Raw genomic sequence first — 72,089 nt, 5'->3', positions numbered from 1 at the left:
GGGTGGAGTAGTGAACCAGAGGGTGGCAGTGATGAACCAGAGGGTGGCAGTGGTGAACCAGAGGGTGGCAGTGGTGTACCAGAGGCTGACAGTGGTGAACCAGAGGGTGGCAGTGGTGAACCAGAGGGTGGCTGTGATGAACCAGAGGGTGGCATTGGTGAATCAGAGGGTGGCAGTGATGAACCAGAGGGTGGCAGTGATGAACCAGATGGTGGCAGGGGTGAACCAGAGGGTGGCAGCGGTGAACCAGAGGGTGCTGTGATGAACCAGAGTGTGGCAGTGGTGAACCAGAGGGTGACAGTGGTGAACCAGTGGGTGGCAGTGATGAACCAGTGGGTGGCAGTGATGAACCGGAGGGTGGCATGGGTGAACCAGAGGGTGGCAGAGGTGAACCAGAGGGTGGCAGTGATGAACCAGATGGTGGCAGTGATGAACCAGAGGGTGACAGTGGTGAACCAGAGGGTGACAGTGGTGAACCAGAGGCTGCTGTGATGAACCAGATGGTGGCAGGGGTGAACTAGAGGGTGACAGTGGTGAACCAGAGGGTGGCAGTGGTGAACCAGAGGGTGACAGTGGTGAACCAGAGGGTGGCAGTGGTGAACCAGAGGGTGGCTGTGATGAACGAGAGGGTGGCAGTGGTGAACCAGAGGGAGGCAGTGATGAACCAGAGGGTGGCAGGGGTGAACCGGAGGGTGGCAGTGGTGAACCAGAGGGTGGCAGTGGTGAACTAGAGGGTGGCAGTGGTGAACCAGTGGGTGGCAGTGATGAACCAGAGGGTGGTAGTGATGTACCAGAGGGTGGCAGGGGTGAACCAGAGGATGGCATTGGTGAACCAGAGGGTGGCAGTGATAAACCAGAGGGTGGCAGTGATGAACCTGAGGGTGACAGTGGTGAACCAGAGGGTGCTCTGATGAACCAGAGGGTGGCAGTGGTGAACAAGAGGGTGCTGTGATGAACCAGAGGATGGCAGTGATGAACCAGAGGGCGGCAGTGGTGAGCCAGAGGGTGGCAGTTATGAACCAGAGGGTGACAGTGATGATCCAGAGTGTGGCAGTGGTGAACCAGAGGGTGGCAGTCATGAACTAGAGGGTTGCAGTGATGAACCAGAGGGTGGCAGTGGTGAACCAGTGGGTGCTGTGATGAACCAGAGGGTGGCAGTGATGAATCAGAGGGTGGCAGTGGTGAACCAGAGGGAGCTGTGATGAACCAGAGGGTGGCAGGGGTGAACCAGAGGGTAGAAGTGAGGAAACAGAGGGTGGCAGTTATGAACCAGAGGATGGCAGTGATGAACCAGAGGGTGACAGTGGTGAACCAGAGGGTGACAGTGGTGAACCAGAGGTTCACCACTGTCACCAGAGGATGGCATTGGTGAACCAGAGGGTGGCAGTGATAAACCAGAGGGTGGCAGTGATGAACCTGAGGGTGACAGTGGTGAACCAGAGGGTGACAGTGGTGAACCACAGCACCCTCTGGTTCAGTGGTGAACCAGAGGGTGCTGTGATGAACCAGAGGGTGGCAGTGATGAATCAGAGGGTAGCAGCGATGAACCAGAGGGTGACAGTGATGAACCAGAGGGTGGCGGTGGTGAACCAGAGGGTGGAAGTGATGAACCAGAGGGTGTCAGTGGTGAACCAGAGGGTGGCAGTGGTGAAACAGAGGGTGGCAGTGGTGAAACAGAGGGTGCTGTGATGAACCAGAGGGTGGCAGTGATGAACCAGAGGTGGGCAGTGGTGAACCAGATGGTGGCAGTGATGGACCAGAGGGTGGCAGAGGTGAACCAGAGGGTGACTGTGATGAACCAGAGGGTGGCAGTGGTGAACCAGAGGGTGGCAGTGGTGTACCAGAGGCTGACAGTGGTGAACCAGAGGGTGGCAGTGGTGAACCAGAGGGTGGCTGTGATGAACCAGAGGGTGGCATTGGTGAATCAGAGGGTGGCAGTGATGAACCAGAGGGTGGCAGTGATGAACCAGATGGTGGCAGGGGTGAACCAGAGGGTGGCAGCGGTGACAGCGGCAGGGTGGCAGCGGCAGTGATGAACCAGAGGATGGCAGTGATGAACCAGAGGGTGGCAGTGGTGAACCAGAGGGTGGCAGTGGTGTACCAGAGGCTGACAGTGGTGAACCAGAGGGTGGCAGTGGTGAACCAGAGGGTGGCTGTGATGAACCAGAGGGTGGCATTGGTGAATCAGAGGGTGGCAGTGATGAACCAGAGGGTGGCAGTGATGAACCAGATGGTGGCAGGGGTGAACCAGAGGGTGGCAGCGGTGACAGCGGCAGGGTGGCAGCGGCAGTGATGAACCAGAGGATGGCAGTGATGAACCAGAGGGTGCTATGATGAACCAGAGGATGGCAGTGGTCTACCAGAGGGTGGCAGTGGTAAACCAGAGGGTGGCAGTGATGTACCAGAGGGTGGCACTGATGAAGAAGGGTGTGGCACTGGTGAACCAGAGGGTGCTCTGATGAACCAGAGGGTGACAGTGATGAACCAGAGGGTGACAGTGATGATCCAGTGGGTGGCAGTGGCAAACCAGATGGTGGCAGTGATGAACCAGAGGGTGGCAGTGGTGAACCAGAGGGTGCTGTGATGAACCAGAGGGTGGCAGTGATGAATCAGAGGGTGGCAGTGGTGAACCAGAGGGAGCTGTGATGAACCAGAGGGTGGCAGGGGTGAACCAGAGGGTAGATGTGGGGAACCAGAGGGTGGCAGTGATGAACCACAGGATGGCAGTGATGAACCAGAGGGTGACAGTGGTGAACCAGAGGGTGACAGTGGTGAACCAGAGGGTGCTATGATGAACCAGAGGATGGCAGTGGTCTACCAGAGGGTGGCAATGGTAAACCAGAGGGTGGCAGTGATGTACCAGAGGGTGGCACTGATGAACCAGGGTGTGGCACTGGTGAACCAGAGGATGGCATTGGTGAACCAGAGGGTGGCAGTGATAAACCAGAGGGTGGCAGTGATGAACCTGAGGGTGACAGTGGTGAACCAGAGGGTGCTCTGATGAACCAGAGGGTGGCAGTGGTGAACCAGAGGGTGCTGTGATGAACCAGAGGATGGCAGTGATGAACCAGAGAGCGGCAGTGGTGAGCCAGAGGGTGGCAGTTATGAACCAGAGGGTGACAGTGATGATACAGAGGGTGGCAGTGGTGAACCAGAGGGTGGCAGTCATGAACTAGAGGGTTGCAGTGATGAACCAGAGGGTGGCAGTGGTGAACCAGAGGGTGCTGTGATGAACCAGAGGGTGGCAGTGATGAATCAGAGGGTGGCAGTGCTGAACCAGAGGGAGCTGTGATGAACCAGAGGGTGGCAGGGGTGAACCAGAGGGTAGAAGTGGGGAACCAGAGGGTGGCAGTGATGAACCAGAGGATGGCAGTGATGAACCAGAGGGTGACAGTGGTGAACCAGAGGGTGCTATGATGAACCAGAGGATGGCAGTGGTCTACCAGAGGGTGGCAGTGGTAAACCAGAGGGTGGCAGTGATGTACCAGAGGGTGGCACTGATGAACCAGGGTGTGGCACTGGTGAACCAGAGGGTGCTCTGATGAACCAGAGGGTGGCAGTGATGAACCAGAGGGTGACAGTGATGATCCAGTGGGTGGCAGTGGCAAACCAGAGGGTGGCAGTGATGAACCAGAGGGTGGCAGTGATGATCCAGAGGGTGGCAGTGGTGAACCAGAGGGTGGCAGTGATGAACCAGACAGTGGCAGTGATGAACCAGAGGGTGGCAGTGGTGAACCATAGGGGGATGTGATGAACCAGACGGTGACAGTGATGAACCAGAGGGTGACAGTGATGATCCAGAGGGTGGCAGTGGCAAACCAGAGGGTGGCAGTGATGAACCATAGGGTGGCAGTGATGAACCAAAGGGTGGCAGTGATGATCGTCCAGAGGGTGGCAGTGGCGAACCAGAGGGTGGCAGTGATGAACCAGAGGGTGGCAGTGATGAACCAGAGGGTGACAGTGATGATCAAGAGGGTGGCAGTGGCACACAGAGGGTGGCAGTGATGAACCGGAGGGTGGCAGTGGTGAACCAGAGGGTGGCAGTGGTGAACCAGAGGGTGGCAGTGATGAACCAGAGGGTGGCAGTGATGAACCAGAGGGTGGCAGTGGCGAACCAGAGGGTGGCAGTTGTGAACCAGAGGGTGGCAGTGATGAACCGGAGGGTGACAGTGATGAACCAGAGGGTGGCAGTGGTGAACCAGAGGGTGGCAGTGATAAACCAGAGGGTGGCATTGGAGAACCAGAGGGTGGCAGTGATCAACCAGAGGGCGACAGTGATCAACCAGAGGGTGGCAGTGATGAACCAGAGGGTGGCAGTGGTGAACCAGAGGGTGCTGTGATTAACCAGAGGGTGGCAGTGATGAACCAGAGGGTGACAGTGATGATCCAGAGGGTGGCAGTTGTGAACCAGAGGGTGCTGTGATGAACCAGAGGGTGGCAGTGATGAACCAGTGGGTGACAGTGATGAACCAGAGGGTGACAGTGATGATCCAGAGGGTGGCAGTGGCAAACCAGAGGGTGGCAGTGATGAACCAGAGGGTGGCAGTGATGATCATCCAGAGGGTGGCAGTGGCGAACCAGAGGGTGGCAGTGATGAACCAGAGGGTTGCAGTGATGATCATCCAGAGGGTGGCAGTGGTGAACCAGAGGGTGGCAGTGATGAACCAGAGAGTGGCAGTGATGAACCAGAGGGTGACAGTGATGATCCAGAGGGTGGCAGTGGCGAACCAGAGGCTGGCAGTTGTGAACCCGAGGGTGGCAGTGATGAACCAGAGGGTGACAGTGATGAACCAGAGGGTGGCAGTGGTGAACCAGAGGGTGGCAGTGATGAACCAGAGGGTGGCATTGGAGAACCGGAGGGTGGCAGTGATCAACCAGAGGGTGACAGTGATGAACCAGAGGGTGGCAGTGATGAACCAGAGGGTGGCAGTGGTAAACCAGAGGGTGCTGTGATGAACCAGAGGGGGGCAGTGATGAACCAGAGGGTTGCAGTGATGATCCAGAGGGTGGCAGTGGTGAACCAGAGGGTGGCAGTGATGAACCAGAGGGTGGCAGTGATGAACCAGAGGGTGGCAGTGGCGAACCAGAGGGTGGCAGTTGTGAACCAGAGGGTGGCAGTGATGAACCAGAGGGTGACAGTGATGAACCAGAGGGTGGCAGTGGTGAACCAGAGGGTGGCAGTGATGAACCAGAGGGTGGCATTGGAGAACCGGAGGGTGGCAGTGATCAACCAGAGGGTGACAGTGATGAACCAGAGGGTGGCAGTGATCAACCAGAGGGTGGCAGTGGTAAACCAGAGGGTGCTGTGATGAACCAGAGGGTGGCAGTGATGAACCAGAGAGTGACAGTGATGAACCAGAGGGAGGCAGTGGTGAACCAGAGGCTGCTGTGATGAACCAGAGGGTGGCAGTGATGAACCAGTGGGTGACAGTGTTGAACTAGAGGGTGACAGTGGTGAACCAGAGGGTGGCAGTGGTGAACCAGAGGGTGGCAGTGATGAACCAGAGGGTGGCAGTGGTGAACCAGAGGGTGGCAGTGATGAACCAGAGGGTGGCAGTGATGAACGAGAGGGTGGCGCTGCTAAACTGCCCGGGAGCCCTGTGGGTGTGAGCCCCCGGGCTGCTGAGCTGCCCATGGGTTTTGAGCCCACACGCTACTGAACTGCCCTGGGGCTCAGTGGGTGTGAGCCCCCATGCTGCTGAACTGCCCCGGAGCCCTCTCAGTGTGAAAATCATTTGTTCTCAATTGCCTGGAAGCCCTCTGGGTGTGAGCACACATTGTGCTACGTGCTCCCCTGCCCCCAGTACATATATACCCATACCGCACAGCACCATTATGCTCTTGCACCATGAAGTCTGGTTCTGGATGCTCCTGATCCGTGTAGGTGGTACCACCGTCTGGTGCAGTCAAAATGTAAAGTCATAACTTGCTACAAGGCACCAATAAACACGTATCCCCCCTGGCACCGGTATGCGCATGTACCAGGCGTGGAGCACCCGCATGCCACTGCACCCTACTGCCCAGCGCCAGCATATGCCTGTACGGGGCAGTTTAGTATGAGATGGGACATTGTCCAGCAGCAGCAGCTGCATGCGCCTGAACCCACTGAGCAGGATCAGAATGGCTTTGTACCAGCACGCGCAGCAGAGCTATCTTGGACATCTGAAGGATTCTGGGGTCCTGTGCCAAATGTATTTTGCATCCATGAGTTTCCCGAGCGCCTTCCCCGTGTAGCTCTTGTGACCAGGAGGCTGCTTTCTCCTCATCTGCTGCTCTGCTCGGTCTCTGACCCTTTATAAACAAGATGCATGTGAACTCGCATAGAAGCCCCGCCCTTTTGGCCCGTCCGCCACACACTAGTGGTATGAAACGTCTTCCCGCCCGTCCCCACTATAATGGCCAGCTCACTCAATGGACCTCTGCGCCTTTTGGCGCGCTGGCAAAGTTACAGGCACACCTGGTCACATATTTGTGCAAATGGCACAAAAATCCGCAAGTTCGCGGGAAATTCGCAAATTCGCGGACTTTTTTTGCAATTTCGCACGAATTCGCGGACCGCGAATTCACAAATTTCGCCCATACTTAGTTACTAATCTGTCCAAATCCGACTTCGGTAGAGGCCCAGCACCGGCATATAAAGCCTACATGTTTTAGAGATAATCTTTGCTCTGCAAAAATTTTAATTGAGTTTTGTAAATCACCACTTGATAAATTTACTTGCTATAATCTGTATACATTTTCTAAAAAGTTTTTAAAAATGGTTTTAATGTTTGAATAATATAACTGTTTTATCACCTTTTAGTCATGTATTTGTTGACCTCAGGTGAGGTCTAAATCAAATCTAATAGATCTATTCACAAGTTGGGATGAGTGTGGTGGTCGTACTGACACAAGACTGCTGGTTCTGCTGGGATCAACGATCCCGCTGTACTGGCAGTCTGGAAATAGGCAGAAAAAATGCTGGTTGTGCTGCTGCGGCACCAATGAGCATATTCCAACTTTAATTTTCACTACCCCTTTCAGAGAGGTGAGCCGCCATGACAAGGGTGGTAGACATGATAGTAAGGGGGTCTTAACAGGGACCCCTGCAGCTTCAGGACCAGGGGTGCACACAGGGGGGGCACATGTTGTGCCTCCCTGTAATTGCACCCCCATTTCTGCATGGTGTGGCATGCATGCCACACCATGCAGGAACATGCTGAAGGTGCTGTCAGGGTTGCAGTCTGCTGTTAAGGTTCTCCTATGACCCTAACAGTACTTGCCATGACAACACTGCAGCCCCGCCCGTCCACCATGGATTATACTCGTAATCCGGCGGGCGGTTGGATGGGGAGGGGGGCGGTTAGGATTCTTCTTTGCACATGCAGATATGTTGTTGATATGGGGAACATGGGGTGGGCTGTTTGAAAGCGGTTTTGAGCGTACAGTTGAGTGGAGTATGTGGTTGCTCATTCCTCTCTTATTTTTTCTGATGGGATTGCTGCCCCACTATGGTGCTTGCTACTACCTGTTGATTTATGATGGTTGGGGACTGTAAGCTTACATGTGTTACTTGGAACGTCCGAGGACTTATCAATCCAAAAAAAACTAGACAGGTGCTGGCTTATTTAGATCGCCATGGTGTTCAGGTTGCATTCATTTCTTGCAAGAAATGCACCTGACTGATCGTTCTGCATCCTGTGTGGCTACGAAGTGGGCTGGGGTGCGGATTGCATCATCTTACTCCTCGTATGCAAAGGGGGTCATGGTGTTGATTAAAAAAGGTGTTCCGTTTGTGAGTACCTATGAGGATGTTGATGCAGGTGGAAGATATATTATAGTGCAGGGGAAACTCTGTGGCACACTCATCACCATGGTCAACGTATATGGCCCTAACATAGACGACCCGGAATTTTACAAAGTATTGTGGAATAGAGTGTATGCTTTGCCTGTCTCTGCGATTATTTGTGGGGGGGACTATAATGTTGTCTTAGACCTGGGTATGGATAGACACTCCCAATCTGGGGCTTCTGTCAAAAAGGGATGCAGACTGTGAGAGATGGTATGAGTGACTTGGGGCTGGTCGATGTGTGGAGGTTGCAGCATCCAGGGGTAAAAGAGGGCACATGCTACACATACATGCATAACACGTGGTCTCGCCTGGATTACTGGCTGACAATGAGAGATGTTACTGCTTGGGTGTTGCGAGTTCTACATCTCCCGAGTACACTGTCGGACCATGCCCCTGTGCTCCTTGACATACACATTCCCACTTATGCCCCGGCCCCCTTCCGGTGGCGGTTGCAATCCTCAGCCCTGCTGGATCCCGTGTTTAAGGAAGGTGTTAGGGAGGCTATAGAGCATTACTTTGAAGAAAATGCTGGGTCTGTGCAGAGTACGGGGGTTATGTGGGAGGCGTTTAAGGTGACCATAATAGGAGCCTGTATAGGTCTGCAAGCAGGGGTCCTCAAGTCGCTCCGTGAGTCTATGGTACAATTGGAGCGCGAGCTGTCCCAACTTGAGTGGCAATACGAGGAAGTGCCTGCGGCTGCCACTTTGGCTGACATACGGCTGCATGTGACCGAGTATAATGAGTTGGCTGAGCAAGAAGTACGGCATTTAACTCGCAGAAGCGGAGCTAGATACTATGGAGAGGGATGCAGGCCAGGGCGGGCATTGGCAGAGCGAATTAAAGAACCATGGGCCAGGTACTGCAACGTGCAAGTACTCACAGAGGATGACAGATCTATAATGGGTGCTACTGACATCTTAGAGCACTTTGTTCAATACTACAAGACAATGTATGGGAGTAGGGCAACGGCTGGTGAAGATGATATTGCACAATATCTAGATGATGTGGCCCTGGTCTGGTTATCGAAAGCGCAACAAGAGTTCCTGATGCACCACATAACTGCGGAAGAACTCAGAGAGGCCAATGCAGCATTGCCAAATGGAAAGGCAGCGGGAACAGACGGCCTGCCGTCTGAATTTTATAAGGAATACATAGATTTATAATTGCCACACCTAGCAGCTATGTACACGGAGGTCTTTAAACAGCAACTATTGCCTGATACACTCCGGGAGGTGTTACTGGTTGCATTGTTGAAGCCGGGCAAGCCACCAGACAAATGTGAGTCCTACAGGCCATTATCGTTAATGAACACTGATGTAAAAATACTCGCAAAAGTGCTGGCAACGCGGCTGCGTCTATTACTCACTGTCATGGTCCTCCCAGACCAGTCGGGATTTATCCCTACACGTTCCACAACACACAATCTGAGGGCTTTATTTGCGGTGCTCCATCTTCTGAAACCTGATCTTCCTGCGGTGGCGCTCTTACTAGACGCCGCAAAGGCTTTTGATTCGATTGCATGGCCATATATGTTTGCTGTCCTACATCGTATGGGGGAGCCTTATTTTTTTACCAGCTGGATAAGACTGCTATATACAGACCCAATGGCCCGAGTACGGGTTAACGGACATGTTTCGGAGTGCTTTCCGATCTGTAGGGGGATACGACAGGGGTGCCCACTTTCATCCCTGCTGTTTGTGCTTGTACTAGAGCCCCTGGCGTGCATTATACGACAGAGACATGCGGAATCAGCGTTGCAGTTTTATTAAAGACCGCTGTCTGTATCAATGTATGCGGACGACATGGTCTTGTACGTCAGGGAGCCAGAGCAACGCCTTGAGCAGGTCATACGAGAATACGTCTGTTTTGAGTGGTACTCAGGCTTGACCATCAATTGGGGCAATTGTGATCCTCCCGCTCACGCGTTGCACAGTGCAGTTTATGCTGAACTACCCCTTAGAATGGGCCACTGAACCTGTAGGCTATCTCGGCATTTGGATGCATCAAGATCCGCAGGAAGTGATTAGGGCCAACTATGGTGTGGCAGTGTCTAAACTTGAGGATCAAGTGGCTCGTTGGATACGGCTCCCACTGACATTCGCAGACAGGGTTGCCTTAATTAAAATGGTGGTGCTGCCAAAATTCCTATATTTGTTTGTTAACGTTCCTATCCCTCTGACACAACATTTTTTTATGACGCTGCACTCCTTACCGATCACGCTAGCCTGGGGGGGAAAGAAATCACGTGTAGGGTGGGAGACCTTGACAAAACCCTATGCGCTGGGAGGCTTCTCAGTGCCGGACATGTCTTTGTACTACCTTCGCGCGCAGGCGCAGTTCTCCCGTTATTGGCAGAATGCACCTCCATACACGCCACATGTCGCTGTCAAGGCGGGTGCGGTACACCCTATTCCGCTCAAAGGGATGAATGTGAACCCATATACGGTGTATGAGCGGGGCGAGGTAGATACGGTGCGGTGCACGACAGAGGCTAGGGTGGAACTTGGAAACAAAGCACAGCGGCTACCATTGTATGCTCCCGCTATGCCTTTGTTGCATCATGGCAATCAGTCTGTGATGAGTGAGGCTGGGGCGCTGAAGGTACTGCATGCTGCCGGGCTGCATGCAGGGCCGGACTGGCTACCGGGCAGTTGTGTGTGTTGCCGTGCTGGGGGCTAATTTCGTTGATGGGGACCTGCGTGTGCAAAACGAAATTCGTTTTGCTTTTTTTATTTCAAATCGCACGCAGGTCCCCATCTACGAAATAAGCCCCCACCACAGAGAAATTAGCCCCTAGCTCGGCAGCACAAACAACTGCCTGGTAGCCAGTCCGGCCCTGGCTGCATGTCATGGGAGACATTTTTCCGGATGGAAGGTTCCTATCATTGCCCGCCTTTTTAGGTCCTGAAACTAATGTAACTATGCCAACGTTTATATATGCTAGGCTGTGGACGGCGGTGCGTAGCCACTATCCGAGTTTTCCAGAGGAGCCTGCTACGCTGGGGGCACTACAGCTTCTGTATACAGCGACCACCACAACGAAATTAGTGTCTCGCCTGTATCATACCTCGCAGATGGAGGAGGGCACCCCAGTGAACAGTTCCAGGGTCAAGTGGGATGGGTGCCTACCACAGCCGTTGACTGATGAGGAGTGGGAAGAAGGTTGCTGTATGACTGGGAACTTTGCTGTTAATGGTAATTTTAAACTTATTCATTATAAGTTTCTGCATCAGATGTACTATACACCATCACAGTTACATAAGTATGGATTGAGAGCCTCTCATTGTTGCAAGCGCTGTGGCGCAGATAAAGCTAACTTTATACACCTGGTGTGGGAATGCCCGAGAATTCTTGGATTCTGGGATGCTGTGACGACTGCCCTGATGAGCATGACTGGTATACAGATTGAGTGTGAAGTGCGGATATGTCTGTTAGGTATTGTCTCAAAAACCTTGTCTGGCGTTCGTAAGCTAGTGGTGCTTTCTTTACAGGTGGCCAAGCGTAGGGTGGCCATGTGCTGGGATGGTAGACCTGCACCTCAACTCAAACAATGCTTACTAGATATGGCATACTGCCGTGATCAGCTAGTTTGCTATGCAGAGAGTTTGCCGGCTAAGCCGTGCCCAAGGGATATATGGGGACCATATACTGAATACATGCTTACACACTCGGCTGGTGACTAAATATGTTTTGTTGATATGATATGTCCTTAAGGCTTTATAGCTCCACTGAATGCATCCCCGCCACATGCACCTATGTATACCTGGAAGAGGTAACTGCAGTATATCTATGGAATGGTCCTGAACACTGTGATTAGATTTATTAATAAGTATATAGTATTGCAAGCCCTGATGGATATTTTTTATGTTTTTGGATGACCTACGAACAAATGGACATTGCACCTACATCTTCTTATATGTAAACTGTATTGTGCTAGAGAGGAATGTACATTTCTGTCACAAAAAAATAAAACAAATAAAAATTAACAACATTCCTTTTTCTCTCTTATATACATGTGGTCCAGCTGGTATTGATATCCCTTTTTGGGGATTCTTGTCAAGAAAGTTAATGTCATGTTCTGCCAAAAAGTGCTTTTTGGACAGCAATTGTAATCAAATCTAGGACCTCTTTCAGGATAGGAAATCTATCAAGAAGTGTATTCCAATTAAAATGCAGAAGATGTTTCAGCAGTCCATGTCTGATAGGGGCTAGTAGATGCTTGGAGGTGATTGAACCCCAATCTCTTGGAATTTACTTTTACTCATCTGTACAGCAATCGTATCTAAGATTGATTCTTTTTTTCTCAGTAAAAATATGGCTAAATCTTTGTTAACTGCTGAGAATTGAGTGTTCCTGAATATATCTCAAATCATGCTCCAGTTACTACTGGTTTAGAACTCTGATATCGGATCCCATTATCAAACAGATGGTGCTTAAATACTACATTGTTATTTGATAAAACTTTCATTAAAGAGTTTGAAAAGTTGATGATAATTTTTTTATTTCAACTAATGACTCCCCCATAGATAATATCTGGGGCTCATTAAAAGTGACAGCTAGCATTTTTGGGGATAAATCATGTATCTGTTAAAATAAAACAAGACTTTTAAGGAATCTGAAGAGCTTCTACAACAAATCGAAAAAAACTGGTACATGAATATTACATGTCCAAACATAAAGGGCCTGATTATGAGTTTGGCTGTGCTGAAGCGGTACCACCCCACTCCCGCACCACCAAACCGATGGTTAAACCGACTGCCAGATTAGGAGTTTCTCCCGGTCTGTCCGGAAGTTCTTTGACGTTCCCATGGCTGTGCCTATGAAATAGGGATTCCATGAGAACGTCAAATTCATTACCTGCATAGCATCAACTGCGGCAGTCCATGCTGTGCAGGTAACAGAGTGCATGCACACAGGGGTGCAAAACATGTGTACCCTTGCATGCATCTACCAGGACCAGAAGCACAAGGGGGCCCTGTTACCTCTCCACCACAGTTTTCATGACTACAACAGTGGAGAGGAAACACAGTATAATTGATTGGCAGTACCGCGATGGTACTGCTAAGCATATTGTGGCCTCAAGAACTGCTGTGCCACTGCCAGGGATCTCTGATCCCTGGCAGTTGCAATGGTCCCAGGGAAGCGTAACCACCCTAGTTGTATTAGGGTGGTCATAAGATTGCGGCCACAGCACCCCCGTGAATCTGGCAGACCATGGAACGCCAGACTCGTAATTAGTCTTCAAAGTTTCATTAATCTCACTCACAAGTGCAGCACTTGAATTTAATATAAAATCTAAACAATAAGCGTGCTATACTTTGCTTGGATTTAATAAAAAAAGAAAATAGCATTGCATAGGCTATAACCCATCCTCCCCTTCAATACATTTCAAAGGTGTAGAATAAAATGATGTGGCATAAGAAGCAACAAGTTGGCAGACTGAAATAACCCCCTTACACACCCACTGGCCAGATAGGCATGGAAGAAGGCGAGACACAGCACAACAAGAACCGGTTGCCTTACATCCAACCACACAAAGTAACATAGGAACTTTCCCCTATTTTTTATAGAAAAATATATTCACAATACAATGTGGGAACAACTATAGACAACGAATGTCCAAACACCTAGTAAAGTCCAGAATCCAAGGATTCAAAGAAAATATAGGATCACAAGGAGAACTGAACAAGCACGAAAACAGGGAAGATGAATAAAAATACAAAAAGTATAACTCATCCTCCCCCATTTCCATGTTAAGATGTAAAACAAAAATAGGCTGATGCAGCATGTTAGGAATAGGGATCCCTAACTATTGCTGGAGCTGTGTTGTGCTTGCGATCGACTCCAGCAATGCACTGCCTGTACGCCAAATGATGCGTCACACTTCTGTCTATCCTTGCTCCACGGTGCACCGCATTGTAAATGCAATGCATCCATGGTGGCGCAAGGGTTTTTTTACGGGACGCAAATGAACTGACGCATCTCTGCTAATATGTAGAGATGCACCAGTTCTTGCAAATCAGCCCCTACACTTCTTGGAATTCTTTCCTTATCCCTAATGATGCGTAGCTGGCACATTCTCTGGCGTCTCTAAAAACCTCTAATCACATCAGCAATCCTCTTCCCGCTAAGCTTTTCAAAGATTTCTATTCAGCCATTCCTCTCCTTTGGGCCAGAATCATTCAATAATCTCTGTTACAGGGGAGGATTCCTGACTGCTTCAAGATGGGGCAAGTCACTCCCATCCCTAAGAAGCCTAATGCAACTTAGCGTAGGACAAATATAGAAAAAAGTACTAGAGAAATGCGTCCACATACAGCTCTTTAACCACATCAAGAAATTTCAGCTCCTTGACCTTTACCAGTCAGGTTTCAGAGCAGGGAGCAGTACTGAAACAGCACTAACTCACATAGTTGATGACACATTGAGATCCCTTGATCAAAATGTCCTGTGTCTTTTTGACTTGTACTCAGCATTTGACACTATTAAACATGAACACCTGATTGCTATTCCTCAACATAGGGTGGGGTTATCAGGTCCTGCCTTAAATTGGTTTTCTTCTTTCTTGCATAACCGTACCCAAAGAATCAAAGTTAACCAATCACTTGCTGCTAGTACCCCGGACACTATTGGAGTACCTCATGGTTCTGCACTTTTCGCCCATGCTCTTCAACCTTTTCATGGAACCTCTCTCCGATATTCTGAACTGCTCTAACATTCAATACCATATGTATGCTGATGACACTCAACTGTATTTCAAGATCCCCACTCCAGAATACATAAAAACTCTAAATGATGCACTTCTGAAAAATCAACAATGGCTAACACATAATCATCTGCCGTTAAATACCCTCAAAACTGATTTTTTTTTCTGATTGTCCCCCACAAACACTCGGCTCCTACCCAAGACTGGATCAAACACAACCCTCTGCACTCAACTGCACCCCTCATGTTGTTGACTCTGCTAGATCTTCAGGTATCTCCATGGAAAAATACCTAAATATGCAAGCTCACATCAGTGCCACTATTAAGGGGGGCTATTCATCAGCTCAACACCCTAAGGGAAATCAAGTCATTCTTATCACCTGAGGTCATCCAGTCAGCAGTCCAATCCCTAGTTATCTCACGCTTGTAATATGGTTTGGTGACCTTAGCTGTGCTACCTAAAGCTAGATTGGCGCAGCTGAGTGCCACTCTTAACACTTCGGCCAGACTAATCATGAGCTCCAGAAAACATGACCATATCACTCCGGACTTAATTCAGCTTAACTGGCTATCCATTAAAGCAAGGCTCCGTTTCAAGATAGCTTGCCTGATGCACAAAACTATTCATCACAACACCTCCGTCTACCTGTCAAAAATACCTGAGCTATCTGGCTCGAGCCGGAACTTAAGAAGGTCTAATACTCTACTTTTGAAACCACCTAAATTCATTAGGAAAAGAACATAGAACTATGCTTTCCCTGGTCTTGCTCTAAACATTCAGAACGCTTTTCCTCTCAAGATAAGATCCAACCTAAACACTACCTCATTCAAAAAACATGTAAAGTGGCTACTCCTGAATAATCATCTACAGCAATATCCCTGATGCAATCTTCAATCCACTTCCATCGCCAGCTTGACAGTTTTTTAAGCATTTTGCTCAAAATTTGTTATGTTTCTCATCACAGGTCCTTTTTGATGTACTGCATGCTGTAACTTTTCTTAGGTACTTCTTATGTTCTATTTTGTTCTGCACTCATGTTTTGACCTCTTGCCTTGTATCCTCCTTTTTACAGCGCTCTGATACCCTTTTTGGGTGATGTTTGCGCTTTATAAAACTTTTCAAATATAATAAATAAATAAAATAAACACTTTAACCTTAGGAATGGGTGGAATGTTCCATTCTGCCTGCAGAATTTTGGCTACTCCAAATTACTCTTTAACAGAGTGTTCTGGCTAAATTCCACCATCCGCCACATGGAGGAATTTTTTCCTCCAGGAGGCTCCTTAATATGTGAGCTGGCAAGCGCAAGTGAGATTTGGCATTCCCAAGTGCAATTTATAAATGTGTGTGCTGGATCGCGGTCTCAAGAGTCCGCAGTCAGACAGCTTCCATACAAAATCATGTGCTGCCTCTCGAGTAGATTTTCTACTCAAACGGCAGCAAAATCAATTCAAACAGCTATGCACACTTGTGCATTGCATGGTGCTGTTTGCGCTGATTTTCAGCAGTGTCCGTGCTACTGGCGCTAAATTGTAGCTCAAGATGCATATTCTCCGCCCATTGGCAGAATTCCAAAGAATCTCGCAGTTTTTCTGTAACTTTAGCAGAATTCTGAGTAGTAAAACTCGACGAGTTCCACCCACTCCTATTCACCACTGGTTAGCAGGGGTAAAGTGTACAGGGATCACTGACATAATATTGATTCATACAATATCAAAACACAAACATATCAGAAAGGAAATATCAATCACAATAATATCGACTTCCTATACTTAACTAGTAAAACCACAAATATCGAGAACAAAAAATAATGTTGTTAAATATATCAATTTGTAACAATATTGAAATGAAAATATTGGATACACAAATATCACTAACTTTAAAAAACAATTGATGTATAAAAATATCAATACACACAATATTGATAACCATAATATCACCTAAATAATTTATTAAGATTAAACTAAAAACATATAAACTACAACCTAAATGTTAATATTTAATATATGTATACATATGGCGGGATGCAACCCCAGGGCCCGGCACTCTAGGCTAAGAACAGAGATCCTATAGGCAAGGATGTACTTGAAGTGAGTAGCTTTTATTTTTCCAATTTAACTCTTGGCAAAGCTTTAAGTCCCCAGTCTGCTTTGTTGCCACAATTGAGGATCCGGCCAGGCTACTCGGCGTTTTCCCCCATAGTACCAGAAGGGTATAGGGAAAGAAAAGGAAACAACAAAAGTAAAAAAGAAGCCACAATCAGTGGTTTGGCCGGATTGCTTAGTCTGGGGATGGGGTTAGTGAGGGATCACCATGTTCCGCCTCCAGGTGCAGTCTTGTTGAGTAAAAATGTTTGGATCCATTAAGAAATATATTAATCACAATTGATTCTTTTTTTAATGGACTGATGATAATTAAGGAATAAACATTCTTTGAAGACAAATCAAGAATGGACATTTAGGGGTGGAGCCAAGATGGCGATCGGAACAGTCGCATAAACGCTTCGCTCCGAGATCCCTTCCTCCCCGCCGCCTATCCTGTCTTTAATCCTGATCAGGGTGTTCCGAATTTGGTTACCTGGGAAGAGCCTTCACTTACCGTCTTCTTCCGGGGCTCTGGCGTGCAGTGGTTTCTGCGTTCTGCCCTTGTGACCTTGCTGGCCTTCCCGGCCCTGACGCCGGGGCCTCGAGTGCTGTGTCTGCCCGGAGGTGTTCGGAGTGCCGGTGGCCCGGAACCGCTGAAGAGACCCGCTGGTGGGAGCCTGAGAGCCGCGAGCCGGAAACGCCGGAGCGGACCCACCCCCGATGGTGAGCCGCCCCGCATGCCTGATTGCCTGCCGGCCCGAAGAAGAGAAGCCGCGTTGTCCGGCACCCCTCGGGTGAGAAGCCCACTCCTGTTGATCGTCCCGCCTGGGATCCGGTGCAGGGCTCCCCCGAGTGTTGTGGGGGGCACGCCCGTTCTTCTGGTGACTCTCCTTTTTGCACGGAGCGCCATCCGCCGTGGTTCGGCTGTGTGTCCTGGGGCCTCCGACACTCCTGATGGGCTTGGAGGCGGATGCGACAATGGCGGCGGGCGATATGCACAAGATGGCGGATGGCCCCTCGGAGTGTCTTCCTCCTGGAGACAGGGACGTTGCTGCATTTGCTCTCCCCAGATCTAGTTTGATTCGGGCGGCCCCTACACGGAGTGCTGTCTTGTTCGCCCTGGGTGCTCTGCGGATCGACCTGTCCTTGCACTGCCGGGACTTGGAGTTGCGGATCGCCGCCATGGTTGTTCAGCCATTTTGTGACGCGGTGTCGTCTCCCCGAGTTGGTATTGTTGAGACTTCTCCAGCTGCTGTGCTGGGATATCCAGCTGGGTGTTCGATTCCATGGGATCAAGTGGACCCGGTGCCGATGCAGCAGTATTTCCTACATCCTGATTTCTTTGCTTTGTGCTGGACAGCCCGGACTTTGTGCTTGGCCACGTGGATCTTTGGGTTACTTTTGCATTCTGACTGCTGCCGAGTTTTCCTGGCTGCTTCTTGTTCGCCGAGACGGTGTTCCGTGAAGATCCCACTTGCTTTCCCTGACTGGTATGGACCCACTGTGTCGTGCTGTTTCCTGGCCGTGGCGGGGTCTGGCAGCTCTGCTTTTCATAGAAGTGGACAGGGGTGATCGTGCCTGGGTGCCTGCGGGACTTTTGTTTTCTTTATTGGCATCTCCGTGCCTCATCATTTGGACAGTTCTGTTTTCCTCCTTCATGTAGGCTTTTCTCGGTATCCCTTTTTTGACCTCGACTAGTGGTCCGTTATTGCGGGTGGGGTGGTGTTCTGTCTTTCGATCGCTGGCTCCCCTCCTCTCTTCTCTCCTTCTCTTCCCTCTTTTTCCTCTCCTTTTACCCCTTTCTCCTTTTTCCCTTTGTTATTATTCCCTTTCTCTTTCTTCTATATTTCGGGTGATTCGGGGCGACAGGCACGCTGTTTAGTGGGATAGGCCATAGCCATTACAGTGATGTAGGGTGGGGGGGGGGTGTTTGTTATTTTAGTTTGTTTTCTTCTATGGTCCCTTCTTTGCTTTCTTTCTAGGGGGTGGGCTATGTCCCTTTGTTCTTTCTCCTTCGTTTCGTAAGTGTCTGCACATTCTCCTTTTTCGGGGCGGGAGGGCGGTTTATGCGGTGACCCATTTACTTGTTTGCTACGATTTGTCCTTTATTTTTGAACCTTTGATGGGCATTGGATGTCTCTGGGCTTTGCTCTACTGTGGTTATTTGATTGCGTAGGGGGCTGCATCCCTCTCGTCCCCCCCCTCTTTTTCTGAGTATGTTGCATGACACATGGGTAGATATGGCTTTGACCTCCTCTATACATTATAAAATGTAACCTTTCTTATCCTGGCGCTTACTGTGTAACGATTTCATTGCACGTCTATCCTGTATTCATCCTACCGTACGCATTGATGTTGTTCCCTTTTGACTCTCCTGATTTTGCGGCCGGCCCTTGTGGTTGTAGGCCTGCGCTTGTACTTATACTTGTTTCTCAATAAAGGTTTTTAAAAAAAAAAAAAAAAAGAATGGACATTTACACGCTCCTTTTCTTCTAAAATTGGATTTTGCATGAATGTGGCCCCGGGACGTGTGACCACTTAAAGTTGAGCATGAGAGTATGCTAATGGAATTGTCCCGATATTACACTAGTGTGCCCTTTTTCTTAGCCCACACTGCCAGTTGCAAAATATTGGGCTAGCTCCCAGGAACCCATCACCAAAATCCTTAAAGATAATTACCTAAAGTCCCCGAGAACACATCATACCAAGTACCACCTATCCCCATAAGTTTAATTGTAAAAACTAAAAGAACCACCAGTGATACCCCATCTGCCTCTAGAAGGAACACATAAATACACATACCTGAACAATTAACAATGGCTCATAATGAGGCACCTTTACTTTTACATGACAACCTAAATAAAACAACCCCAAACATTCTGTACAGGAGACATCTTACTAAAACTGAAACAATGTGAAACATGGATAATAGATGGGACCTTCAAAAATGTGTCCCAAACCATTGACTTCAGAAATGCATCATACATGGCGAATATCAAAACACAAATTTCCCTTTTATATATGCTCTTATACCAAATAAACAAGGCAGCACTTACTAAGGGCTTCAAAACCTTATCAAACACAAAACAAATAATTACTACCCCCAAAACATAATCATAGACTTTGAGCAAGCTATGATTCAAACCATTCTAAAACTCTACCCTCACACAGCAACACGAAGCTGTTACTATCATTTCAATCTAAGTATTTGGCGGCACCTCCAAAAATCTGCACTAAGGGCCCAATTACTATGTCGGATGGACCGGAGTCTTTCTGACATCGTTCTGGAACTGGAACCGAATAACCTCCTGTTATCAGTTCCAGCTCTGCAAGGAGGATGCGACTGAACCCTGTACGGTCTCAATCCTATATTTTACAATGGGAGCATGCATGATGAACGGCATGCATGCTCTTATTACAAAGAGCAGAGGTGCAGTTCATCCCTGCAACTGGTGGCAGCCACCTTGAGGTGCTTGCCATGGGACGCAGGGATGAACAGGGCTGCTATTCAGTGGGTTACATCCATGGAAGCCCTACAGGGGGCTCCCAAAGACAGATTCCCAATGCCTTTCTGTATTGGAAAGGCCAGCACAGAAAGGCAGTGGGAATCTGCCATCATAATCCCTTAGCCGGAAAGATCCGGGCGAGGGATTACTGAAGGATTTATGAATGGCAAATGGGGTCTCAGAGCCCATTGTATAACATTCAGAATTCCGATTCAGATTCCCTTCCGACAGACACCATCAAAATGGGTCAGTGGGAAAGGAATCTGACCAGCCGATTACGATGCAGGCTGAAGGGCTCTGACGAACGGTTGGAGCCATTTCGGCCCACATCGTAAACGGGCCCTAAGTGTTGAATATTCTACAAACAGCCAATTTGGATTTGAAATATGCATTTGAAATAAAACGAAATGATAGCACTAGCCCCATGTCCCTGTCACAGAGTGAGCCAACCACTACAATTTACTTATAGACAATCCTTACCACCAACAAACTGATGGCAAACTTAGCCCTTTAAATGACTATTTCAAAGACATTTAGGTTGGCAGACTGCCTAGATCTGGACACCAACAAAACCTAAATAAATTCCAATTACCATTGTAGAATGTTTATGACAGCACCCTCATACAGGAAGCCAAAACAAACAACACAGTGGAAGGATGGCACAATGCCTTCCAATTGACATTTGCAAAAACAACAGTTGATGGACATAATGCAGAACAATGTCATACATTCACCCCAGTACAGAGATCTGGGCCTAAATCCATCGTTTTTTTGCACTCCACACCACCCCAGTTCAGACATGGCCATATGCAAATCAGCCTTGACCCTGTGCCTCATGGGAACAGTCCAGTCCGAACTGCCAAGCCATGTCTTTCCTGGACCAGAATCAAGCATCCTAGGACCGGTTTCTGGCTGTCAGCCGTCATCAGCCAGGATAGCTTGACTCGAGTGGTGTGGAGAGCATGGGACCCACTTCTGAGCATTCCCATCCCACTCGGGGTGACAGATGCAAAAACAACAGTTGATGGACAGAATGCAGAACAATGTCATACATTCACCCCAGTACAGAGATCTGGGCCTAAATCCATCGTTTTTTTGCACTCCACACCACCCCAGTTCAGACATGGCCATATGCAAATCAGCTTTGACCATGTGCCTCATGGGAACAGTCCAGCCCGAACTGCCAAGCCATGTCTTTCCTGGACCAGAATCAAGCATCCTAGGACCGGTTTCTGGCTATCAGCCGTCATCATCCAGGATAGCTTGACTCCAGTGGTGTGGAGAGCATGGGACTCACGTCTGAGCATACCCATCCCACTCGGGGTGACAAATGCAAAAACAACAGTTGATGCACAGAATGCAGAACAATGTCGTACATTCACCCCAGTACAGAGACCCGGGCCTAAATCCATCATTTTTTGCACTCCACACCACCCCAGTTCAGACATGGCCATATGCAAATCAGCCTTGACCCTGTGCCTCATGGAACAGTCCAGCCCGAACTGCCAAACCATGTCTTCCCTGGACCAGAATCAAGCATCCTAGGACCGGTTTCTGGCTATCAGCCGTCATCAGCCAGGATAGCTTGACTCCAGTGGTGTGGAGAGCATGAGACTCACGTCTGAGCATACCCATCGCACTCGGGGGGACAAATGCAAATACAACAGTTGATGGACAGAATGCAGAACAATGTCATACATTCACCCCAGTACAGAGATCTGGGCCTAAATCCACCGTTTATTTGCACTCCACACCACCCCAGTTTAGACATTGCCATGTGCAAATTAGCCTTGCCCCGGTGCCTCATGGGAACAGTCCAGCCCGAACTGCCAAGCCATGTCTTTCCTGGACCGGAATCTAGCATCGTAGGACCGGTTTCTGGCTATCAGCCGTCATCTGCCAGGATAGCTTGACTCCAGTGGTGTGGAGAGCATGGGACTCACGTCTGAGCATACTCATCCCACTCGGGGTGACAAATGCAAAAACAACAGTTGATGGACAGAATGCAGAACAATGTCATACATTCACCCCAGTACAGAGATCTGGGCCTAAATCCATCGTTTTTTTGCACTCCACATGACCCCAGTTCAGACATGGCCATATGCAAATCAGCCTTGACCCTATGCCTCATGGGAACAGTCCAGCCCGAACTGCCAAGCCATGTCTTATCTGGACCGGAATCGAGCATCCTAGGACCGGTTTCTGGCTATCAGCCGTCATCAGCCAGGATAGCTTGACTCAAGTGGTGTGGAGAGCATGAGACTCCAGTCTGAGCATACCCACCCCACTCGGGGTCACAAATGCAAAAACAACAGTTGATGGACAGAATGCAGAACAATGTCATACATTCAGCCCAGTACAGAGATCTGGGCCTAAATCCATCGTTTTTTTGCACTCCACACCACCCCAGTTTAGACATGGCCATATGCAAATCGTCCTTGACCCTGTGCCTCATGGGAACAGCCCAGCCCGAACTGCCAAGCCACGTCTTTCCTGGACCAGAATCAAGCATCCTAGGACCGGTTTCTGGCTATCAGCCTTCATCAGCCAGGATTGCTTGACTCCAGTGGTGTGGAGAGCATGGGACTCACTTCTGAGCATACCCACCCCCCTCGGGGTGACAAATGCAAAAACAACAGTTGATGGACAGAATGCAGAACAATGTCATACATTCACCCCAGTAAAGAGATCCGGCCTAAATCCATCGTTTTTTTGCACTCCACACCACCCCAGTTCAGACATGGCCATATGCAAATCAGCCTTGACCCTGTGCCTCACGGGAACAATACAGCCCGAACTGCCAAGCCATGTCTTTCCTGGACCGGAATCAAGCATCCTAGGACCGGTTTCTGGCTATCAGCCGTCATCATCCAGGATAGCTTGACTCCAGTGGTGTGGAGAGCATGGGACTCACGTCTGAGCATACCCATCGCACTCGGGGGGACAAATGCAAATACAACAGTTGATGGACAGAATGCAGAACAATGTCATACATTCACCCCAGTAAAGAGATCTGGGCCTAAATCCATCGTTTTTTGCACTCCACATGACCCCAGTTCAGACATGGCCATATGCAAATCAGCCTTGACCCTGTGCCTCATTGACATTAGGCAGAACCCAACCTATATAGTACACATTTATAGAAGCATTAGAAAAAGAGCAAAGCTACAAGCAACTAAGAATGGAGTAATCTTTTACCCAAACTGGCCCTAAACACATAAACCAGTGTATGTACCGTATGCTGCAATTTAAAGTTAAACTCTTCATAAATAACAACGGTCTAAATTACTTCAAAATGATAGCCAAAAGCATAGCATAAAAGAATTATTAACCTACTAAAGTCCTCAAAAACTCTGACAATTTCTTAACCAGCATACCAACCCCTGCATTTTGTAAATAATGAATATAATATTTTAGTACATCAGTCAAAGATTTGATTAAAATTAAAATGTTAATGAAGATTGATATAATAAAATTATATATAAATTATTTAACATGAAATGTTATCGTCACCAAAAATGTGATCCAGATCAAAAGTTTGTGAAACCACCAAATCACAATAGACAGGTGGCCATGTTGGGTGTGGCTCCAATTTAAGCAGTGCTCACAACTTTCTAGAATCTGCTTGGTATTGCGGATGCCACCTGAAGAGCACCTGCGTGACTCTGTGTCTTCTCGCCGGATATCTCTGACCTTCCTGCCAGAACCTTCTTCGCTGGCATTGAGGTTCATCCTTACAACAACAAAATTAGACAACTCAGATCTTAAAGGCGGTTACACGCTTGCACCTAAAATGCTCAGAGTTTTGAGCCGAAACGCAGTAAAGAAAAGGAATACTTTATAATCACCAACTAACTTAGACCATTGCCTTTTAGTTTGGTCACTAACAATTGTTTAACAGTGGCACCACATTTGTGAAACTGTTTTTTTTTCTGATTTTTTATTTTATTTAGTTTTTGCAATTTTAAAAGAACATATACAATCAGTTAAGCTGTAGCAGTTGATTGGACACATACAGTTCTTACAATTTAGATGGCAGGATACATCGACCATAAAATATATGACTTTAAAGACAGACAACCTCTTGATAGTAATCAAACATGTAATCAATTGTTGCACCGAAGAAATACATTACATCAATGACATGGGCAATCAGATATCATTTACAGTCATTTGCGGATATGCAGTAAGTGAGCCCCAGATATCACGGGGTTTGGAGGAGCTAGGCAATTCTTCAGCATAGCATGTGAATTGATCTCGGCAATATACCTGGTCTTGTAGCCATTGTTTAGTTGTTGGTGCTGGTATGCCACCCCAGCATATCGAAACTCTCCATTTAGCAATCAACAGCGCCACTGCTACTAACTTCCTATGAGAGTCTTTAATGACATTAACATTGCACAACAAACATAATTGGGTGGTACATGATATAGGTAAACCTACCATCAATTGTATGGTGCTTATGACTCATTTCCAGAATGAAAAAACCCTTGGACATGCCTAGGCTTAATGGTGGAAGTCGGCATTGGATGAACTGCATCGTTTGCAATCGGCAGTGGATCATAAACCGTACTTATTGAGTTAGGCTGCTGTGTAGTACATTAAAATGCACTAGTCCTAAGTTCCCATTCGCTGTGAGTTGCCTTGATATTTGGCAGCAGCTAACCCAGTCCTCTTCCGGGAGAGGATAAGATAGGACTGCGTACCATTTGACCCTTGCCATTGTCCCCACAGTAGCCCTTCTTTCTGTGAAGCATGATATAGACGCCTGACCAGCCTGGCTCATGAAGGAGCAGTGTATAGGAGTTGCAGCACTTCTAATGTTGATGGTGTTGAAGCTCACTGTGAAACTGTGAAAATAAAGGATAAATAACAACACTGAAATAAACAATTCGCTCTCAGCACACAAGTTTGCAAGGTTCATTGGGAACCCAATCAGAATATAATCAGAATGCAAATATACGTGCGGCACGGAGACCTCAGCAAAGCTTACTGAGTGCCCAAGTGGTATGACAGTGCAGAGACATTTTATAGGTACAAGCCCTACAGGATGGGCATCATAGCATACATAACCTAGATCAGACTATGTCCTGCTGGACCAATCAATGAAGGGCAATTGTGGTGTGATACCCTTTTAATGCTCAAAATATGTCTATACCCTAGCGTTGCTGCCCACGTGCCATCTACAAGAGCAGATTTGGGCTTTCCCCTAAAGGTGAAATCTGTGCCTCTGGTATACGTGGACTTGGCACGGACGTGACCGTCCAGGTCATGTCGACATGATTACTGCAATGTAAGGTTTTGCAATAGCTAGCTGGAAGCTGGCGTGTTTGTTCTCGGAAAGCCTTGCGTTGCTTTGCACGTTGCGCTGATTGACACACAAAATGGAGCGTGCCACCATTTTGTGAATTCTTATTGGTGTCAATTCTTTAGTAGCTCAAAGAAGACTATAGGCCTTGAAACAAATGTATTTGGTATCATAGAAATATCCGCTTCATCAATGGTTCTGCCGGGAAGTGAGGGTATATCGCCCGAATACAAACATTCGCATTGCAATATTAGTCCCTTCAGTAAGCTTAGTTTTCGCTTCCATAAATCTGCCCCCAGAAAATACGTCTCCCATGGTGGACATGTCCATTTCCTAAGAGTTTTCAATGCACCTGTTCCCTGGTGACCCAGAGATCAGTGTGGTGTAATAGTGGCATTTTTGGTGCATATAGCGGCAGTTTTTGCATGCGTCTTCCGAGCTCTTGCTATGCCCTAGTAGTAGCTTGCACCGTGTCTATCTCCCCTTTTTCACAAACAGTATGCTTGTTTACTATCATGAAAAACAAAACATTAAGGGAGGTCTCAGGGAGTTATTTAAAGACCTGCAAGGTGTATATCCCCTATCAAACGTACGAGTAACACAAAACACCTTGGGTCTAAACAGCTAGGTGAAACATGAGTGATGGAAGAGGATGAAAATATGTCAACATGTAAAGGTAGCAGCCACCTCAGTTAGAGAGGAGAAAGTCTCTTGTCAGTACCCATCATTCACAAATCTTGAGATTTCATCATTTGGGTCTGGCCTCCTCTCGCTCAGACATTCAGTCTTGGTGATTGGCTGAGATATCTTAAGCTGGTTGAAGAACTAGAGGATGGCTGTTGACTCAGCAGAGTCTACCATAAAGCCCATAGGCACAGATTCATGCTGTGTGAAGAGGGTTCCTAACACGAAAATCAAAAATGTGCAGCGCTAAATTATACAGACAAAAGTGTGTTAAAAATAACTAAGGGGACTCAATTCCCATTTTATTCTTAGAGAGCCCTTGTCATGTTTAAAAAGCAGTCTATTAACATTCGAAGTTGTCAAATGTTAAACAGTATTATTGATCGACATGTTTCTGCCCTCACAAGGATCTGAACGTATTGGGGCATTCCTCAGGACCAGAAAGGCAAGAAATTTCAAGAGCTGCTGCCAATAACCAAAATTGTGAAAAAATGATAATACAGTGAAAATTGTCAAAAGTAACAATTCTTATACTTCACCGGTAATGTCTAATCTAAGTAGTAGTAGAGGAAATTATCGGTTACCTGTGAAGACAATATTTATATGTTAGAATAATACTACACACCACTCACAGTTACACCAAAACGCAAGCCTATAATAAGTATTCGGCTGGAAACCTTAAATTGTTTCCAAGTAGTCTATACAGTGCATATAGTACATACACTTACCCATAGTGATTGGGTGTCACCCTCACCTCAACCTGGTAATTACTCAGGGAAGGGGTTTACTATCATGCCCTTCAGCGGTATCGGATATACGGCCCCTGCTTTTACCACTACATGGGGAATGTGGGCTGGCTCTTGTTTCCAATAATAAGCATAATCGGTCTGCGCGCAGAGATAATATAAATGGAAGTCAGGGGCTGTGAAGCCCCCCTGTTCGTAAGGCAACGTTAGTGTTTCTCATTTAAGTCGTGGCTTTTTCCCCGCCCCATGCAAGTGTGACTAGCATAGACCGAAGAGTGTGAAAATAGTGGCGCGTTAGGTGTACAGGGATGTTCAGGAATAAATATAAAAATCATGGAAGAACCACTGTTTTCATTAGTGCTATCATATCCGCGAATGACAACAGTAGTTTTATCCAGCGGGTTATTTGTTCTTTGAGGCGCGTGATGGCTTTACCATAATTGGATTGGACCTTCACCTGTGCGTCTCGATGGAGCCACACTCCCAGGTATTTCATGAGTCTGTGCACCATGCCAGTGGGTAATCCAAGTTCACCTTGGGTGTACTATCCGTGAGGGGCAAGATGACGGATTTCAACCAGTTTATCCCAAGTTCTGAGAACCATTCAAACCTGATATATGCCCTAATGAGCTGCGCTAAATGTGTATTGGGATAACGCACATACAACACCATGTCATCAGCATACATGGTGACTGCCAGGGGTCGCTGGTAAATTCGTAGTGCTGCTTGCGCATGGCGCTGTTGCAGAATACCTGCTAATGGTTCAAGCACCAAAGCAAACAACAAGGGTGATAGCTGACATCCTTGCCGTGTGCCCCGCTGTATCCGAAAAACAGCCGATAGATGACCATTGACTCTCACGCGTGGCACTGGGTCTGTATAAAGCAATTTAATCCAATTTGTAAAAATGAAAGGCACACCCATGCGATGCAAAATAGCGAACACAAATGTCCAGGAAATAGAGTCGAAGGCCTTAGCAGCGTCAAGGATTGACTGCCACTGCCGGAGGGTGGGTTCAAGGACGTGTAATACTGCAAATAGTGTGCACAGATTATGGGACATGGAGCGGGTGGGGATGAACCCCGATATATCAGGGAGTACCATAAGTGGAAGAAGTAGTTTCAGCCTATTCGCCAGTACCTTCACCAAAATTTTTACGTCAGTATTTATCAAAGACACAGGTCTATCTGAATCACACCCGTCTGGGGCTTCATCGGATTTTATTACAAGTGCTACCCGCAGAGTGGGAGGCAAACTTTGGGTCTTGTATGCCTCCATATACATCTCAAGAAGGCAGAGGGCCAGAATGTTGATATCTTCTTTATAAAACTCAGCCAGTAGGCCATCTGTACCCGCTGCTTTCCCATTTGGCAATGCAGCAATGGCTTCACGAATTTCATCTAGATTTAATGGATGCATTAAAAAGTCTTGCTGATGGCGCGAAAGCCACGCTAGTGCAATGTCATCTAGGTACTGTGCTATTTCTGCCTCATCTGCCGACTGCCGATTCTCATAGATCCTGGTGTAGTATTGCGCAAAGGTTTTAAGTATGTTAGGTGTATCACAGTGTGTGGTATCCTCATCTGTGATGGATTTAACCATATAATTCTTCCCCCAAGGGTCTGCTATTCTGACAGGCTATGCTCCTCCCGGCCTGCCTCCCTCCCCGTAGTATCTGGCTTTGCTTCTGCGTGACATGTGGTGTATTTCCTTGTCAGCCACATCATTATATTCTGTAATCTTTATTTTAATAGTTGCTAGTATGGCAGGGTTAGCCGTGGTGCTATATTCACACTCAAGATCACCCAGCTCCTGTTCCAACCTAGTCATATTGCCTAGTAAGGATTTTAAAACCCTGACTGTAAACCCATACATGCACCCCCAAAGGCCTCCCAGAGTGTCTCTATAGTTTGCACTGATCCAGTATTATGCAGAAAATAATACAATATAGCCTCGCGAATCCCCTCGCAAAACACCGGATCAAGTAGGGAGGAAGCTTGCAGGCACCATTGAAATTGGGAGGAGGTATGTGTTGGTAATGGCATGCTTTAAATTACCGGGGCATGATCAGATAGGGTCCTGGGTAGGTGCTTTATCTGTACAGTCCACGTATTAACATCTTTTGTGACCAGCCAATAGTCAATACGGGACCAGGATTGACGTGCATATGAGTGTTATGGGCCCTCACGCGTGTCCGAATGTTGCAGTCGCCAAATATCAAGCAGCCCCAGATTTAGCATACCGTGATGTATGACGGCTGTTGCTTTTTTCAGTGTGGGTTGGGCTAGTGAACATCTATCTATTGCTGGGTCTAACACAGCATTAAAGTCCCCTCCACATATAATGGCAGACGGGGCAGCTGGCATATTTTCCCCCATAGCGTTTATTAAAAAGCAGGGTTGTCAATGTTGGGACCATATATATTGACGATGAGTATCGTCTTGCCATACAGTGTACCTTGTACCAGTATATACCGACCAATCTTATCTTCCTCCACATGAACTGGTTGGAAGGGGATACCTTTCTTTATTAATATCATAGCCCCCTGTGCATAACAGGAATATGAGGCTGCTAGATGCACTCCCGCCCATCTGGTAGCCACGGTGGAGGCTGCACATTCAGTAAGGTGGGTTTCCTACAACAGGGCTATCTGGATGTTAGGACGGTCCAAGTAAGAAAGCACTCGTCTCACCTTCTTGGGGTTATTTAGGCTCATAATGTTCCAAGTCACTCTTGAGATTGTGGGTTCTTTAGCCCTTGTCATGATTTTTGTTGACAAATATTATAGCGTGCCATCGTACAAAATCTGCTGTTAAACCTGACATGGTCTGTTGCTGTCTAGTCCCCAACACTACAATAATACAACATAACTCCCCAACAGTTCCCCCCACCCACTTCAGCATCTAAAACACGCCGAAGGTACCATCCCGCAGAACAAAATCACCAACATGCAACCGCATGTTGTAGTTAGAAACCAATAAAAACACCAGGATGGTGCTGTAGCACAATAGAAAACTGTTGTGGGGTATTCCCTTTCTGATGGTCGCTAGTAGCCGTTGGCCCCCGGCTAGTAAAGGGGGGGTCGAGGTGAAGATTATCAGGCGTAACACCCGCTGGCATAAAGGGCTAACAATAAACATAAATTCTCAGGAACCCACATTTTCCAACAGTATATAGATAGTACCAGAAGAAGAAAAGTAATTGTCAATAGTGTACATTATGCATTATGACGTGTTTAACATACATGGAAATGCAGTCATTGTAGGCCAATTGATGGATACTGGACATTACAGATGAAACACTAATAATGTGTAGTGTTTATACCAGCAGTCTGCAAACAAGGTTTTATCTCATACATGCCAGTCAGTACAGTCCTCACATGTTCAGCCCTCTGCATCAGCATCTGCGTCTGTCTCCGCCTCCTGTGCCGATTCCTTCTGCACGATCTGCTGCACATATTGCAGGGCTTATTTAGGTGTCGAGAAGATGCAGGCTTTTCCTGTGTGCTGTATTCTCAATCGTGCAGGATATAACATTGCATACTGTATGTGCAGTGCTTCTAGCTTTTTCTTTACGGAGTGGCATTCCCACCATGCCTGCTGCACAGCCATTGTGAAATCAGGGAACAGCTCTATTCTCATGCCTTTATAGGTTGTGGTCCCTTTTTCCCGAGCCAAACGCAGCGCTGTGTCTCGATCTTTATAGTTCAGAAGTCGAGCTATAATGGGGCGTGGAGGTGCCCTGGTATAGGTCTGGCTGCTAAGGATCGATGAGCTCTCTCCATGATTAGCACATTAGAGAATTGTTCAGCTCCCAGCATGTCTTTGAGCAGAGTTTCTACATACGTTTTCATGGCTCCCGTGTTGGTTGATTCGGGGATGCCCGTAATTCGTAGATTGTTCCTGCGTGAGCGGGCCTGGAGATCCTCGTTCTTCGCTTGGAGCACTTCAAGTATTTTTTCCATGCTGGAGCACAATGCTCGAATGACCTCCATTTTGTCTTCTGTTGTGGAGATACGTTGTTCAGCTTCAGCTATCTTTGCACCCTGCTTGTTAATTTTTGCCACCATGTTGTCCATGCGCAAGTTAAGATGGTCGATTTTCGCATCAATAGTGTGCAGACTTTGTTGCATACTGAGCATCAGGCGTTCCAGCTTAGTATTTGCACCTGCTTCCAGTTCTGGCTAATTGTCCGAAGCAGCTGGGGCTTGAGACTTCGTGAGTCGACGTGCTTCGTAATTTAATTTGGCCTGTTGTTTATCTGTTCTACCCATGATTGGGCTTAATAGTAGTGGGAAGGTGTGCACAGCAGAGTCAAATCGTATTGGTGGCAGTTACCTTGCAGAAGCAACGTGTTTGAAGTGTGTCACTTGGTGCAGTGAGTATGTGACTGCATTGCACACCATAATTGCATTGTTCTCTGCGCTATTATGAGGCGTCAGGGTAGCTATTGGTCATCAATTACAGCTAGGCAGTATGACAAGGTTGTGCCAATCAAGGAGCATGTGCCTTCCGCTGTGTTAGCACGGCACAGTCTTCACGTGTTAGTGCCCTCCACTCCCAGCCAGTATAGTCTTTCCCAGTTATGTGCATGTTGCAGCCTCAACAATTGCAAAAGGCGCGGGTCAAATACAGGGTCTTGCGCAACTGATTTGGCACTGGTGGAGTAGTGGAGTTTTACCGCCGTCACAATTCCCACAAGCGACCTCCAGGCGGGGTCACGTCAGGCCTCCAGACCGTCAGATTAGGGCGAACAGGTGGGCACTATTTTGTATTTCTATCTGGCGCTAGTTGCACACAGCCCCAGGGACGAGATGGCCCAGCAGCACGTCACTAACCGGATGATGCCCTGTCAAGCCAGGCACCAGCAGCAGCGACAGCGGGAAATGCCCAGGTACCCCCATGGTGAGTAAACAAAGCGCTGATCCATGAAGCTAAGTCCCGTTATGTTGAGGTGCCTCGCAGTGCACTAGTGGACTATAGCATCCACCTCGGACTGTATGGGACGCAATGCGGGGTCCGACGCTTACAGTGTAATGGTGGTGGGCGCGTGTGAAGCAATTATGCTGCACGTAGAGTCAGCTTCACCCCAGGGAGCACTATGGATATGGCGATCTTGTGTCGCAGGGAGCACGGGCCGCACCGCTTTAATCTTACCGCCGGTCACCAGTGGGAGCGGGTGCTCACTTGTAGCCATGAGACTGCTGCGCTGTCTCCGGGATGAACCTCAGCCACCGGGAAGCAGGCTGGGAGCTACACACCGTCTGATTTCAGAGCCAAGAGCACTCCAGCGCCTGCCATTTTGTTGTGAGGTCAGGCGATGTTGCTTATGATGGGCAGAGGCACGGAGTGCCGAAATCAACAGCATCACTGTGATCCTCACGTGTTAAGATTTAAAAAAATGTGCTGGTTGCCTAGGGATGGCGCCGTTATTGCAGGATATTTGTCGGATTGATTCCTCGACCCGCAGAGCAGCACTAGGAGGCGGCCATCTTGCTCTGGGCTCTCTAGCGCCCCCCACATTGGTGAAAAATGTAATCCAATCTTTAAGAATGTAAAAATAACTTGTATTAGCATACTGATCTCACTGCATGTAGACTCAGCTTGCCTAACTCCAGTATCACATTAATGTGAAAATTGTGTTGATTTATTATGCATGCTATATGTTATGTCTTGTTGAGTAGAGAATAATAACATTGAAAGACACATCCTAGAAGAATAGTGACAAGAAGAATTGCCACTTTGGGTCATGTCTAACTCAAGGGAAAGTCCTGGTATGTACATCATGCTTGCTGCCCTGTTGAACTAGAAAAGTTGTAGAAATCAGCAAGAACTATTACATTCTTCCTTCTTGTTTTAATGTTACTTGACTACATTTGTTACAAGAATACAAGAGAGGGAGCATCTTAAGCGGAACAGGGGACACAGCCAGGTACTGGGATTGTTAGGGAGGAACACAGTGAGGGAAAACAGATAATCAGAATAGGTTCACTAGTAGTAAGTTTGCTCTACATCTTACATGAAGGATCAAGAAACCTGGACAGCCCTAACACTGAGAAGGGAACATCGCAGTAAACAGAGAACACCACGTACACCACTCTTCTTCCTATCTCTTGTCATCACATTACCCTTTTTCTTTAGAGCCTCCATTCTGGCTGCGTTACGCCTCATTCAGGGATTTGGTTCATAGGAGGAGTTCAGAGCTAAAGGTAGGGCATAATTTTCACCTACACAGGAAAACAGGTTAGTGAGAGACACTAAGCTCGACAGCAGAAAAACAAATGACCACCAAATTAGGCTAGAAAGAAAACTATCTACTCTTAGAAATGAATTGGACAATCTATAAAAATGTTGGATAAATGTATGAGAAAGTGTAAATATATTAAACATGTGAAACATGTCAAAAAATGTCATGAAAAGTGAAAAATGTATAAACTATAAATCCAATAATAATATGTTGAAATGCTTTAGATAATATCAATATAAAACAAATTAAAAAATGTAAAAAAAACTGTTGAACAATGGAAATAAAAATGGAAATTGTGCAAGACATTTTTTTTATTAATACAATAAAAAAGAAATGTTCTCTTTATATAACTTTATAAAAATGTTTTTTCAGATAAAATGCATATCATAACAATTTAAAAATATACAAAATATAAACTTAAAAACAGAAATAAAATGAGAAAAATTAGTGCGAAATAATGTAATTAATATGAGGATTTTTTACAAACGTACAACTACTTCTTATTGCATGACTAATAAACAACGATATTAATAAAATAACACAAAATGTGTATGCTAAATACAAATCAGAAAAAAATATTAGATATCAGAATACAAATTAAGTAATCACACGCCAACATAACTTATTTGTAAAACAAATTGTTAAACACTAAAGAGGTGAAATTTACTATTTCGACTCCAATCTAAACCAATTTGGGGAGGGCAGTGGGCACTAAAGGGGTGATATGTACTATCCCCACTCTAATCTAAACCAATGTGGGTAAGGCTTTTAGTACTAACAGAATGACATTTACTATTCCAAATCCAACTATATTAAAGGAAGATATTGGACACTAAAAGGGTGACGTTTACTAGCCCCACGCAAATCTACACCAATGTGAATGAATATGTTTGAAAGTAAAGGGGTAAAATATACTATTCACATTATAGTTTAAACCTATTCCCATTCGAGTGTAAACCAATTTGGGGAAGGTGTTGGACACTAAAGTGTTGAAATTTACTATTCCCACTCCAATCTAAACTAATCTGGGGAAGGAGTTGGACACTATGGGCCTTATTACGATGTTGGGCGGACATGCGTCAGCCCGATATAATTGCGGAAACGGGACCGACGACCTAATTACAATACGACCGCACATGGTGTGGTCACTTTCTCCTATTTCTCGATGGGAGCTTGTGTTAAAGCCTTAAACTAAAATCTCTAAGCATATGTACGCTGAAATTGGAGAAAACTCTGTTAAAGCTTTTAACTCCAATCATATAGAAAAGAATCAAAGTGAAACCTAAAATGCAGCTAGCAGTTCTTTAATGATTTAAATAAACAATGTTGTCCTGCCAATTTCCAGCTAGGGAAGTTGTGAATCTATACGTTTCTATAAAATGCCAAGCACACTGGCCTAAATGGAGTAACAAATGAGATTTACAATGCTCTTTCTAACACCTTGGTGAGGTCTCTATTGTCAGTCTTTCAAAATATTCAGTAAACAAAAGTAAAATCGTTGAGCTGAAAAGAGGTGGACATACTGATGTTTATAGTTAGTGTTGCCCACCCATGGTCGGCTGGGGACAGGACCTGGCCTTTGTGCTAACCCCAACTGCACAAGGATATAGGCCATGTGAACAGAGGATGGCTGTATATGTTAAGGTAGGTGCAGGACCTGTTTTAACATAAGGAATCCAAGGCCTACCTCAACAGTGCCCTGAGACCAAAATTGCATTGATCCCTAGAAGCATGTCACTAAGGCTCTCATTATAAGTAATGATAATAATTAATAATGATAATAATAATTACGCACTTATATAGCGCACGACTACCCGGAGGCATCTCGGCGCTTGTACGATTACCGCCGAGGAACCCTTCCTGGCCTTTCCCTGTGAGGAGCCCACTCCTGGGCACCCCCAAGGTGAAGTCAGGCATCCTCAGCGTTGTTGGGGCCATTGTAGAGATTAAGCAAGCTATTGCCCAGAGGTGCAGAGTGGGGCTCATGATCAGAATAGGCACCGAGGCGAGAATTATCAGGTCCAAGGAAATTGAGCCCGAGACCCGCCGAGGCGGGAATTGAACCCTGGTCCCGGCCAGACTACTGCATCAGGGTCTGCCGCTCTAACCATTGAGCCAAACTTCTCTACTAAGTAACTGGGTGTTTGGTGCAAAATGCCCACAAACAGTCAAAAGACAAATTGTTAGCAAATCAGCAAAAAGAAACAATTTTATCAATGTTAAATAAATTATGAAAAGAACACTTTTGTGCCTGTGCCCTATAAAATAGACAAAAGCTTACCACGCTGTTCAAATAAAATCACATATCTGAACTAAAGTAAGTGAAATTAATACATCATCTAAACACCTTAACTGTTAAAAAAGCAACTTCAAAAATACTATTACCAACACAATAGAACTAATTATATTTCCTAGATTTTATCTCTCCTCCAGGGCTGCAAAAATAAGAAAACTGATTTCAAACTGGTCAAGCTTAAGCTACAGAAGTCCCAAACCACAAAGTAATCAGCATGAAAGAGAAAACTGCAAAATCTAAGTACCCTTGACCAAAATGAAGCAGTTTTATATATTACTAAGCAATTAAAACAATACATAGCTATGTATTCTTGCTATCTCCCTTATTAGTTAGAATAAATACAGAAAGCAACATGTCCAACAAAGCTTCTTTTAGATTCGGCACTGGAGATAACTATGCTCACATACATAGAATACACCTACAGCAGAGAATGTACCATCAAAGACCATCGCCAAATGAAATGCAGAAAATATCACAATGGAAGGCCACAACTTTAAATGATGAAGTTGAAATGAGCATCACCAGCCACTAAATATAGATTAAATTGGGGCCAGAAACATAATTCAAGACTAAAAAGAAGCCTCAACTAGTTATGCAGTGGCAGGTTGTTATACTAAAACACTATGCCAGAACCAGAACTTTTTTGAAACATGTTTTGCAATTTCTCTTTTTATTGACTTATTTCACATTAATATACAGTTCTACTGTAATGTATTGTAATTGCATTTATATAGCGATCACTACCCCTGATGAGGTGTTGCTTAAAACATTCATGAACATGTCAAAAAAAGCAATCCTTACCTGAAAAATTGTTAAAGAAAAAAGAAAACAAATCTGCATTTTTCGAGCTGTTTTTATTTCACCAAATAAACACTTTAGACCTGATTACAAGTTTGGCGGTCCATGGGACTGCCGAACCCGTAGTGGAGGTTCAGTTGCAGTCATGATCCTACTGCCGCATTACGAGTGTGACAGTCGGACCATGATCCCCTGCGGTGGCTTGGCTTTGCTGCCGTGGCACCTCCAAGCATAATATGATTTTCCTCCCTGCAACACTTTTCGCAGCAGTGAGCCCGCCTTGAAAAGTGAGGTGGGGAGGAAGCACCTCTGGGCCAGGGGATACATTCAGGAGCCTTTGTTTTATGAAGTATGAATGCTTCCATTAAATATAACAAATTCAAGCTAACATGTATAAGTTTAACACTATCCACTACAAACCTAATCCCATTTAGAAAAATGTTTAAATATATGGAAGTAATTTACTGTTTCTGTTACAAACTTTGGGAAAAATGTTGGAGTCACTGGTCGTCAAATATACGATATTAATTCCAAACTCATTCACACTGTGTAAAATGTTAGATTTACGATTTCCTCTCTAAAAGTAACCACAATGAGGAAAATGTTGGATGCTAGAGTGGTCAAATTTATAATTCTCACTACAAACGTATCCGTGTTGGGGAAAATGTTGGCCTCTGCAGGGCTCATTAACTATTGCCACCTCAAACATAGGGCTCATTACGATGATGGCAGGCCACCTCCGATGAGCTGTCGGAGGCTTTTGGTCTGACATCAAAAATTTCGGTCAGACTGCCGTATTAGGATGATGGCAGTCAGAGTAAAACCTGTGGGGGGTTTCTGATGTGGTTCCGACGAGCTCAAGGAGCCCGTCGGAGCATCAAAAGCCACCCTAATCCCCTAATGACGGCAGAGTCAGGCTCAGCTCTGCCAATGGGATTATGATGGCACTTTCCGACATCCTCTAGCAGGTACCCTCCCCGTGGCCCTCCGCTATGGAGTTTGGGGGGGCATCTATGTTGCCCCCCCCAATCATGCCTGCATCTTGTGGCTGGCAATGTGAGGTGCCTGCCACACGGTGCAGGGATCTTTTAAAGCATCCATTTCTCAATGGCAGCTTGTGCAGCTGGATTTTCTACCCGCCGCACAAGCTGCCATTGGGAAATGGATGTTTCTAACCTCCCATAGTGCAGTTGCATCCAAATCAGGTGGTTGGACCCACCGACCTATGGTCGGCCAGTTCCAGACCGCTATGGTGTTGGGCTGACATAGGTCCAACCAACATATTAATGAGGCTCTTAGTGGAGCTGGATAAACTGTTGGACTCGGCAGGGGTTACGTTTACTATTCCTACTCTGAACTTGGACAGTGTTGAACTCTAAGGGAACAGATTTACTATTACAGCTGCAAAGTTACCCACATTTAGGAAAGTACGGGACTCTTGAAGGGTCAGACTTACTATTCCCACTCCAAACCGAGTCACGTTGATCAAAATGTTGTATAACAGTAAGTCAGATTTACTATTCCATTCAAAACAAAACCATGTGGGTAGAAATTTTGGTCTCTATGGGGTCAACTTAGTATCCTCACGACAAACTTAGCTATGTCGGGCAAAATGTGGGGGAGTGGAGGTCAGAATTAGCGCATGAAAGTTTTATTGTTCAAGTAATCAAAATATTCACAATACAACACCACTTCAAAAAGAGAGAAGATTAAAAAAGAAAGGTTAAACAAGACAGTTAAGATAGTCTTTTAACAAGACCACCAATTTTCATGAGTCAGATATTTGCATTGAATTTTATTAAAGTTGTACTTAAAAAAATTTGTAAATCGGGATAACTCAGAGATGACTACTGTATTTAAAAACAAGTATTACAGGGTGCCCCTGCAAATCAAAATGCCTATCACAGAAAATCTGTTTTAAAAGCTTCTGTCTCATGTAGCACCGGGACACCTCAGTCGTGGTAGCTGTGTGCTTTATAAATGTTTTTATTATTAATTTTTATTATTATATGTACATAAATTATGGTGAGCAGTGAACAAGGTGCAGCATTGTCTCCTAGTGATATGTGCAAAGTATGCAATTATATTATTCATGTGCATATATGACCCACTCCATTCAATGTTCTTTCATTGGAAGCAGATAAAATTGTTTTTGCATGATGTTAGCCACATTTGACCTCTTAATTTAGAAATTTGATTAGTTTTTACATTTGTGTTTGTTGTATGAGTCACAGGTTATGCCAGCTTTGATAGCTAGAGCTAAGAGAAAATAGTCCTTCTTGATGGAGATTAAAGTAAGTTGGGTTTTTAGGAGACTTTAGAGCTGAAGCAATCAGTGCTTATTTCCATGTCTGCAAGGGCTCTGTATAATTGATTGGCCACTGAGTTTTGCCAGTGTTTTTGTCTTCAATTGCCACCCTAAATAATGCGTTGAGTGTTGCATGTTTTATGCCGTAGCAGCATTTTAGAAAATCTTTCTGCTCATGGTCCTGATTGTGTAAGCCAAATTCGAAGCGTATCTGGCTGGGTGTATTTGGTGGAATTTGTGAGAAAGAAAACTGTCCTGAAGATTACATTGCACCTTCTTTAAGAGCGGGCCATTTTTATCATGAAAAGAATGTTGCCCAATAAGAAAGTGTTGATAAGAATTCCTATTACTTTAAGGATGGCGTCAGCTGAAGGGCTCACAAATTTTGCTCTAATCCTGAAAATAGCAAAAGTAAGAGCTGAAGCGTTATTTTTAAAGGAATGAATTGATCAATTAACATTCCATTGACAGATATCCATATGCCAAAGGGCCTGATTTAGATCTTGGAGGTCTTACCACCATCCTGCGGTCCCAAGTACTCTGTTGACTTGACAGTGGCCTGCATGCAGTATTTAGATGTTATGGAAATGGACAGAAGACCACTGTGGTGAAGCAGTGGTTGTTGCTTCTGGCTGACCGTACTCTATCACCGTCACCCCGGTGGGACTGCGCTGAGCTGATTTAAATGTTCTCCCTGTGCTGGCAGTTGGCGAGTGGCGGTGTCTCTGCAGAGTGAGCTTCTGGTGCATGGAGGTCAGTACTAACTTACGCAACATATACACACCATTGAATGACCACCCATGTGATACATAGGAGAAATATACAAGATCTTACCTTTGATACCAGCGACAACAGACTCATTCGGAGTCACGGTGGTGTCGGTGCAGCAAAGGGGGGCCCTCGACAAAGGCGTAAGAGAATGAAATGGAAGGGAGAAGCAGGAAATAATTAAATTGAATGTCCGTACTAAAATTGAAACAATACAATTTAGAAAAATCCAAAACTAGTTATACAAATAAAAATGTACAAATGAAAAGGAAAACTAAGTAATCAAGCACAAACATGAAAACATCTATAGAAAATACATTAATATTTGCAAACATTTCCATACAAAATTAAAACTAAATTAAAACAATTAAAACAATTCTCTATAATACAAAGGAATCAAAATTTAAACAGCTTAAATGCAAATTAGATTGTGCTAAACAAAAACTCATGTTAATTAAAGCCAAATATTATTAAATCACTACTCAACTAAAACAACAAGAAATTCTAAAAACGACCCCAAAAACACATTTGATTCCGATGTAAAGAAAATAATAAAACTATAAAATAGGTTAATTAGTGGAAAATTTTACGTTAATAAGAGTTACTGATTTACCATGAATGGGACAGAAAACAAGGCACATTACTTTACACAATATGTGGTTGTACCCAGAATGCTACACAGTTCTAAACACTAGATACAATTCTGAATTCAATCAGAGATCCATTGTGTAGATTGCTGTATGGTTTCCTAAAAAAACTAATTGGTCAAGAAAACGTTTGTGAATGTAAATGGTAAGAAACGAAATAGGGGCAAGGCTTTCATTTGCATCTTTTTGCTATGAAGGTTAAAGATTCAGCGCCAACAACTGGGCCATGGCTTATAGTGATTTTTCATTTTGAACATTCCATGCATCACTTTATAATGAAACATTAAGTGATAGAAAATTGGACATGGGAAAAGATATGCATTTTGTAAAGATATCCATGAATTTGAGTGTAGGGATACTGAACACATGCATCCTCCTGAAATTTGGATTATCCATGATGCCAGGTGATCCTGAGGAAGTTTCTTATAAAAAAAGTGTTTTGGGGGATAAAAAGGGGTTGTTTAGGGTTTGGCAGAGACTGCACTCCACCACAAATGTAGGGGGTACCCTGTCCGCTAAACTGTTCATCATGTTTCCACCAGCTTTGCCCTGCTGACATAATTGTGTGGCTTGATGGACTTGGTGCCTTTGGTGTAAGTACATCAGACCTTCCACACTATGTATAGGGAATAGTCTGATGTATTTTATCTTTTCTGTTCGGGACAACCAGGGAAAGACAGACGGGCCCAAACAGGAAAATCAATAATGAATCTCACACCCTGGGAGAAAACTCCAAAGTCATTAGCATCTTGATTTACAGAACCAAACTCCTGCTGAGTTGCTGTATGAAACGTTGGGTCAATCAGCAAACTTTAAATGGCTTGAGGGGAGTCACTGCTTTGAAGTGACAGAGTACTCTGCCAGGCCTTTGGTGATCTGTAAATCTGTAGGGCAAAAGTCTGCAAGGGGGACAGAGGTAATTATGGCCACTCAACTAGCATATGGGCCCCACAAGCTCAACTCTAAACCTCACCCTCACTTACAATCAGAAGTCATAATATAGGAAAATGGAATTGATAATGGCACGTGTCTTGCCATCCTAAATTACTACCCTCTGCTAGATGAAAATCATATCACAACTTTGGTTGGGCCGATCACCCAGAAATGGAAGCCCCCATCCAAATAAAAACATTGGAATAGCAAAAAAGATGATTTTTAAAACTTAATTTCATGGGATGGTGGATAGCTGCCATAATTGGGAAAGGGTTTGGCAGCACACAGAGAACCTACCAAGCCACATGTTTCTGTCATCTAGAGATCAAGGGTAGCATTTCTCACTCGGAATCCCCTGAAAACACCAATATTTAGGTAAAGAATGTGCTCACATTTTTCTGACAGAACACTCTGGAAGGTATGAGCATTAGCTGTCTGTAGGCAGACCTATTGTAAGGAATTCAGTTTGGAGGGTCCCAGGATAGACAGAGAGTACCGGGCCCAATTTAACAAATGGTGTCTAAAGCAAACAGTGTCCCGTGACCCTATTCAGTGTAACTCTTAACATATATTCTGTTTTAGCACTTGATTTTCAGGGTAGTGAGGCAGCTCAATCCAAGGCTTGCTCAGTAGAGGTAAATTCCGTTCCGTTCGTGGAATTTGCGGAATTTGGGTAATTTTGCATTCCGCGGAGAACGCAAAATTGTGCATTCTGCGACTTCCCGAAATGTTTTGCTTGTTTGCGAAATTTCTGCGTGTTTGCGGCGATTTGTTTACCGTTTCACGGAGATTGGCATAACACGATTCGGCAAATTCCGCCCACCCCTTAGTGCTTGGACGAGAGACTCAAAACAGAGCATTGAAATAAACACTCCATAAGTCACTTGCTAGCCAGTGCTTTTTCATACAGAAAGGAACGTTACTTTATGAAACACACTACTAAATAACATGCATAAATTAACAGATAGAATGGCAGGTTGAAATGCTTACAGTGAAAACCATCTAACCTCACTAGGCCTCGCTACCAACAGTGGACACACAATAAAGAAATGTCCCATATGTGAGGGACCCTCCTAAATGTCCCCTGGACCACCTGTGTGCCAGGCACCTCTATCAATGTTTACACCAGTATGATAACTTGGTTGGTTCCACCTTGACAACGTTTTCAGCTTGTAGCTATATTGTTTGATCAGGCTAACAAGGGTCAATTCATTTATTAATGTTGTCTTTTTCATGTCTTTTCCATGTGTGTGGAGCCTGGGTAGTCTGTGGGTAGACCAAGAGCCAAAGCCAGCATGACCAAACGAACTGGCTCTGCTGCCTTCATGCAACATTGCCAATGAATGAACTGGCTGGTGTCCTCTTCTCCCCAACCTGCAGGTTCTGCAGTGCAATCACATGGATATGAGTTTGCTCCCCTTTCCCCCAGACATAGACATGGACATGGGGAGCAGGGGGCACACACTGCAATAATCACAGGGCTCTGATCCTCCATGGGTGCTCTGAGATAAAGCAAGTGACAATCAGTGACAAATACTCCTGGGTTCCAGGCCCTCCCCAGGAAACTGATGGAGGGATCGCCATGCTTTCTCGGACAACTCTCCTTGGGCACTGACCCTCCAAGAAGACCAAAAACAAAAGTGGAAAAGGGAGCACTACATGCTAATTTTACTGCAGTACCTCCAAAGCATAGACCCTCCCACTGTAATTTTTTCATGAAGCTGCTTAATGTTGTAGTGATTTCTTCACCTGGCGACATTCGGATCTCACCAAGCACAATTCCTCAAAAATGGCAGATGCAACAATGCCATCTCAGGACCAATTGGGACATTTTCATTATGGATTTCTGTGCAGTGCTCCTGGTTAAGCACTCCAGCCACCAGTTGTGTTACTTTGAAGTACTTCTATCCTCTAAAGGTTTACAGTCGCTTTGAAGCTGACTTTTCATTTCCTGTTTATCCGATAAGGAAGGGATTGGGCCCTGCCCTCCTTCCCCTCAGCTGCCCAGCCTATTTAAGACCCTTCTTATTTTTAAGCACCCAGCTTGCTCAATGCAGCAGGAGGTTCTACACAGTGCCCAGGACCTACCCTTCTGACTGGGCTCCAGCTAAACTCCTTGACTCTAGGCAATCCTTCACCAGGAGCCATTGACTTCAAGCCAGGTTACACTCCCTGTCAACAATCCTTAGGTACCATGGTGTCCTGGCCACTTGCAGCACACCTGTGGTACCTTACACAGGGCCTGTCCACCGAATTTACGCCGGAACACTCTCCTTCATGGTTGCAAGCCAGTTCAACCTCTACTGTCATTCAGAGGTAATGCAAAAGCCACTGGAACTGCCCTGTAGACACAGGTCCAACAGAAGCTTAGTCAGAAAAAATTCAGAGTATCACATACCTCCAGACAGGAATTCACTCATGCAGGATCCATCCACCCTTGGCTTCTGCTGGTTCCAGTGCTTCTCATAGTTCTTCTCTTCTGCAGGAGATTAAAAGTGGTAGTGAATAATTTGAGAACGTGGAAATCTCTGCCCAATATAAATATGACACATCATACTCTACACAGAATAACTTCTTGGGCAGCCACAGCTATTCGGGACCTTCAGTTGTTTCCCCAATTGACTATGCAGGCTGGTGCCTTTCCTCTGAAACATAAAAAGAAAGATTTTCCTGCACGGTAGTTCGAAGTCTGAATCTCATTAGAAACTGACTCAGGAAAATAGTGCAATGCACAATGTACTTGGAGGAGTGCAAATATGGCTACATTATTATTAGGTTAGCACTCTGGGCCTTTTATACCTATAGGAAGACATGATCATCTTTTCTCTAGGTCTATTATGGTACAGTTTTCACTTAGTGACAATGGAGTAAATTATTAAAGGCTTAATGTGAAGCACTACAGACTAACTCTATAGGCAAAAAGAATTAGGGCTATTTCTTTTTGAATACCTGATTAAATTGTACAGTCTGTATTAAAGGTCCTATCAGCCAAAGGCCACTTGTGTGCACTTGCAATACTGAGTTAGACACTGGTCTCCCTCTGCCTGCAAACAGGTCCATATGCATTGTCATGTGTGACCAGCCAGAGCCTCTTTCCCCAGCTGTGCTGTCACAAACCTTAGTTTAAAAGGCAGACACTTGCAATTAGCACTCAACTTAATTTTAGCAGAGCTCCAAGTGACTGAAACTCACTCAAGGCAGGGATCCCAAAATGGAGTGGTCCAAGATCCAAAAATGTCTGGTGAATTAAGTGCGTCAGAATCCACGTCCTTGCATTGATTATTCCAGTACATTTAGAATGGGATTAGGGTCAGCCCTATTCTTATGATTGTATGGCTTTGTTATATGTTTCAGTTGTCTGCTCCTAATTGAATGGCTTTCCTCTGTCTATGAGTAGTTGTCATGCCATGAAGCAATTCAGGCTCACAGTGTTCTGATTGGATCAGTTGTATACTTCCACTATATACTTGAGTGTACTTGTATTTTACTTTCAGAACTCCATCATAGTGTAAGTGTTTCCTGCTTTCTCCCCTGGTTTTTCCAATTTCTCTTCTCCATGCTTACTTAATTCTCCCTCCACCTTCCTCAAATCTCCTCACCTCACTCCCATCTGCCTTACCATCCTGCGTCCTATGGCAAACCTATTTTTCTTTTTTTTATGAGTGCCTGACAGAGACAAAGTACTACCACCCACATCCTTTTTTGGACTTTATTTTAAAATATTAGCTAGACCGAGTGGAGACCTATTTGCTTTGACAATGTTTTTTCCTTGTAAAGCATCTCTTTCTGTATCTCCATTTTACCCGAGATTCATGTGTCCCAGACGCTGACAGTCTTCAAGAAGTCTCTGATGACAACTGTTGTATTAGAAAAGCTTTTTGAGTAGTGTGCATGTCGAAAGTGTAGTTAATCAGTGCCATCAAAGAGAAAGCAAAATAAAAGAATCTCTTGTATCCACAATGGAATTTTGTCACTTTGAAATGATGTAAACAATCTGAATACTGTTGAGTGACACTTTGAAGCCTAGTAAAATGACTTTTGTTTTTTAAACAAAAATGTACTTGAATTGTTTTGTAGTCAATACGTTCAATTAAAATATGTTGTGAGATAGGAATCGTTCTTTAAATTGGGTAATACATGCACGTTTTCATTACGTGGAATCGTGGAGTAAAAATAGTTAAAAGTGCTACAGAAGGTGGCACTTTAAATTTGCTAGAAAAGTTATTTTAAGGCAATGCATTGTTATTAGATTCATTTATAGTGTGCATGAATCACACTAGGAGGGCTATCTCAGCGCAAAGCAGAGACAAAGGAAGAAAGAAAGGGGATTACAACAGCACTGTCTTCAATGATTTCCTGAATTAGGTATGATCAGGGCAAGTTTGAACATTATATGGCAGCTTATTAAAGTATATACGGGCTAGGTAGGAAAAGGCTCTGCCCGAGTGTGCGACTTTCTGATGTGAGGGACAGTAAGCAAAGACTTGTCACTTGATCTTAAAAGTCTAACTGGACATTGAAGGGTGAGCTTTGAAGGGGAAACATCACTTACAACGCAACTTTTACCACGCAGTGCCTTTACGACGCAACTTTTACAACGCAAACCATTACAACGCATTGCGCTGGGGGGCGCTCTAGGATAGGGAATGTGTATAATGTACTATCCAACACCTTCCCTACTATCCACGGGGACTGGAGTTGGAATAGTAAATTAAAAATTCACTATCCAGCGCCTACAAGCATTATGCGTTGTAATGGTATGCGATGTAAAACTCGCGTTGTAAAAGCATGCGATGTAAAAGCATGCGTTGTAATGTCGTACATCCCTTTGAAGATAGATAGCTAGGTCCTTTCACAGTCAATGAATTATTGGTTAGGCAGCAAAGAACATTGAAAAATAAATGCTGTGAGCTGAGAACAATCTGCCTATTTTAAAGGCGGCCCTGAGCAGATAAGTAACTCTTCTCTTACTTCCTGTTTTATTCCAATAACCTTGCCTTTTTTACATTTCAGGGGGACATTTGTGGCCTAACCCCCACCCCTTTGCACACCCCTCACCTTACAGATCTCCAGTTTATGGAGATCTCACTTCCTTCCTCTTTCCCCTTTTCAGTCAGGTAAGCCTCTCTCATTTATTTATGCGTTCCTATGTTCACAAATTTTAACTTTTTATTTACAGGGTATTTCATATTAATTACCTCTTCTTTCCCACCGCTTTACTCTGGGGTCTCGAGCCTTTTCTCACCAAGTGCTAACGTTTTATTTCACGGAGCGGACCCCACTCTCCCACTGGCCCTTGAGCTTTTTCTGACCCAAACACTCCAGTGCTACTTCAGGGAGCAGGCCCAAATATTGGCTCCTTCGCGATGCAGGCCGCGTCCCTCAGACATCGCACTCCTGCATCGCGGTGAATTTCAGAGGAAAGTACCTTAGCAATGCGGACGTTCCATCTTAGCGTTGCCGAGGTACATTCTGCTCTAACTCGGGGCTTCCATGGATATTCCCATAACAACCAGCTCTTGCGATCGGCAGTTGCTGTTTATCCAAGCTCAGTTTGAGCAGCTATTTTTACTACAAAGCTCCGATAGCCTCTTTCCAGGCCTAATTTTAAAAACCATACTGTTTCCCAATTTAAAAATAATAAAAAGAGAGAATTCAATGATAGACACCTACTGGGCATTTAAACAGGCCCTTCTCTCACCAATACATTAAAGGGGTGCCTCTTCCACTAGTTATCCCTTATTACTATCCTCATTCAAAGCTCATCCCCAGCTTCTTTTTATTGAGGCATGATGTCTGACTATGATTCAGACGACGCTAGCGCCACTATCCCCAACATTGACCAAGAAACTTTTAGGAAAATGTTGCAAAGGGAGATGAGGTCATGTATGATGCAAACCTTAAACCAGGTCATCCCGTCTAAGAGACCGCTACCTACTCAAGAGGATGAGAGTAGCGAAGTTAATTTTGATGATACATCTCAACTAAGGGGTAAGAGAACCAAAAAAAGTAAAGATCTTGATAATAATACCCCTATGAGCACACCAGGAGGTCTTAGCACCTCTTCAAACCTGGGAGGTCTTAGCACCTCAACACTTACTGGAGGTCTTCGCACCTCGAACACCATGAGTGTCCTCAGCGGCACAACTAATGCGGGTGCCCTTAGCGGCACAAATTTTATTGGTGCCCCTAGCTGCACAAAATCTCGTAGTGCTCAAATGACATGGGAGATGACTTTATTAATGACAATGATTTATCAGACGTGCCTGATGAGTACGTCCTAGATTTGGAAGAATAGGATGATGATTTTTATAAGGATAAGGAAGAACTTCCCACGTCCTTGAAAGATAATATCATTGATCACCTAGGGGAAGAAATGTTCTCCCCACTTAACCTTAAACATCCTAGATCCTCAGAATAGTGGCCCCAAGACCACGTCGCAAGGTTTATAAAAAATGGCTTTGTAACCTCCTTGAGAGGGATACAAGGAATATCCTGAGAGCTGAATGCTCCAGACCTTCCATCGAAGAAAAAATAGGTCAAACCCCTAACTTGGACCCAGAGCTTATAAAATTTCTATTTAAGCTCGGTGGGGACCCTAGGAAAGGAATGGAATAGTCTCTAAAAGGGTGCCAGGACCATCTTCTTGCCAGAATTTTAGACTCAGCTGAAGAGAGCCACATCCGTGGTACAGCTCTCAATACTGAATTGATAAGAGGCTGGAGCCAGAGAGCCCTAATTCTCTTAGGCAATGCCAACACAATGCCAACGCAAGCCTCAATGCCGAGATGCGCAGATTAATTATCACTAAAATCAATCCCAAGCTGAGTGATATGGCCGACAAAGAACCATCTAATAATCCAAAAAGCCTCCCAAGAGACATGCACCTCTCTCAAGACAAACAAAAGATAGTAGAAGAGGAGAAATCGTCCATGCTCCAAAAAGGCACAATAATAGAGGTCCCTTTGGATACTTTAACATTCATAGGTACGTTATTTCTCGTAGGGAAAAAAGGGAAAGGTTGGAGACTTGTAATACATTTAAAACAACTCAACAAATACCTAGTCTACAGACATTTCAAGATTGAGGGTATCCACCTCCTGAGAGCCCTCCTCTTGGAAGGAGACTGGTTGATCAAATTAGAATCAAAGGACGCTTATTTCACCATCCCTATGGCCAAAATTCACCAACCTTTCCTCCAATTTATGTGGAAAAATCATCTTTATCAATTCTAGGCCCTCCCCTTCGGGCTTTCTTCTGCCCCTTGGTGCTTTACCAAGGTCATGAGAAGGATTGCCTCTTTCCTAAGAGAAAGAGGTATCTGCCTGATCATATATCTCGATGACATTTTGATAATGTCGCAGGACCTTCCACAAATTCTCCAAGACCTGAAAACCGTAGTGGATCTCCTAGAGAGTCTAGGATTCATTATAAACAAAGAAAAATATTTTCTCACTCCCTCCAAATCTCTAGAGTTCCTCGGCTTCACCATGGATACCTCCAAGTGCCTCCTTATTCTCCCTTTCACCAAAATAACAAATATCAAGAAAGAGATAAGACATGTCTTGAGACAACCAGCCCTTCCCCTGAGGGACCTAGCCTGGCTTTTCTGCCTTCTCTCCTCTATTCAAGTGATTTTTCTGGGCCCTCTAAATTATCAGGCCCTACAAAGGATAAAAGGATTTGGTCTCTGGTACAAAGATCGGATTACCCTGGACCAGGAAGCTCAATCAGAACTAACCTGGTGGCTAGACAACCTAGAGGCATGGAATGGCAAAGCAATCTTTGGCTCAGAGCCAGATTTTATCTTAGAATCAGATGCTTCCCTCCATGGTTGTGATGCATGCCTTCTCAATCAGAACACGGGCGGGATCTGGTCCCAGGAGGAATCTTCCCACCACATAAAATATTTGGAGTTAACATCTGGCCTTTATGCCCTTATGAGCTTCAAACATTCTCTCCAAGGGAGTTCAGTCATCTTAAAGTTGGACAATATGTCCGCGGTTGCTTACATCAATTGCCTGGGAGGTACGAAATCTGCTGACCTCTCCAACTTAGCCAGGAGACTTTGGATGTTCTGTCTGGAGCACAAAATTGCGCTCAAAGCAGAATACATTCCTGGGAAGACGAACATATCTGCCGATTGGAATTCCAGGTTCCTTTTAGATCACAATGATTGGAAACTCAATGTTTTCATTTTCAGAACCCTGAACAAGATCTAGAGCCCACTTGAGATAGTCCTCTTTGCGAGCAGACTAACTTCCTAACTCGAAAATTATTTCAGCTGGATGCCCGATCCCGGTGCCCTAGCAGTGAACGCTTTTCTGCAACCCTGGTCAAGAATCAATGCTTACGCATTCCCTCCATTTGCCATGATGCAAAGGGTCAGACAGAAAGTGAGATAAGACCAGTGCTCCCTTGTCCTGATAACTCCATTCTGGCCCTCTCAGGCATGGTTCCCCACCACTCTAGAACATGCATGCAACCCCCCCCCTTCCTAATCCCTTCACAAGAGAATCTCCTCACAGATATAAATGGAGATTTTCATCCCCTAATCCAAACAGGGATTTTGAACCTTCTTGCTTGGAGAGTGTCAGGAGATCCAACAGAATCTCAGGGCTTTATCATCAGCTGCAACTCTCCTCAGAGAGTGTTGGGCCCTAGGCACTCACTACAGATATAACAACATTTGGAAATTCTTGGTTAGTTGGTGTCTGGAAAGGAATTTGGATTCCCTACAGGCACCTATCGTTGACGTAGTGAACTTTCTGGTAGAACAATTTGAGAAGGGTTTAAGCTGTAGATCTATCAATTGCTATAGATCAGCCGTCTCTGCCAGCCATATACTCGTTAACGGGAAAACGGTAGGTAAAAATGCCATTGTTTGCAGAGTAATGAAAAGCATTCGACTAAGAAGGCCTCCAAAACCCAAATACGAAACCCTCTGGGATGTAAACGTAATCCTGGACCTTTTCAATTCATGGCCAGATAATTCCCTTCTGAATAGGAAATTCCTCTCCATCAAGCTTGCTGTTCTTCTATGTCTTATCTCCTGTCGCAGAGTCTTTGACATCAAAGCCCTGGAGATCTCTAACAGATCCTATAATATCTTTGGAGTCAAATTTGAAATTTACAGATGAATCAAAACCATGTCGGATTCATTTTTCTATCCACGTTTTGACCTTTGCCCAAAACTCTGTGTGGTTGAGTGAATGAGAGAATACAATCACAGAATGTCTACTCTACGTCCTGCAGATGAGAAACAACTTCTCATTTCCTTCGTTAAACTTCATAAAGTTATACCCTCAACTTCCATTGCTAGATGGGTTAAATCTGTCATGAACATAGCAGGTATTGATTTAACAAAATTTCAAGCTAAGTCTGTTACAGGTGCTATGGCCAGTAAATCTCTATGGTCTGGAGGTAAGGTGGATGATATTCTTAAAGCGGCCTACTGGTCGAACGCTAGCACCTTTGCACGGCACTTCAAGCCTATCGAACATATGTCTAATGTTGTGTTACAAAGCTACCAACATGCATAATGTAGCCTCCATTCTGGTAATGAAATTGCGATTCTCCCATTACCATGACTAGAGAATCTTGATTTCATTAAAGACACGGAGGCTGACATTATCCCACCCATCCCATTCCCTAGTGTTTGGTGATTTCCTCAACAATACTTATTTGTTTATATTGATACCTGTGATGCTTTTGAAATAACTATTATTTCCTCATTTATCTAGTTGTTATATTCTTTGCTAGTTCTGGAGACATTTACTGCTTTCTCTCTTTTCAGATAACCCTTCATCATAACCGCCCATTGCTGTGGTTTTCTCCTCTTTTGGTTACTTCCTTCTTCCCGCCTCAACTGGGATCCTTTAGTAGTCTTCAAACTGAAATCTCTGAAGTTTATCATATCTCTCAACTTACTTATTTTCTCCTCGTCATTTAAAAGAGGCAGATTGTTCTCAGCTCACGCCATTTATTTTCTTTTAATGTTCTTTTCTGGAACCTTTATATTGTGATGTATGGGGCTGCTTGAAAACTGCATGAAAAGATATTGCATAATGTCAGCCTCCGTGTCTTTAATAAAATCCAGATTCTCAAGTCATGGTAATAGGAGAATCTCAATTCCAGCTAAAGCGGGGAAATCGCCGTTTTGCAGGGACCATCGCTGGTTTTCCAGCGATGTTCCCTCCAAAACAGCAATAACCTTGCTGTTAGATTTGGGGGTCTCTAGTTGGCACAGGTAGGTACTTGTGACAAATAGGGACCCTCTCCTCTAGTCAGGACAAGGGGATTACACTCCTAAAATAACCCCTGCTCACCCTCTAGGCTGCCTGGTGCGAGCAGTCAAGGCTTATTTCAGAGGCGTTGTAAGTTAAGCAGTTGTGACCACATACAGTAACCCAGTGACAACATTACAAATGGACACCACACAGGTTTTATATAAAAAATAAGTAGACTTTATATAGAGTTACCACAAGACCATAAACGACAAAAATACACCCAGATTACTTTAAGATGGTAGATTTAAGCTTAGTTCAGTTCAGTTTTTAGATGCGACACTCTGCGTCAATGTTCCTTAAGATGCGCTGCGCTCCCACGTCAAGCAATGTCGCAGCGATGGGAAATGCGGCAACGTTCTAAAACAAAGAAATAAAGACGTGAAGATCTTCCAGATGCGGCACACTTCTCGGGGATGCGAGAAGCCCTCGGTTCGATGCGTGGGCTGCAGCGGCGACACCCTTATGGTGCGACGGCAACAGCTCCAGCAGTGACGCTCTTTTCCCACAATGCATGAAGCTTCCGCTCGATGCGACAACTACAGCAGCGACAACCAAGATGCGATGGCAGCAGCTCCGACAGTGGCGCACTTCTCGGGGATGCGAGGTGCTCTTGGTCGATGCGGTGCAATGCGACAGTTCCAATGGCCACACCCTCCTTCGGAGTTGCGACGGCAGCAGCAGCAGCAACGGTGACACGCTTCGTCTTCGTTGTGGCTCGCTTCTCTCCGATGGGGTGCACTGCGACAGTTCCAGCGGCGATACCCTTCTTCAGAGTTGCGACGGCAGGCACAGCGAGAACGACGCGCTTCTTCTCGCTGAGTCGCATTTCCAGCTCCTTGCGACATGCAGTTCCTCAGAAGGCCCAAAACAGCAGCAGGCACTTCCACAAGAACTCTGGGGAGCTGGGGGGTGAACTCTGTTGTCCCTGAGACTTCAGCAGGAGGCAAGCTCTTTTCCAAGCCCTTGGAGATCTGTCAAAAGTTGAAAGCAAAGTACACAAAGTTCCTTTCCCCTTCCTTTGGCAGTAAGGCAACCACTGCAGGTCAATCCCCCAAGCAGCACTTCAGCTTGGGAATAGTCTCTCCTCAGTTTTTTCAGGTTCCTCTCCTCAGTAAAGGTTTCTTCTTGTAGTCCAAAGTGATCTCATTTCATGGGATCAGGGTCCCAATATTTATACCCCAAAATCCTTTGTTCTCTGAGGGGAGAGGGGCCTTTGCCCAGTCCAAACCAGTTCTGAAGCACTCTGTTTACCAGACTTCTTTTCACAGTGCAGGGCAGAGACATAAGACGCCCCACAGGAGGTGGAGCCAGCATTGAGGAAGGCAAGTACAGTCCTGGAGCACTTTGTTTACAGGACTCCTTCTCTTCTTTCAGTGTGCAGGGCAGAGACATCAGCCGCTCCCCAGGGGTTGTAGCCAGCATTGTGGAAGGCAGGCACAGCCCTATTCAAGGTTCAGGTGCAACTCCTCCCTCCCATCTAGATGCAGATCTTTCTATTCACCACTGGGTGACTCAGCCTGTCTCCTGGAATTCCCCAGCCCTGTCACTCTCAAAACCAGTCATAGGAATACACAAACTCGCAGAGGCAGGTTTGAATGGTTAGACAAGCAAATACCTACTTTCTAAAAGTGAAATTTGCAAACACAGAATGTTAAAATAAACTTTACTAAAAGATGTTTGCTATTATTCTGAGTTCAGGGATACTATACTCGAATTTCTCCCATGTTCTCTGATACAGTAAGGATTATAAAATGTAATAACTCTAACAGCCCATTCTGACCTATGGAGAACAGATAGCCTTGCAATAGTGAAAAACGAAAATGGCTATCATTCACTATTAGGACATGCCACACACACCAGGGCTTGTCCTACCTTATACTTACAATGCACCCTGCCCTTGGGCCTACCATAGGGGTCACTAATATGAAGAAAAGGGAAGGTTTAGGGACTGGGAAGTGGGTGCACTTACCCAGTCAGCATCACAGTACCAGACTGCACGCAGGCTCTGCAATGACAGACCTTAGACACATTTTACAAGGCTGCTTCTGTGGGTGGCACAACCAGTGCTTCAGGCCCACCAGCAGCATTTGCATTTAAACGCCCTGGGCACACTCAGTGCACTAGACTAGGGTCTGACAAGAAAACCCAATAGCCAAACATGGAACCACGGATTAGTACATCAATTTACAATAGGGAGCACTTGTACTTTGGCACTGAATAGCAGTGACACAGTGCCCAAAGCATCTAACACCAGCAAAAACACTTGAGGCAACAGCAAAAAATGGAAGGGATATCCACGCCAATGGTGCCAGGTCTAACACTTGCTGATACGACGCTGTGGTCGTATCAGCATAATCCACCCCCAATGTTAGGGATAGGTAAGTCTGCATTTTAGCAGACATTAGTTTTTGGCGAAAACAGCGGTTTTCTCTAAAAGCTAACATCTGCCTAAATGCTGGGGTAGTCTTGTAAATATCGCAATGTGCACATCAGCGATATTTGCAAGGTTGTACTGCCCAGTGACGCCCACTTTGGATTTCATTAGAGATGCAAAGGGAGGCGTCGGGTAAAATGCATGTTAGCACCCACTTGTAAACAGGGTGAAAAGATTATCACCGCTTTTTTGGCTTTTAAAGCCAACAAACTGAGATAATGCCCTTGTTAATATGCCCCTAAGTTCTTAACTACCTGTTGACGGGTGGGAGCGTTGCCTAATTCAGAAGGCAGACAATTAGGGGCCCAAAGTTGTGTGATCGAGTGTAAATTGCATGGTCGAGGGCCCCATTTAACCACTATAGGAATAGCCGAAGACAAATGCGAAAAGGACTGCAATCAGGCCTTTGCAGAGGGGTTTTTAATATGCAATACCAAACACAATAGTTCCGTACCATTATTTAGTCTTTATTTGCCTTTCCATAGTTCAGTGCATACTATTTCAATAAGGTAGGACAATGGCTAGCCCTAATTCCAACTTTTACAATTTCCCCCAAGCCACTATGTGGAATAAAAAAAAATTCTGTAAGTAGAAGATTCCCAACTTACAATTTCAGAAAAGTGGTGCTTGTTAAAGTTGTCAAGTACCAAAGGCAATCATTGGAAGAAAATGAATTTAGAATTTTAGAAAACACAAATAGGATATAAACCACCTGTGCAGGAAACACTGCCAGCGTTCCTCAAGCAAATTAAATCCAACGACATAGCATTTTTTAAACACTTATAGCGGCAGCCTTTAGTTAGGCACATTTAAACCATCTTGTCACAGTGTAGCTTTGGCACTAGCAACCCTGTCCTGGGGTCAGGATCCCATTCTTTGCACTGCATTGATGCAGAAGGTGTCTGATATTTCTTTTTTTGTCATTCATAGCGGTAAGTGACTGTGCGACTGACAGCAAACCTCGTAAACATGAGAGACAATTACTGCCCCATGTTTGCAAGTTCTGCTGTCTGCAACCCAAGTACTATCTCGGAGATTTTTAGACTAGTGCTGAAGACGTAAAAAGAAATGCTCGGATCCCTTAATGCAGCACAGAAAACAGGATCATGATATATGGACCTTGCTCTTTATTGAGGGGAGATGAAAAGTTACCCGCCTACTCTAGACTGCATTTGTCTCTGAAATCTCATTGTAAACCCAAAGTGTATGCACACGTCAACAATAACTTTAGGATTAAAAAAACAGAAAAAACACCGGAAATATGCAAAAGTAAATAAAAACATGAATTCAATTCCAACTGACTGGAGCTAGGTGTCAAGGTGAAATTTAAATTTTGCAATGAATAGAGCCGTTGAAAGGCAGACTGCATGAGAAATATGCACAATCTTTCATATAACTCTTCAGACCTTCTCATTTGTACCTCAATACACTGTATATATTTTAACCTCCACAGGATGAAATCTATATTTGTCATGAGGTATGGATTTTCATATCACTCCATTTTGGGTAATAAAAGCACCCAAACATGTGATAGGAAAATAGATTACATATATACATGTATGAAGTGTGTGTGGTGGGCTGCCTGCAGTGGAGACAGTGTCTGGTCTAAGTAGGTGCTGAAACCATCCACCACTGCCCATGGCTGAAAGTCATGAACAGCAGGATTTGGCAGCCCCTGCAAGTTGGTGAACAAGCTATTAGAACATGGTGTATCACACAAAATAACTGAAAAATCACAGTTAAACTGGAATTATGGCAAAGTTTGCCAATGCATTATTGTATGGTTTAAGGAAACTACTGAAATGTATGTAAATACACCTTTAAAGTACAGTTAAGTTTATGAATTAAAACGAAAAAAAAAACACTGACATTTGTCAGTAATGAAAAGCTCTACAAACCACAGCTTGCACACCCACCACACAACCATAACTGGTACATCAATGTAAGAAATTGAGTTGTTGGATTACTGGGGTGTGAGTCTTGGTCGAGCAACAGCTACAACCCATGGCAGGGTGAGTCACAAAAAGTTACTAAATGAACCTTTGCTTAACCCTGGGTTGCTTGGCACAAAACGTAGTCAGGCTTAGAGGTAATTTGTAAATTATTTATGCAGCACACAAATAGTAATAAAGTGAAAACACAAAATAAGAAAAATCCCATCAATGCAGGAAAAAAGACTACAGTTTAATAAATTATTTGGGTGCAGAGACAGAATATTAACGCCGAAATATCTAATTGCATGAATATAGAATCAAGAATATCGATGGTGCAAAATAACGAGGTACGTTTTTTCGTTGTTAAAAATATAGATTTTTGTGTAATGGAGAAATATCAATTTTGTTAATATTGATGGCAAAAATATAGTTGTAAATAAAAATCGATGTTTTTGATTATGTTGTTATTATTTTTCATTAATTTGGTATTAGATATTTTATAATTTTTTATTTCTTTTTTATATTAAAATGTTTGTTTTTATTGTTTTTTTGTTATTTTTAGAAATGGGGTGTTGGTTGGGTTTATAGGGGATAAGTATGGGAAGTAATTTAAATATTTGGTGTAAAATACTTTTCAAATATTTGTAAATTTTTGGGAGCGGCATGTTGGGTTTATAGGGGATAAGGGAGGGGAGTAATTTAAGAATGTTGGTTAAAAATATAATTTAAAAAATTGGAAGATACAAATAATAAAAAATAAATACATTGTAGATTTAAAAAAAATGAATTTTTTTCGGGTGCTAATATTTTGATGTAAATTGTTTAAACTATTTCAGAAATATGTTTTTAAATTTAAAAATAAATAAAAAATATATGATTAATTTATAATTTTACATTTTAATTTAGGAAAATATTTTATTTTCTATTGACTTTAATGTAAATTGTGGATAATATTGCAATTCTAAATATGTAAGTTTATTTGTAATTTATGATGTAGTTTTTTTAATTTTTGTGAGAAGGGCTATTTCAAATTGCGATTTATTAAAATAATATAATTATTATTCCTACTAATTTTTTATTGTAAATTGTATTATTTAAAAATTGTTGTGACAAATTAAAAAATATGTTACATTTTAAATTGTGTATAAGAAATGTTAATTAAAAAAAGAATTGAAAAATATTCTTTATTTTTCTATATTTGGAATTTTTCATTAAGTAGTATTTAAAAAACATCTTTTCATTTAGAAATAGGAAATGCTTTTGGGTTTATTATCCAGCACTTTACCTGAGTTTAATTGCTTTTTGAGTTGGAATGGTAAATTATTATTGATTATTATCAAGCACATCCATTGAGTTTAGTTGGTTTTGGAGTTGGAATAGTAATTCTTTTGGGTTTATTCTCCAGCACTTTCCCTGAGGTTAGTTGGTATTGAAGTTGGAATAGTACTTTTTTGGGGGTTATTATCAAGCACTTTCTCTGTGTTTTGTTTGTTTTGGTGTTGGAATAGTATTGTTTTGGTTTTTATTATCCTGCACTTTCCCTGAGTTTAGTTTGTTTTGGAGATGGAATAGTAATTTATCATGGTTTATTATCCAGCACTTTCCCTGAGTTTAGTTAGCTTTGGAGTTGGAATAGTAATGTTTGGGGTTTTATTATCCAACACTTTACCTGAGTTTATTTGGTTTGGGAGTTGGAATAGTAATTTGTTTTGGGTTTATTATCCAGCACTTTCCCTAAATTTAGTAGAGTTTGGAGACGGAATAGTAATTGATTCTGCTTTATTATTCAGCATTTTCCCTTAGTTTAGTTCGTTTTGGAGTTGGAATAGTAATTTTGGGGATTTATTAACCTAGCAGTTTCCCTGAATGTAGTTGGTTTAGGAGTTGGAATAGTATTTTTGGTGGTTTTATTATCCAGCACGTTCCCTGAGTTTAGTTAGTTTTGGAGTTGGAATAGTAATGTATTATGGTATATTATCCAGCACTTTCCTTGAGTTTAGTTGGTTTTGGAGTTGAAATAGTAATTTATTAGGGTTTATTATCCAGGACTTTCCCTGAGTTTAGTTGGTTTAGGAGTTGGAATAGTAACTTTTTGGTTTAATTTTCCAGCACTTGCCCTGAGTTTAATTGGTTTTAGAGTTGGAATAGTAATGTATTATGGTTTATTATCCTGCACTTTTCCTGAGTTTAGTTGGTTTTGGCGTAGGAATAGCAACTTTTTGGGGTATATTAACCAGCACTTTCCCTGGGTTTAACTGGTTCTGAAGTTGGAATAGTAATTTTATATGGTTTATTATCCAGCAATTTCCCTTATTTTATTGGGTTTTAGAGTTGGAATAACAATTTTGGGGGGGTTATTATCTAGCAGTTTCCCTGAGTTTAGTTGGTTTTGAAGCTAGGAATAGTCATTTTTTATTGCTTATTCTGTATTTTATTTAGACTTTATATGTATATTGAAATAGGAAAGGAGAGGTATGTTTGTTTTTATTGCGAACATTTTTATTTGCAAATGTGTATTTTCTTGTTCACAATTACATTGTTTTTATTTGTTTTTTATAAAACATTTCACAATATTAAAAACATGATTCAGAAATGTTGGTATTCAGATTTCATTAGAAAGTATAATATATTCTCAAAATTAAAAATATATTTTCACATACATATTATTTTAACAGTTTTGAACAATAGAATTTTTTTGTAGTATAGTCATGTAAAGTAAAATATTTTTAGTTCTTTAATTATGAACAGTTTGATTTTTATTGTTTATCATTCTTTATGACAAAAAGTAAACATTCGCATACATTTCTTTTTACAGGTTTTAATACATTTTATATCATTTGATTTTTTGTAAAGTTCTATAATATGTATTTTACAAGATTATTATTAATTCTCTTTATCAATAGCCGTACGGAGCATATTTCCCGTACGAATCGTACCCGTAAACGTCCCCGTATGTACGATGAAGTACGATTTGGACCCAAAGCAGATCTCCGTACGAATCGTATGATAGACCATACGATTTAAAAATACGTACGAATCGTACTCGGAACACGCAGTACGCGACGTCCGTACAGATCGAAGAAGCATTTTCCGACCCAGCAAGTATGATTTGTCTCGTCAACACTCCGTACAACTCTTTTTCTACAGGAGCTCAAAAGGTCTGGAAAAGCAGATTTTGACTCGAACCGCGTAGGAAACAGACCCCCCGGGTACGCGAGTACACCCCAATGACTGCAGGGGTATGGTGCGTACACACCCCATGCATTATTGGGGTATGGTGCGTACACACTTCATGCATTATTGGAGTACGGTGCATACACACCCCATGCATTATTGGGATATGGTGCGTACACACCCCATGCATTATTGGGGTATGGTGCTTACACACCCCATGATTGCAGGGGTACGGTGCGTACACAGCCCATGCATTATTGGGCTATGGTACGTACACACCCCATGATTGCAGGGGTAAGGTGCGTACACACCCCGTGATTGCAGGGGTGCGGTGCGTATGTGATTGTGTGGCTCTCCGTACGAATCGCGTTCTCATTCCCCCGTCCGGATCATACTTGTCGGGTCGTACAGCATCTTTACGATTCGTACGGTTCACTGTGAGGGTCCGTGTCGTACGGATTTTCCCTTGCTTTTCGCACGGTTCTCAACGATTAGGTCGTATATTTTTCAAACGATTCGTAGTACACGATTCTGACGGAATTGTACGAGTCGTACGGAAATGGCTACGGATTCGATTCGGTCGTACGGATTGGTTTATTTAGGATATTCAATATTTTTTAATAAAATAATATTTAATATATTAATATATTAAATAACTGACTTTTTTTTAGGATATATTTTTATCATATATTTTTTATTAAGCATTTTCATATTGGTTTAGAGTACATGAAACAAACATACATTTAAATATATAATGAATATTATATTTTGTGTTTGTTGATGATAAAATATTTAATGTATATTTGAAAAAAAGTTGTATTTTTTTTACATTTGAAAAAAAATTACAAGAAATTTCATTTTTTGCTTTTTTTAAATGTCTCCATTGTTGTCTATAGAGAGTCTGTCTTTTTTTCATTTGTATTATGCGGCCATTTTTTTCCTCATTTACTCACTTTTCTGTCTATCTGTTTCATTTCTAAGACATTTTGGAAGACGGAACCTCGTGGTTAGGAGCTTCATTTCATCGGTTAAAGTAAGTTTAATTTAATTTACTTTTAAGGTAGTTTTAGGGTAGGGGTGAGGTAGTATTAGTGTAATTACATTTGTTAGGGTGTTATTTGTTCTTTTTTGGTGACGTTAGGTGTTGTTTTGGCAGTTTAATGTTTTATGTGTTTGACCTAGTGTTGGATAGAACACAAGTGTTATGTAGTGTTAGTTATGTGTTGTTTAATTCCTTTATCTTGTATTTAATGTTAATATTAAAGTGTGTGGTTTTGTATTTGTTATTGCTATATTAATTTTCGGGTTTTTGATGGTTTCCTTTTTGAGAGGATTGCAGCATTGGAGCCTTTTTCCTCCAGCTGTACTTTGGCATTTTTTTGGGGTCTTTCTTTTCAAATGGATTCCTCTTTTGATTTTTCTGATATGGATTTTTTTGTTTTCTAGGATTGTCTATTGCGACATAACTGTAAGTTATTCTTTATTATTATGAGTACGAAATGTTTTTTGTCACATTGGTTTGTTTATTTTTTATTTGAATAATTATACTATGCTATATATGTTTGCGTTCGTTTTTACATTTTAAATGACATGATTATAATTATTAATTTAAAGAAATGTTGTTTAAATGTTTTTTGGTTCTAAAATGATTATGATGTTTAGCGTTGTTTTTGGTTTAAAGTATACATTTAGCAATCATGTCTTGGTATTCTAGCCAAAAGGTGTTCGGAAATAGTTGAGTTATGTGTTGTAGGTATTCATAAATTTTTTTGCTTGTTTACTGAGTTATGTGTTGCAGGTATTCATACATTTTTTTTGCTAGTTTACTGAGTTAGGGCTGCTCTAGCCTTAGCTGTTGATAGCTCTGTTCTTTTTTCATAGCTTCTCTTAGTTTGTGCAGGGTTGGTTGTCCTCTTCCTTATGTGGCTTGGAAGGTATTCTGTCATCCTTTCACTGTGTTGTTAGTTTTAGCTTTTTGAGCTAGAGTACTATCGTAGACGTTCCACCAAGGGATTTGGAACTTTGGTTGTCTACGGTACTCTGACCTATGTCACCTTCCTACCCAAGTGTCTTCACAGTAGTCTAGGATGGAGTTAGTTTACTTTTGTTTGCTTGATAGAAAGGGCTTTTAAGAAGTATGTTATAATGGTTGGCTACTTCAGTTGTTGGTACATAGGCCAGGGATATTAATTTGTTTATTTGGTATGCAAAGGTGCTATTGGTGGTGTAATCTATACTTAGAGTAGATTTTTGTAGGTGTCTCCAAACACTTTGGTTGAAGTGGTAATAGCAACCTTGTATTGCAGTGTGTTGGTATATATATATATATTTTTAACTGAATTATTGCTAGTTCAAAGTCATTTTTTTTGGTGGAAAGTAGTTGTCAGTGTATTGTTTTAGTATTGTAAGGAGATCTGTGTAGGTGGTGTTTTGCTTATTAGGGAGTATTGCATATATGAAGGGGATGTTAGTGTTTTCATATTCGCTGTGGATGGTATATAGTTGGTGAAGAGGCTTGGGGCAAACTTTGAATGTGCCATCCATCATCCATATTTCACAGTTTTTAAGTTTTTGTAAATTGTTGTTGGTAGCAAAGATGATAATTCGTTTTTCATGGCTGTTATTGTCATGAAGAAGGAATTTTTCATCTTTGTGGGTGATTGTATATTCTGGTAACATTTGTATTCCTACAAACGTTTGGGGGTGGGTGGTGTTTGAGCTGTTGCTCTTTTAGTTCTTGCTGTTAATCTTTTTAGAGCTGGGATGGAAAATAGTTGTCCTGTGACATGTTCAGGAACCCGAGTCAATACTTTTTTTAGTATGTGGATACTGGCTTGTTGGGAGCCGGTACTTGTTCCTCTGATTGTTTCTAGACCATCTCTGACCTCAATTTCAGTTACATTGGGGGGGTGGTTGTGTTATTTGATATTAACTACATTTGTTTCTACTATAGTGGCTCTCCCATAGCAAGAATTGGAGTCATATTTACTACATTTTCCAATGGGGTTTGATTTTAATTACTTTTTCTTGCGTATATTTGTAGCCCATGTAGCACAGAAGTAGTTTTTGCTTTTAAGAAGGTGTGAATTTTGCTCCTTATGTCATTTTTTTGTCTATCTGTCAATATATGTAAATATATATATATATATATATATATATATATATATATATATATATGAATTATACGATTATGACCAGTAAACATGTTAGTATAATTTTTACATATAAAAATAAACTTACATTAGTGCTGCTTTACTTTTCTTGATGGATATTTTTTCAATGGTCGTAGTTTATTCACTGTTTATTTCTGTTGGTCTGAAACCAAGATGTTATTTTTATTAAAGTGTTACATGTAATTTTATTATTTCGCTTTTAAATTTTTGTTTAGTTGAAAAAAAATAATACTTACTGATGAGGTTTATTTCTTTGATGTAGTTGGTTGTTGAAGTTTGTAGAAGCTATGAAGAGAAAAGTATTTGTTAGTTATATTTGTTTTTCTATTTAATTTATCGTTGTTAGTTTGCTGTATGTGTTGGTTACTTTATATGCGTACTTAGTGCCAATTAGGATCGCGGACGGACTTGAGTTCGTCCGCGACCCCTGAGAAGGAGGAAACGTCCGCAGGGGCTGCGGCGTTCCCTCAGAGCAGATTAGGATGTGACCGCCAGGGTGGCGGTCACATTCTCTATCTTTAACATTGCGGCGGGTGCAGCTTCAAGCTGCACCCGCCGCAAGGTTAAAAATGCATGCATCGCATTTGCATGCACAAAGCGGCAGGGACCGCGCAGTGCCTGCTGCTGTGTGCACGCAAATGCAGGGGGGTACCATAGGTACCCCCATGTGCACCCCCCTTCACCCAGGGGGCCCGCAACGGGCCCCCGAAGTGAAAGTCCGTATGCTTTTCCACGGCGGAAAAGCCGCCGCGGAAAAGCATGTTTTTAACACCATCCTAATATGCCTGGCGGTGTCTGATAGACACCGCCAGCCATGTTAGAGCTTTTCCACGGAAAAGCAGTGGATGGACTTCCTGACCCCCCAGCGATCCTAATCTGGCGGGGGTCTTTACAGGCACCGCAGCGTTTTTTCCGCATCCTCCGGGCCGGCGGATACTTCTGCCGGCCCGGAGGATGCGGAAAAACCGCAATCCTAATCGGCCCCTTAGTTTTATATTTTCTTTAATGTTGATTATATACTTGTTTTCTAAGTTAATGTTTGTTTTGAGTTTTTTGGGTGGAGTTATAGTGAAGTGTAATTTGTGAAACATGAAAGAAAAGGTTATAATTTTAGTTAATTTGATTACTTTGATTAATTAGTCTCTATTTTTATTTGTTTGTAAAAAAAATATACTTACTCTTTTTAGATGATGAAGTGTCTTTCGTTAATGTTGTGGGTTTGTTGACTTTTGTACAAGCTGTAAAAAGAAAAGAAACTTGTTAGCTATTTTTTGTTTTTTTATTAAAATTATTAGTTTAAAATACTTTACTTTATTTGTTGGTTAAATCATATGCTTAGTTTGTGATATAGTTTTTATAATTTTGATTTAATTCTTGCTGTGCACGTAAAACTTTGTCTTGAATTTTCTAGGTGGGTTTTTTGTGAAGATTAATCTGTGATGTAAAGGAACACATGTAATTGTTTTAATTAATTAATTTAAAAAAAGCTGATTTTATTTATTCAGTTATAAAATTTTCTTTTTACCTTTATTGAGGGATTTTTGTAATAGTTGTTTGTGTAGTTGTTTTTCGTTCTGTGTTCTCTAACTCACAAAGGTTCACTCTCCCTCTGTGTTTGTCTTTGTTATGGTAAATTTTGTGATGATTAATTGATTGCTTTCATAGTGTTTATTTAATTAGTTAGAGTTTTCTATTGACTTTTGTTCAGTTTAGATTTATTGGTCGAGATAGCTTTTTTGAATTTCTTAGCTGTTAACATTTAATTTGTTAAATATTTATTATGTTTATTTAATGTTTGTTTTTATTTTGGTTGTGTTGTTATTTAAATGCATATGTTAATAAATTTAATATTTTTTATATATGATATATTTATCTTTTTTATTTTCTGTAGGTGTGATTTATTTTTTTAATTGTATTATTGTTTATTTATTTGTGTTTTGATTTTTATTCTAGTTGTTTTATTTAATGTTTTTAATTTAGTAATTATTTTTATTGTTCGTTTAAAATATTTAGTATACGTTATTTAATTATATATTTGTAAATAGTATATTTATATGTCTAAAATCTTTTTTGATATAGTTTATATGTATTTTAACTGATTGACTTGTCAATATTGTTTGTATCAATGTTTTTGATGTATTTCATTTTATTTTAATGTTATTGATATTTTTGTGTTCTTTATTTTTGTCATTGAGGTTTTTTTTAATGATTTTTGATATTGATCTTTGTGTTATTTCTTTTTTGTGTATTTTGTGTTGATATTTTTATATACAATATTCTTGACTCAATATTTTTTAGTCCGATATTATAGGGGTAGATGTTGTATCAGTGATCCAATTATTTGACAGCAAAATGATACAAATCCAATCAGTATAATCAAAGTTATGAATTTTTTAAGTTTTTAGTGAAAACTAGTGTCAAAAAGATCAAAGATCAACTCGCCGACCTCGAATATCTACTCCCATAAGACCGAGTCAAAGTAAAAAAAATATGGCTGACCTTGATGGAGCATGGGTCAGATACAAGAAGTGGATTGGGCCTGGTCAGCAATTACCGTTGGCCATAGAAGAAACTCTGGAGAAAAATGTCAGGTAATGTTTAGTGGAGAAAGGCTGTAGGCCTGTCTGAGGAGGGAGCATCATTGTTGGGGAGCTGCTCTACAAAGTCACAACAAAGATTTTTACTTTGGGACTGATTGATTTTTGGGAATTCAAACATTTCCAGCGGGATGAGGCAGGAAGCTACAGACAATGAGAGTTCCAGGAGGCCAGATACCATTTTGGTGAAAGACTGCTGAAGAGGATTTGCTGCTGCAGAGAATGTAGCGAGAGATACTGCTAAGCCAGACCGATAGGTGAGGCATCTCAGGCGGATTGACAAGCAGGTTGGTCTTGCTCTTCCCTCGCTTCTCAAAGCAGTATTTAGAAAAAAGTTTTTTAAGTACCTAGTTTTTGATTTTGGTTATGTGGCCAGATTTAGTGCCACCACCAAGGGTCCAGGAATGGAGGGGCACCACTTGGGGGTTTGGACTCACCCAGGCAGGATCCAGGGTGGGTGCAAGATCGTGTGAACCTGTTGTGCCCTTGTAGCCCTGAACAAGAGTGCTGCAAACTAGCCCTTAGAGTCACTCGGGTAGTCCTGGATTCAGATGATGAAGCAGGGCTCAAGCAGCAGGACAGGCCTCTGAGGGTTCAAGGCAGGCTCCAGGCAGCAAAGCAGACATCCATGTGCAGCAAAGCAATCTTGTGGAGTACACAGCTAACCACTGCCTTCTACAGATCCCAGGAAGTGAACTGAAGAATTGATCCGAAGCCCTTTTGTTTATACCTGGTTTTTTATGTGGTAGAGGTTTCTAGAGGTCTCTCTTCGAAGTGCTTGGAATTTCCTGACTCCCCTGACCTGGCTCGAAACTAGACGCGGAGATAATTCAGCGGTGATGAGCCCTTTGTGTGAAGGCATAGCACAGCCTATTCAGTTGCAAGTGGGGCTGTCCACATCTCCACTCCCCCATCCTACCAGCAGAGGGCCAATTAAGGCACACCCAATCCTTCTATTGTGCAACTGTCTGGGAGGAATTCACAAAGTCCTAACTGTCAAATAAACTCAGTCAGGAGACAATGAGGAGGCTGCAGGCACCAAATGTCTAGGAACCAAAAATTGCCAACATTCTAAATGTGGCATTTTAAAATTGTAATTTAAATTCCAACTTTACCATTAAAGATGATTTTTAATTACAATTTCATAGATACCAAACATGAAATGCCTGTATGTCCCCAATCAAAAGTTAGTACGTATTAAATGTAATAAGGCAAGGCAACTCAATATTACCCTATGGGCAGGTGGAACTCACACTACTGAAAAACCTTAGAATACCTACTATGCAATATGCGGACGATCTTGTCATACTGGATCAAACCAGAGTATGCATAAAAAGGGCATTAGACACTATTCATTTATATAACTCAGAAAATATTCTCCAAATTAATGCAAATAAAACCAAGGTATTGGTCTTTGGACATAAACCAAAAAAATCCCTGCTGGGCTGGAACATCGGACCACTAAGAATTGCAACTGCAAATAAGTATACCTATTAGGGTGTACAATTCTTAGATACCGGCAGAACAACATCTCAGGCCAAATCATTGGAGACAAAATCTGCTAAGGTCACACATGCCCTATGCAAAATTCATCAGAACCTTGTGAGCCATTCAACTGAGGGCATCCGAAGAGTAATACCAGCCAAGCTATTTGCAACAATCAGCTATGGCCACCTGGCCTTCTCGGCCTATTGTCCGATAAATTGGAGCACCTACATATCATGGCTTTCAGGAAATTTATTAGGTTACAATTCTCAACGAGGCGTACACTGATCAGACTTGAGTTTAACTTAACATCAATGGACATAGAATGTAAAAAGGACATAGTGAATCTGTACCACTGTGTGAACAAGGCTAGCCTAGGTACCCTAAGGGAAGCACTCCAAATACTCTTCACGGATCAAACCAGTCGATGGGCTTGGAATCTTGCCTCATCTAATAAAACACTATGCCTGACAGCTGATCAAATATTAAATCTGTCAACAGTTAGCCTAAAAAAACTGTTAAAAAAACAGGGAAAGACCATCTCAAGGCACCAGGACATAGATACGATCAGAGTTATCCGTGGCGCAGAGGGCCTTGCAAAATCACATGAAGCCACTCGATGCCAACCATACCTGAAAGCCGGCCTGGGTAGATATGCTCTTCAAAATGTCTTGAAGACCAGGCTGCTAACTCTACCAATAAAGGACTATAGGGCACATTGGTCAACCATACCAACTGGAAATAGAGGGTGTCGACTGTGTCAATACCACACAGAATCAGCAGAGCATGTCATCTGTTGTTGTCCAGCGTTGGTAAGTCCAAAGTCCAAATACTTAAGGGTAATGTTCAATCTAAATAAAGTAAGAACATGCAAGCAGGCCTTAACGCACATATATACCACAACAGTACCAATGGAGCTGGCACGTGCCGGGAAGTTCTTTGCCACTGCTGGAAAGATCCTATGTGAAACGTAAAGTACAGAAAAATAACAGCATAACAACAATCCACATGCCATCCGTCAATTAGCATCTATAGCATCAATAGTGATACTTTGCTAATTCCAATGGTCATGAACATTGCCACTTTCATTAAGCAAACAATAAACAAAGCATCTTATGGCCATCAGTGATTTCGTACCAAGCCCGATAAGTTAAGATGAATTGACACTAGGGCACTGACTGTCCAACCCAATGTATATGTATATGTTTTTTCCCTTTTTCACTCTCTTTTAAATCTCTCTGCACTTTCAATGTTTTTTAATGCTTTTCTTTTATCAACCTACTGTTTTAACCATGATCGTAATATGCATTGCTTTTGTAAATGATTTTAGGTAATCATACAATAAAGTATTCATGAGTCAGTACTGAAAAATGAATTTTGAAAGTTTTCACTACCAGGACATGTGAAACTTAAAAATACATCTGCATCCTTTTTATTACAATGCACCCTGCCAGATGGGCTACCCAGGGCCTACCACAGGGGTAACATATAAAATAAAAGGGGAGTTTAAGGCTTGGCAAGGGTGTTACATTGACAAGTGCCAATTGGCAGTTCAAAACTGTAATCAGGCTGCAATGGCAGGCCCAGGACATATTTTGAGGGGCTCTAAAAGGGACTTATAAGTAAATTAAGTAGGGCAGTCAGACGTAAACCAATTTTACCATGTTTATGAAAGTGAGCACAAGCATTAAATCACTGGTTAACAGTGGTAAAGTGCACAAAGCCCTGAGGCCACCAAAAACGAATTTGAGCTAACAAAATGGTGGGAAACAGGCTAAACCAAGCAAAGGCTGACAGGTCTAACAATCAAATGCAATGCTTAAGAACTCACAAGTCAATCTGAGCTGCTGACAGCGCAACTTCTTTAAATTACAACACATACCCAAATAAGGAAATCATACTGTAGCCATTATCTTATATTTCCCAATGCTATGTTAAGGTGATATATTATGTCACCAATTAAATCATTTATGTCACTTGTGATGTTATCAGCCACATCATTATCACTGTGTGTTTATTTGGGTATGTGATTCTCCTCTCATGTCAGTGTAATTATATGTCCTTAAAGATCCCTCAGATTATGTGGGTACACCTTGTTGAAAACAAAATTCAACATATATAAGGTCATCACAAAGAAACTCTTAATGACAGCTAAGGCAGTTTGCAAGGTTTGTTGGGTTTGGCAGGCCTATGTAACTCTTGGCTCAAATTGTGCTTTAGAGCACAATTTCGCGTTGTCTTTTAGATTTTTAATTTTATATTAAATCACGATATTTTGAATTTGTACCTTCCCAGTCTTTATATCCGTTACTCGCTTTTGGTTAACATGCTGCTAAACATGATGTGCATTTTTCAAGTTGCCTTAGTATTTTATGCCAGTACTGAACCATAACTCTCTAATTACCTTATGCAGATCTGACAGAGTATTCTTGCTATAGCCTGTTATTTGCACAATTTCACTTTTCTCTCACAAGGGAAGCTCCACAAAGTGTAGCTCCACAAAATGTCAAGCCTGCACCATGTGTTTTGCACTTTGTGTTTGAAATAAAGACTGTTTTCACTGATATGTGTCATGATGCAGATTTCATCCGTTGGTGGAAAGAAAACCACATGAGCGTGGTACATCATTGCCTGGCCTCTGAAACCAGTTCTTGAAAGATTTGTCCTCAAACCATCTAACATAGATCTGTCAAAGGCATTTTGTGCTGCACAAAATGTGTTACTGCAGGTGCAAGAAGCATAGATTATGTGATGTTTTTAGTTACAGAGGAATAACCTGCAAACTGTCCAAACCTGCAGCAGTCATGACCTAGCACAGAGCTTACACTGGAAAACTCACATTGCAGGCATGGGGCTGGATTATTCCTGTCTGCATGAATGGTACAGAAAAGATTTACACACCCTCGTGTAATTTAGAGGTGGAAGTGTAAATCAAGGCTTTGCCATATTTGATCCCTGTAATGCCTGTGCATGTCAGTGCACTTCCATGAGTGACATGGCTTCAGAGGCAGAAGCCTGCTGACATCAGCTGACCGTGGTTTATAGAATAGAAGCCTTTATTTATCAGGCATTTTAGACATTTCTGACAATATTTTGATGCACAGCAGCTCAGCAAGACTTCCTGCTACACTGCTCTGCATCAAAAGAAAAAGGGCAGGAATGCGCTGTATCTCTAAGATATGACACATTCCTATCCTTTTCCCCTGCGCTGGTGCAAAATGGCCTGCCATGCGCCAAAGCCAACACCTTTGTGTCATGGTGCAAGGATGTCTCTGTTGTACGGGTGATTGATTTTTGGCAGGAAGGGACACCTTCCTGCACAAAAATAACCACAAGACGTGTTTTTTTCTTTTTCTGAGAGTGCTGCAGAATGCAAGACACATAGAAAAAGGAAAAACAAGGAGAAATAAAGGTATTTCTCCTTGTTGCGCATCTTACGCCTCCCCTGGGAAAGTGTAGGAATCTGACGCATTTCCAGGTTTACAAAAACTTGTAAATCGGGGCATGCATCAGGTTCCATGGATATTGCGTGGGAACACCCACAGCAACACCCATGAAATGCCCCTTTCATGCAGAGAAAAGGGGGCCATATTTACAAGGCCATGAAAATCCACACAGGGTGGCTTTACGTGGCCTTGTAAATATGGGCAGGCCCACTGCGCTGATGGTGCCTCAAAAAAATTATGCATTGGCAGCACAATAGGTTTGTAAATAAGCCCCTTCATCTCTTAAATTGCAATATTTCCCTTTATTTCTTGTAATATATTTTTTCTGCGCTCCAACTCAAATTTAGGTTTGATATCATTTAGGTCAACAAATCGCATGCATTTCCATTTCCCTTTTCTTGACGATATTCTCCAGGCCCCATGGTGTGCTTGCACTCTAATATTTCCTTTTGATTATTTATTAATTTCAAAATTACTTATCGCTTCAAGTCACGTTGCTTCTTGCTCTTACTCAGCCGCGGCCGGGAGTACCTGCGGGCGGTGACGTGGGGAGGGGGAGGGGCAGGGTGGGGAGTAGTAATGTATGGATTACGGACCTTAATAGGTAAGATAACATATATATAAATAAAACAAATTTTGTTCCGTGCACTGCATCACCAAATGCGATGCAGTGCGCGCAACAAATTTCGTTTTAATTATTAATATTTTTACTTACCTGTTAAACTCCGTAATCCATACATTACTACCCCCCACCCTGCCCCTCCCCCTCCCCACGTCACCGCCCGCAGTTATTCCCACCACCGGCTGCGGCTGCTCTTGCTTGCTTTCTTATGCTAGTATATATTACACCAGTGGCCACTGGATCATCTCTGTAGCACATCTGGTCCTAGATTTACCAATGCAGTGAAGGGAGTGCAAAGCTATACAAAGTGCACACAATATTTACTTTCCAGCGCAAAAAGCATTTTGCTCTGGGGGAGCACATTAATCAACACAAACATCAATTGGTGCTGCTTCCTGTAACTTTTCGTCAAGGGGTGATAGTGGGGTGTTACTTGTGCAAGTCATCACCCGGTGAGGTCTGCATGAGAGAGGTGTGGTGCAGAGGCCAGGGCAGCCGACTTTGGAGCACAGGGTACACAGTTCGATTCTTGTCTCAGGCGGCAGCTCAGCACCATGTGACTCTGGGCAATAGCTCACTTAATTTCCAAGACGGCCCCCAGCGCCTTGAGATCCGCAAGGGTGAGTAGTTTGCGTTTTACAAATACGGATTTAATATTTTATTAAATTTTAACTAAGGTAGCTACATGGGCTTCGCATCAAAAAAAATTCATTTCACACAAAAAAAACACAATTTGCATGTGTACTGAAATAGACAGCACACATTCGGCGCTTTAGATCTTTGTTTGTATATGTAGACATTTGCAAGAGAAGGGTGTGATTCCAGTACAAATCCTATGCTATGTAGCGCACACTGACCTCTGCAAAGCTGTGTGTCATGCAAGGAAGCGTTTTAGTGTGCCAGCACAAGGGATGCCAACAGCAGCAGGCCAATCTTAATGGACATGGCTCCGAGCTCTGTTTTTCCCTGTGTGCAATGCAGTGCTGCGAATTTGGTTGCTGTGCTACGTTGCATAAAGAAGTAGCGAACCTAGGGCCTTAGTACCCAGCATTTATATAGGCTTAAAGTGAAATCAACTCTGTGTAGGTTTCAAAGGCGCAAATCAGATTTTAACGAGCGCTACAATTTTTTCCCCTCAAATTCCATGGTTCAATGTTTCACAGCTATTCAAAAGTCACTAATCCTGTGAGGAGGAATTTAATTAAACTTCCGCCAAAATAATTAGTGAGGGGCCTCTCAAAAGACTGTTTAAAAATCTGTGTGGCACCGAAGACCAAACAGAGTTAACACTGTCATCGAAGATCAAAGTCATCTCAGAACGTGACTGGAAAGGAAACCTGCAGCAACATCCTAATGAAGAGGCTGCCGGAGCAGCTGTGATATTCCTCCTCTTGGGTCTCATCTACAAATTGATTTGACATGGAAAATTTCCCAAAGGAGGTTTAAAATGCTGCATTTACATTAATTACACAGCGAAAGAATGTACTTTCTATAATTTATAACCCATTAGGAAACTTTTTTTTGTGCCTGCCTGCCATTGTCTATATTTATTGCTTAGTATTTGCACTTCCATAGATTACCAGGGTAAATGCACGTGCTGAAACCCCAAGAAATGATGTTTCATTGGATCGCTGGCTGTTTATTTTGGCTTGGCTTTGCATGGGCATGTTAACTGATAAAAACGATCTGGGTGAATTCACAAGCTTACAGTTACGAAATTTGTAACCTGGTCAGGTTTTCTTCTTCTGTAAACTAGGAATGAAAAATCAGGAGTTACCACAGAAAGGGGAGATTTGTGCTTCTAAAATAATGTAATTATGAAATGCATTTAGCACTAAGGACTAGAATGAGGTGACCCTGCCAAATGACATATGTAATTAGTGTTACTTATTAAAGCAGGCTTCAAATAGGCCTCAGGGAGTTAAAATGCTTAGAGAGGGCACGTGACTTTGAATTAATTCAAGATGCCTCCAAAAGTGATAAGTGACTTATCATCAATGACAGCTTTTGAAATCAATCTGCCCTCACATACACAAACGCGTGAAAAATTATGATCACCCTGGGCAAAATGATG

Source organism: Lissotriton helveticus, chromosome 10, assembly GCF_964261635.1.
Source record: "Lissotriton helveticus chromosome 10, aLisHel1.1, whole genome shotgun sequence".
NCBI classification, from domain to species: Eukaryota; Metazoa; Chordata; class Amphibia; order Caudata; family Salamandridae; genus Lissotriton; species Lissotriton helveticus.
The sequence above is the reverse complement of the archived record's forward strand: the minus strand, read 5'-3'. Positions refer to the sequence as shown.